The sequence below is a fragment of the Paroedura picta genome, chromosome 3 (assembly GCF_049243985.1).
Source record: "Paroedura picta isolate Pp20150507F chromosome 3, Ppicta_v3.0, whole genome shotgun sequence".
NCBI classification, from domain to species: Eukaryota; Metazoa; Chordata; class Lepidosauria; order Squamata; family Gekkonidae; genus Paroedura; species Paroedura picta.
Window position 1 is genome coordinate 15,799,114 of NC_135371.1, and position 71,782 is coordinate 15,870,895.

General features: G+C 44.5%; 2 protein-coding genes across 6 annotated transcripts in view; one reads left to right on the forward strand and one right to left on the reverse strand.

Annotated features, from left to right (window-relative positions):
- Positions 1-1,288: 1,288 nt before the first annotated feature.
- On the reverse strand, positions 1,289-56,664 carry IHO1 (interactor of HORMAD1 1). 4 transcript variants are annotated; one of them, XM_077324875.1, is made up of 8 exons: positions 56,325-56,664; positions 43,924-43,993; positions 36,689-36,851; positions 27,599-27,756; positions 19,266-19,314; positions 18,950-19,025; positions 5,663-5,766; positions 1,289-3,305 (listed from the first exon to the last, which is right to left on the reverse strand). In XM_077324875.1, exons 2-8 carry the CDS (start codon positions 43,977-43,979, stop codon positions 2,193-2,195), a joined length of 1,719 nt encoding a protein of 572 aa, XP_077180990.1. In that variant the 5' UTR covers positions 43,980-43,993; positions 56,325-56,664; the 3' UTR covers positions 1,289-2,192. The 4 variants fall into 4 exon arrangements, with proteins under 4 accessions (XP_077180990.1, XP_077180991.1, XP_077180989.1 ...); XM_077324876.1 differs by lacking the exon at positions 56,325-56,664 and adding an exon at positions 51,358-51,384; XM_077324874.1 differs by lacking the exon at positions 56,325-56,664 and adding an exon at positions 45,772-46,536.
- Positions 56,665-60,743: 4,079 nt separating this feature from the next.
- CIMIP7 (ciliary microtubule inner protein 7) overlaps positions 60,744-71,782 on the forward strand; it is an 18,283-nt gene continuing 7,244 nt past the window's right edge. The window contains exons 1-2 of one of the 2 annotated variants that reach the window (XM_077324880.1): positions 60,744-60,880; positions 65,242-65,355. In XM_077324880.1, the coding sequence (XP_077180995.1) occupies positions 60,854-60,880; positions 65,242-65,355 (141 nt within the window). In that variant the 5' untranslated portion in view covers positions 60,744-60,853. Of the gene's footprint in view, positions 60,881-60,902; positions 61,194-65,241; positions 65,356-71,782 lie in introns of those variants that run through there. The other variant, XM_077324879.1, reaches the window with a different exon arrangement.

The window sequence follows — 71,782 nt, forward strand, 5'->3', positions numbered from 1 at the left end:
AGGAAATGTTCCAATTAATTTCATTTAATTACCAACCTCCCTGTTGTGTCGGGTAACTACTACCGGCTTGGGGGCCTCAGAGAAGCATTTTTGTCGTATATAAATCTGCTAAGCAATTACCCTCTTATCCTAATGGCTCATCCATTCCTCTGAAGTGCTAACTCTTTTAATCTTGTACAGAAAGCTTGGAGAGGAGGATCCTGTCTAGCTCCCATCATTATATTAATTAAATTTTAGCTTCAGGGGAAATTACCTTTACTGCCCAGCTGACCATGGGAATCCTGTTAGCACTGGTTGATCCTACATGATCGTGCTACAGACAGACTGGACTCGAGATCTGAGTAGACTGGCAGATCCATCCTTCGGTCTAGTGCTGTTAGTTGGTATCTTATCACACTCAGCCGAGGCTATTTACGTGAAAGGAAAAAACCCTCCCAAGAGCATAGCAGTTGTTCTGGTGTCTGCAGCAATCCTGCTGCAACTCATCAATCATGGGGCAACGTGCCAGCCAACTACATCCCTGTGACAAGAGGAGAGGGAAACAGCCAGACAGCCAGCACACACTGATGAAGCCATGCCATCACCACCTACAGGCCCAACACCCAAGGGAGGGAAGGAACCCACAGTTCACACAGGCAGGGGCAGCCCTTTATCCACGCACCCAGTCAGTCACACAGGAGCAAGACATCACAAGCCTTCAGTTTTCTCCTGAACAACAACTGAACCCAGATTTTGTTATTCTAGCAAGGAACTATCCAGTCTTCATCATCATGCTGGATATTTGTTGTGACGTTGTTTACTAATTTGCTACTAATTTACTCTCTCCTTATATTTGTACTCTTATGATTTTCGTCCCATTGTCTGAGGAAGTACACATGCACATGAAAGCTCATGCCTTGAATAAAACCTTTTTGGTCTTAAAAGGTGCCTTTGGACGCACATTTTGTTCTGCTACTTCGGACCAACATGGCTACCCACCTGAATCAGTTTTCAGGAGTAGAAAGAGTGGGAAGGTTGGGGTTAGTTGTCCTGCCAGAGTAGATTCCATCCTCAGCAACCCCTTCAGTGGCGCCCTCTACCTTGGAGGACTAGAAATAGTCTGGGGAGGCTGTTGGCCATTTGATAAGACTCTGAATCAGTCTTTTCCACCTCTTGACTATAGAGGTACAGCTGAAATATTTTTCAGGCTTCGAGGTACTAGGAAGTGATGTCAGCTGGCCACACCTCCCTGCCCCACCCCCAGAAGTGAGAGGAGCCACTGATCTTTTCAAACCAACCTACATACCTTTTATTATGGATGCTTAATCAGTACAATCCAAACAAGCGCATATCATCCAAATAGGCACCAGCTCCATATTTTACATTGTTTATGTGCCCCATCTCATACTAGGTATGTTCTCCAGATTGTACAGCCTCTTTGTGAACTAGCATGGCAACAGTTTTGGGGGGAGGAAGTGGCATGCTTGTGTGGAAGGTCACCAAGAGGCTTGTTCGGTCAGTTCTTATGAGGTGGGGGGAGCACAACTTGGTAAAAATCTTGAACATTTTCTCCCCAGCCTCTCATCAGGGAAAGGAAGAAAATCTGAGGTAGGCTGTATTTCATTATACCTCCTTCCCACAAATTTCTGATGTAACACTTATTCCTTTGGGGTGGGAGCGGAGGGTTCAGGGATAGGTGTTCAAACAGAAATGGCTCCGCCCACGACAAATGCTAGTTTCTATGTCTGGTGAAGGTGTGCGGAATTATATGCTAAAGTCTGAGGTGACGTACAAACATTGCCAGATGCTCAGCTATCATTGTTTCTGTAGAAATTGTTTGCAACTGAATAGGCTCATCCACCCAGGAGAATTCAGCTGTGAAATCTTGCTACAGGGCAGCCACATGGCGTGATGTCCAAAGATGCATGGGTGCCCTCCGAGAGTCTTTTTGGGATAAGAATTTTTCCCATAAGGAACATCTGAACAGGCCTAAACAAATGTTTTAAAAGGGTGAGGAGTCCATCACTTTGCTCAAAGTTTCATGAACTCTTTTTCCCTTTGGGCATTACATTCTGATGCTTCCGAGTAAAGGAAAAGGCTATCACTTACAACTCAAAAAAGGTTTTCTAACTATATTTCAAATGAATAATTACGTACAATGCCTGGCATAAGCATTAAAAGAGAGCGAAAGCGAGAGAAAAACATGAACGTCCTTAATCAGAATAATCACTGTCAAAAAGCAAGGGGCAGCGTGTTGCAGCCTTCTGCAAAGCTGGCATAGCACAGCTAGGTGTGAGAGAGAGGCTGAGCCATCTCATCTGGTTGTGGGATAAAGAGCTTTCAGGAGAAGAGCAAGCCCAGAAATTATTGTTTGTTGTGCTGGAAGGATCCACTCTCTTTTTAACTCCAGGCTTCTCCCATTGATTGGGTACACGACGCATGTTCTCATGAGACTGAAGCAAAAGCTTGGATTTCTCTGCCTTCCTGTTCGGAATCCAGGATGGGTTTTGCTGACTGATAATTGAAGTCTTGTCTGGTTTTACTGAATCCCTGTAAGAACGCCGCAGCGTCTCTGACTCAGCACACTTTTTGTTGGTTTCTTTTTGCTTTCGGTTGGCAGCAGTGCACTTGGAACGCTGCCCCTCTTTCCTGGAAGAAGACTGCTTTTTCCTCTGGTTGCATTTCTGGGACTTGCCCCTTTTCTCCCGGATTCCGATACTTTTACTTTGCACCTTGTGGCCTGCAGCCGGCTTCCCCTGGTTCTGTGCGTGGGTTTGTGTGAGCCTGTTGTCAGCACGACTGCAGGTGACTGGTGAATGCCTCGCGGCACCCTTTGCTTGATTGTCTCTCTTGATCACTTTCCTCACTGGCGTAGCTTGACATGGTTCTTGAGTAAGGAGCCAGAATCCCTCCCCGCCGCTTTCAGGAGCAGCCGTAGCGGAGTGGCAGGTACAGAGAGTATTGCTGTCATCCTGGCCTGTGGTTAGAATGTGGCTCTTCTGCGGCTTGTTGGTATTTTCTTTGCCTCCAGAGGCACCAAAAGTAGAAGGGAGCTTGCTTTCAGGAGGAGCATTTAATTGTGAAGAGGGAAAGTGATCCGTTGACAGCATACCAGGAGAGGTCTGAGAAGCATTGTCCTTGATGTGGCTGGGTGTCCTGGGTGCAGAAAGGAACGCCTGCAAATCTGCCAAAAGAGCAGGGAGCTGCAGGTGACCTAGCTGTTCGCAGAGCTTCGAGTGCTGCTCATTCTGCTGAGCCGCTAATTGCCCCAGACTGTCCTCCAGCAATCGCAGGCTGCTTTTCAGATCTGAGAATTCCACATTTTTCTGAGTGAAGCAGAATCATTAGGCAAGGTGTGTTAAAAATCTAGGAGTCCCCAAGCACCAATGCACTGATATTTTTTTTTTCTCCCATGTCATTTTCTCACTCTATTTTTCTCTTGCCCTTTCTCCAATAAGTTGAGACAGGGTCATAATTTCTCCCTTCTTCTTCAGTAATCTCAGGGCTCTCTCAGCCTCACCTCCCTCACAGGGTGTCTGTTGTGGGGAGGGGAAAGGGAAGGGGACTGTAAGCCGCTTTGAGACTCCTTTGGGTAGAGAAAAGCGGCATATAAGAACCAACTCTTCTTCTTCTTCTTCTTCTTCTTCTTCTTCTTCTTCTTCTTCTTCTTCTTCTTCTTCTGCCTCTCTAATTCTGCCTGTTTCTCTAATGGACTCTATGTGGTTTTGAGAGGTACACTCTGGCTAGTGGCTAATCTCTTATCTCCTTCCCTAACTGTGTCTTGTGGTTTCTGAGGTGGCTAATCCCTTGTTTTCTTACTTAACAGTCTCTTGGGGGCCCTGCACAGAGGCTACACCTTGCACAGAGGGAGGAAGGCAGGCCATAAATGAATAAGCAAAATAGCATATTTGGATATAACATAGCCTATTTGCCCAGTGCTGGCAAGCCCCAGCAGGCACAGGAGGTAGGGTAAAATTGCTAGAAACTCAGAATTAACATTCTCACATTAGCACAATGTTCTAAGATTAACCCAGATGTTTTTGGGGAAAACACAGGGATCTGGGTGAATTCTAGAGTGCGCCACTGTTGCACCACTTCCAGGTTCATGCTAGATGTGAGATGGTTGTGGTGTTCCTCTGCCATTTGAATTCAGCTGTCTCACAGAGCAGGAGCAATGTGGCCAAGGGCACACTCGAAGAGGAAGAGTTGTTTTTTATATCCCACTTTCACTACCCAAAGAAGTCTCAAACCCAGATCTCCAGGTTAAAGGCCACTGCATTTAACCACTACACCAAGCTGGTCTCTGCAGCTGGACCTACTTCATATGTTTGTGAGGATACAGTGGAGAAGAGTTGGTTCTTATATGCTGCTTTTCTCTACCCGAAGGAGTCTCAAAGCGGCTTACAATCGCCTTCCCTTTCCTCTCCCCACGAAACCCTGTGAGGGAGGTGAGGCTGAGAGAGCCCTGATATTACTGCTCAGTCAGAACAGCTTGATCAGTGCCGTGGTGAGCCCAAGGTCACCCAGTTGGTTGCATGTGGAGAAGGAGCAGGGAATCAAACCCGACTCTCCAGATTAGAAGACAACACTCCTAACCACTACACCAAGCTGTGTTAAGTAGATAATAATGACATGTGATAGGCAGGTTGGGCAAGTGAAGTCTACAACTCCCTTTTGGGGGAGAGGCAAGACAAGGTAGGGATAATGTGGCCAGGAAAAGGGAATATAAGCCAGCTGCGCCTGGCAGAAAATTGAGCTCCTCCAGAGGTCCTCTCTTTGTTGCGCAATAAAATATCTTATCTTTTCTATCTACCTGACAGTCTGGTGACTCTACTTCAAAGTTAGAAGAGAGGTGATTTTCTAACACCACCCCCTCCAGGCCCATTACTGGCCATTTTGGGAGGGGGTGGGTGGGTCAACATGACCATATATGGTCATATCACCTGACAAATGTTTAACAAATTTCTAAAAAATATTTAAAAATTTAATTAACTCCCACCCATTAAGCAAACCCTTCTAGAGCTGACAAGAAACCTCAGGGTTTCATGAAAGTCTGGTTGAGAGAGCTTGCTCCAATAATATTGGGTTAATTTTTATGTGCTTGGCTAGCATTGTTTCTGGTAGTCCATGTCTTCCCAGCAAGCATCTATTCAAAATAGAACCATTTCTGTGATAGATAAGCTTACAATCTTGGTTTTCAGCTTTATCAATAACGCTGTAGGGGATTCCCCCCCCCCCCCAGGGAATGGTATGCTTGTTATGGAATCCCCTCAGTGCCACGAAATGCCAATTCACTAAGAGAAGTCCTTCCACAACCTGGCATGGAAACCTGCCCACAACACAGAATACGGAAATAGTTGCTTTTAGCTGCTTCTGTGTACCTGAGGTTGCAAGAAGAGATATTTTGAAATAAATTGATGGTAATGAGGGGAGCCCAAATATAATTGTATGGGGTTTTGAAATTTGCAAAATGTATTCTCCTGACACTGAACTAGAATCTTCACTTTTGATTGGCAGTAAATTAACACCCTATTTATGAAATGCAGCGGAAAAACTAATTATTATTTCATAATAGGAGATACCGATGAATCTCAGAAGACTACAATTTGATAATTAGTATTTTCTAAAGAAAGAAAAAGCAACGGCAAACTTCAGCCAAATGAAGATCGGTTTCCACACTTACATCTTCTAGCATTTTCTTCATTCCCAGTAACGTCTGCTCCATTTCACCTTTGTCTTTCAGAGCATTCAGGATCAATTCATAATGGGACTGAAATGTTTCTTGCACTAGACATGGAAATCAATACAAACCGCATTTATTCTGTCATCTGTAGGTAAAAATATGCCACTCAAGGTTTCTCAAAGGAATTGGGGCTGAAGTGGTACTGGTGTTTATACAGCCAGGAGGTAACCATGAATTATGGAGCTGAAGGTGGATGTAATGTTTAATAGAGAGGCAGAAAACCCACCAAGTATTCTCAAGCTTGGTGTGGCATTCGCCTAAAGAATACTCTTGTAGCCACTGCTTTTCAAGCAAGAGGCAAAATGGGCTCATTCTAACGACCTGTGTGCATTCCATAGGGAGAGACAATACAAATATGCTGTAGCAATGTGTTCTTGGACATTTTACTTGTTCTTAAAACCTATAAAAAAACAGACATTTGAAAGAAACAAAAAAACTCCAAGCCCATTTGGCCATATAAAGGTAAAGGTAAAGGTATCCCCTGTGTAAGCACAGAGCCTTGGGGTGACGTCCTCCAGCGTTTTCATGGCAGACTCAATACGGGGTGGTTTGCCAGTGCCTTCCCCAGTCATTACCGTTTGCCCCCCAGCAAGCTGGGTACTCATTTTACCGACCTCGGAAGGATGGAAGGCTGAGTCAACCTTGAGCTGGCTGCTGGGATTGAACTCCCAGCCTCACGGGCAGAGCTTCAGACTGCATGTCTGTTGCCTTACCACTCCGCGCCACGAGAGGCTCTTACAAACCCCCAAATTCACACAATACCAGGTTCCTATCCACTGCTAACAACAAAGAAGTGTGGTATAAATAGTACCAACTGATGACATGTCTCCAGATGACGCTACTAGAGAGGCCATCGTAGCTCAATGGCACATCTTCAGCTTGGCATGCAGAGAGTCCCAGATGCAATCAGGTAGAAGGTGATGCAAAAGACCTCGGTTTGAAACCCTGAAGAGACTTCGACAATCACAGCAGAAAATACTGATTTTGATAGCCCAGGTATCTAACACAGCATGACAAATATTCATGTGCAAAGGCCAAGTTTAAAGTTTTGCATTCCTTCATTGTTGGTACACAGTTTCCCAAAACCCAGTACTTGCTAGTCCCAGATACAACTGGGTTTAAGATAAGAAAAACAGCATATTAAGAACCTCCACCAGGAATCTTAGTTCAGTTATTCTTGACTTCTATTCAGGGGTGTATCTATTCTAAAATTTCAAGTACTCTACAGAATAAAACACAGAATGTAGCACTGAGGAAAGTATTCAGCTTCTCAAGCACCTCTCGTTTACAATTTTTTCAAAACTTTATAGCTCTGAAAACAGATTAATAACAAATAACGTGGTTGCTCAAGGCTACAGACTGAAAAGACAAGCCAGAGTGTTGTGGCTTCTTTCTTCCCCATCCCAAGTGAATGTTTCTGAATCAAATATTCTCTTTCAGCTTTCCTAAGGCTGTAAGTTGGTGCGTTTCATAGATACCCTCACCAAGATTAGCACAATCAGAATACTTTATGCTAAAGAAGCAAATTCTGCAAATTTGATTGTCACAGGTCACAGAATCCTGCTTTGCTTGGTGCACAGTTTGGATAGCCATGTCGCAGAACTGAATTTTCAGGTGTGTGGGTGTGAGTGCAGTGCCACACAGTACCTCGAATTCAATGTAATCTGTTACGGTTATACAAAAGTAAAATCATAACCAAAGCACACAGGTGCATGACGTGATCTTCCCTTTAAAAAACAAACATTTGTTTGGACTGTTTCAATTATAATAAAGCAAAAGTATACAGTAAATCATTCTTAGCTAGATATTGTCTATCTGTTCTAAAGAATTGCCATTTATTTTGCTAATAAACTAGGTATGAGAGTCATAAAGTGGGGTCTTTCTTTTACAGCTGCTTACAGATGAGAGCCAGCATGGCGTAGAGCTCTAAGAGCACGGTGACAGACTCTAATCTGGAGAACTGGTTTCGATTCCCCACTCCTTCACATACAGCCAGCTGGGTGACCTTGGGCCAGTCACCATTCTCTTAGAGCTGTTTTCATAGAACAGCTCTGTTAGAGCTTTCTCAGTCCCACCTATCTCACAAGGCAGTGGTCCACAACCTTTTTAAGGCTGCGGACCGGGGGGGGGGGCGATCCAGCAGCCGCGAATGCGGTTTTCGTCAGGTGGTTGGGGGCAGGTGGTTGGGGACCACTGTCACAAGGTGTCTGTTGTGGGGAGAGGAAGGCAAAGGTGTTTATAATTTGTTTTGGGACTCCTCCAGGTAGTAAAAATCAGGGTATAAAGAACTAGCTCTTTTTCTTCGCCCTTTCACTTCCCCCCCCCCCCCCCACTTCTAATTTGATCTATGCTTTCCATTCCTGTTCCTGATAGACAAGGCTGTTGACGCTTGCCATTATTTTCCGGTAAGTCACTCGTGGCTGTTATCACATTCAGAATTATCTCTTGTACACACGCTGTAGCTGCTCCTTTCACACAATTTAGCTGTGAGACTCTTGGATCCCTGAGTATTCTAGAATTCATTCATCTCCTCAATGGGATTTAATAGCATTTTCCAAAAGATCATAGCTCTTGTGCTACCAGATGTGAAACGATTTTTTTCCCCTTTTGCATTATTACAAAAAGCAGCATTTCCAATCATTCGGGCATTTTTTGAGATCTGACATAGCCGTTTTCCGTGGCAAGGACACTATCAGGCTCTTTCGCTGATGCCTCATCTGCAACCAAGCATATTACTTGACCCTACTCAACCTCGCTCAAAAACTAAACAAAGAGCAGAAGTCTCATTAAAAATCCGGCTGCTACATCTTAAAGACGAGTTTCCTAAAATAAAAAGGGTCCTTTCCTTCCAACTAGTTATTTTTACTAATAGCAAATATGCTACCGAACAAAACGATGGATTAATAACACAGTGTGAATGATACGGCTTCTTTTGTTCCCGTTTCCTTCCGAATGATTTTCTTTTCAGCTTATTACTTGAAGCAGACTTGGAAGTGTCGGTGCCCTTTATGTGACTTTTAAATGTATTTGAACAAAACTACGCTCACTCTCTCAAGTTACAGCGATTGAATGGCAGGTCTTATATATTAAAAATCTTAGTGGGGATCTTGAACTGCTACTGTAATTCTCAGCAATTACACCGTGACACTGTGTCGGCTCCCCTGAAGAGGTTCCTAAAGCGCCAGAATAAAGGTCTGGCTTAGAAGGATCAGGTGTCACACTGGTATGTGAGGTTGGGGGACCCATGATTGGATCTCTTGACCTTTTAAAAAAGATTTCAAGCAGAGGATCCTCACACACTTACGCGGTAGGTTAAGCTGCGGAGGAGAGACTGGCCTGAATTCACCAAGAGCTTCCTGGCAGACTGCGGATTTCAATCCATATCTCCAGAGTTTGTACATAGTAGGGCTGCTAGCTCAAGAAGGCCCAGACTATTCCCAAATTACATTTCACCTCCAGACCGCAGGGATCTATTTCCCTGGAGAAAATGTCAGCTCAGGAGGGGAAACCATGCAGCATCACATCCCCCCCGCCTAGTCCACCATCCCTACATGGAGCCCCCAAATTGCCAGGAATTTCTTTAGCCAGAGATGCAAACATACTTTCTAGCCGCCTCATCACCCTGGCTTTAACGTACTATTAGCACTAAGTGAGGAAAATACAAACGGCCGTGTTTGTACTTTGCTGATAGTCAGCAGCCCAGCAATCTACCGCTGTTATTTTTAGGGATCCATCCATCAGCCACTGTACAAAGGTTCTCTTTTTTTTTGTATGCGCACATAATGGCATCTAGAATACAGGCCAGTTTGCAAAATGGAAGCTTTTCTAAGGGATGTTGCATCTGTTCTGCAGACAAGGAGAGTGTTCACCCATTCAGCCACATTAGCATTAACTGCTGCCAGAAAAATGGCCCTGTCAAGGAGGTAGAAAGAGCAGGGCTGGGGAGGGATAAAGGTGTCCATCTTGTTCATGGCCTGCTTCTGTCCTGAGGACTGTTTTGAAGTGTTTTGGCAGCTGAATGTTATTTTTATGTATCTGGCTTGTTTTCTGTGGGTTGCTTATGATATCGTTGATCATTCTTATGCTGTTTTTATGATTTCATTGTAACATTTTTACTTGGTGAGTTGCCTGATCAGACCTCTCTCTATAAAACAATGATTCACAATATCCATACATTGTTTTCATAGCCAAAAGATATATATGGACCATCTTCGCCAGGCACAGCTACTAGTGCCCTACCTGTCTTCGGGCCACTTGACTGCAGTCATCCATGCAACAGTCACCTACAGACTGGATTTCTGTAACTCACTCTACCCTTGTCCTTGACCTGGAAATTGCAGCAGGTACAAAATGCAGCTGCTAGGTCCTCACAGGTACGTCTTGGAGGGCTCATATCCAGCCTGTGCTGAGGCAGCTGCATTGGTTGCTGGTTGCAACCTAGATAAAGTTCACGGTTTTGGTATTAACCTTCAAGCCCATCCGTGGTCAGGACCCCACTAATGTGAGTGACTGCCTGCCTCCCTATGCCCCCTGCAGGGCACTTTGTGGGTATGAATTTGCTGGAGATCCTTGACCCAAAGGATGTGCACCTGGCCTTAACCAGGGACAGGGCCTTTTCAGTCATGGCCCTGACCTGGTGGAATGAGTTTCTGGGATAGCTGAGGACCCTGATGAAGCTTGTGCAGTTCCACAGGATCTGTAAGATGGAGCTCTTCTGCAAGGTCTTTGGTTGAAGCCAGGGCAGTTAAGATCTGGGTCCCGCTGAGTCAACGTGTTATAGGGTTGCTCCCTATTAATCCTCTGAGACGGTTATAGGCCTTCTGTTGAGTGGGTGCACGGAGAGTATTTTATTCTGCTGCCAGGCTGTGTTGTGGTTTTATGTTAGGGGGGATTTTATCGTGGGGTTTTATAATTCTGTTACCCGCCACGAGCCAGTTATGGGAGTGGCAGGCTATAAATTAAACAAGATCATCGCCCCCCCCTTTGGGTGCCCTTCGAGTAGTAGTGCTGTTGTTTTCTAGCACTGGGCCATGTAACATCAATGGCCCCCTCCTAGCCCAAAATGATTAGATATTGGTAGGAGGGTCGAGTTAGGTTTACCATCTGTGGTTTTTTGTTTATTGTTGTATGTCCTGTTTGTAATGGGGTTTTATTTGGACCATTTTTATGATGGATCATTGTAACCCGCCACAAGCCACCTTTGGGAATGGTGGGGAATAAATCACGTAGTAGTAGTAGTAGTAGTAGTAGTAGTAGTAGTAGTAGTAGTAGTAGTAGTAGTAGTAGTAGTAGTATTTTTTAATCTATAAATTACTTACAAAAACAGGTATTTATGATTTTCCCAAAAAGTTTAGTACAACTGGAGACCTTTGCAGCAGGAGGATTATTGATAAAATTACACCACAGCAGAGCACAGCATACTAAGAACTAAGAAAAAGCATAGCCTGAAAATGCCTTTTACACCTTTAGATTTCATGCTATATAAAATTAGGATCACAGTCAGAAACAGCTAGGGAAAAGAAGGATCTGAAGCAACTAATGCCCTTACGCTTACAGCTGTAATGTCCATTCCTCCCCCCCCCAGCCCAGTGTTATTACTATCCACGTGCCCAGAATACTCTACATATGTGGAACATGGACCCAACTTGTTAAATATCCAGACATGTCATTTGGCCCTATGGTAAGTAAAGCCTTTCTAAGTCAGTTGAAGTCAATGGCCTTAGAAGGATGAAACTCTGCTTAGAATAGCACTCTAAATACCAGTTGAATAAAGGGGCAATTCACTATGCAATCCTAAACAGGACTTCTATTCAGTGGCGCTTCCTCCCAGGAAAGTGTTCTTAGATGGCACTGTTATTTTAGCTGTTCTTTTTGTTATGTTTTTGTTTTACTGTAAAATGGATATTTTTACCACGGAAAGCCACCTAAAATTGTACAAAAGCAGCAGAAAAATGTCTTAAATGCGTTAAAGTCTGTATTTTTTTACAAAACAGTAATATACCAGTTGAATAAACTTGCAGTAAAGTACGGCAGAGGGCTCATCTGTCATAGGGAGAAGATGTATATGCTGAGAACAAGGTGCAGTGGGGGAGATGCAGGCATTCAATCAATGTTTGATTTGCTGATAAGTGCTGCAAATCTGTTACAATCAGGAAGAAGCCGGGCTTTATGAGGGTGGGGGTGGTGAATGTGCCCATCTTAAAGATAATTTGCATGTATCTCAGAAGCCTGGATGGCAACGTAGGTCAGCAATTTTGCACAGCAACAACCTGTTTTTCTTTTTTGGCATCAATAGAATTTGCTTCTGCTCCTAGTGATAGCCAGGGATCAAAGGAAGAGACGAGAGGCTTGATGCTATAGAGCAGTGGTCCCCAACCCGCGGGCCGCGGCCTGGTGCCGGGCCGCGAAGGCCTTGGTGCCGGGCCGCGGCTCCCTCTCCCCGCCCCCCCCCCGCAGTAAAAAACTTCCCAGGCCGCAAGCTTGCAGCCCGGGAAGCTTCTTACTGCAGGAGGGGGGGGGGAGAGGGAATCAGGGCCGCACCGTGCATTGCACATGCACGGCTGAAATTGCCAGCATTTGCTGGCAGGGGCTCATTGCCAGCATTTGCTGGCAGGGGCTCATGGGAATCATAGTCCATAGACATCTGGAGGACCACAGGTTGACTACCCCTGCTATAGAGAGCTAAGATGCGCAGTTAGCAAAGTGGGTGGGCAGGAAGGGGTGTGCCAGTGTTTGTCTCTTGTGGCCCTTTGCATACCCAGGGAATTGCTGATTGTCACTGTGGAATGGTAGGTGAATTTCCTCCAGGCCAGGCTAGATCCTGGAGATCCTGGATCACTTGGGCATAAAATTGGGGTCACTGTCAGTAGGCAGGTAGTTGTGAGTTCCTGCATTGTGCAGGGGGTTGGACTAGTTGACCTTGGAGGTGCCTTCCAACTCCATGATTCTATGATTCCTGATAACACTAGGACGCGGGTCGTTAAAGAAGGCCACTGGAAAACAGTGGGAAATGATTACAACCTGCAAAGCCCCATCAGAATGTGGGAGTGGTTGGTGATATATTAGCTCTAAAAGCAAAATGGGAAAAGGCAGTAAGGAGAAGCCGAGGAACTCTGTAAGGAAGCAGCCAGCTGTGGCAATAGACCACAGTAAGAGATCGTGCAGAATGAGAGATCCCACTGAGCCAGGAAGCTTTTTGGGGTGCAATGTTAATATTCCTCCCAGGGAACCAGAATGCCCCATGGCCGTCCCTGACTCTGGTCAGGTCCAGCTGCTTCATTTGACAGGACAATATGCACTGTAATGAATGAAGATGGAATAAGTCACCCGTACGGGATGCTTCAGCCTCTCTCCGCCACTGAATGGACAGCTGTGCCCAGCAGTGGGTGGGAGAACTTGGCTCGCTGCCCAAGCTGTCATTATGCTGTTTTCCATTTTGGGATCCCACTGTGCTAAATCGATGGCATGCTTGTTGGTGAAATTATTTATCAGTGGAAGAACTGCAAAACTGGGCACATGGGCAAGAAAGGGGAGGGTAGTTATAAGTTACAAACAACATGGCCATGTGTTGCACATCAGCTTTCTTCTCTTCTCACCCCTTTCTAAATAATTCTGCTAAAATGAGCTGGCCTTCTATGACGCCATACATTGAAAACAGAGGTGCTCTATTCAGAGCAGTTATGGACTAGGCAATTGCCTGACGCCCCGGGAAGTCTAATACAGCAGCCCACTTCCTGCCGCTGCCTCCCCATCTACCAATAAATATAATCCACACAATTTTCTCTGGGTGGTTTATACCGACAGCTGCAGGCTTTAAAATGTCAATCAGCTTGAGGAAGACTTGCTCATCTTGGACCAGATGTAAGAGTCAGAGGTATTTAGATTTCAAAGGGAACATATTTAACGGATACCTTTCCAAGTCTTCATTGCGGCTATTTAAGATGGTGGGAAGATGATTAACCATCGCTGTAATCCCAGGCAAACAGCAGTGTTTATTAGCAGCCAGTTATGCACAGATGAACCCATTGCAGAAGGAGGAAGCAATATGGTGAAAGTGGGTGATTCGTTTTTAATCATACGCACAACAGTCTGCTACCGTGAGACTCGTGATTAGAGTAAATGCCAAGTGTTCTTTTCCAGATTGGAGGATTTACAACTCAGGAAAGTTAAGACAAATAGGGAGTTTTGCTTGGGATAATTATAGAAAATGGGCATAAAGAAAGCCTGGGAAGGAATCAAGATGTCCACGGCGCAGACACAGGGCCTATCATTATTTGCTATTTGAACTGTATTTGTGAATATCCGAAAGCATTTTAAGAGTGACTCAGAAAACCTTAGTGAACAAAATAACAATACTTATGGAGTACAGGGGTGTCATCAGTATGTGGATGACACCCAGCTCTATCTCCTAATGGACGGCCAGCCGGATCACCCCCCAGAAACATTTGACAGCTGTTTGGAAGCAGTGCCTGGATGGATTGGGAAGAGTCGCCTGAAACTCAACCCCTCCAAAACGGAGGTCATGTGGCTGGGAAGAAGGGGGCAGGATCAGGAAGCGCAACTCCCATGCCTGGATGGGGTACCACTGACATCTGCACCCTTGGCCAGGTATTTGGGGGTAGTCTTCGATGCCTCACTATCTATGGAGGCTCAGGTAACAATGGTAGCCCAGACAGTGTTTTTCCATCTGCGCCAGGCACGGCTACTAGTGCCCTACCTGTCCTCAGAACACCTGGCCATAGTGATCCATGCAACAGTCACTTCCAGATTAGACTTCTGTAACACACTCTATGCGGGCCTACCCTTGTCTTTGACCCGGAAATTACAGTTGGTACAGAATGTGGCTGTGCGGGTCCTCACTAAGTCATCTTGGAGGGCCCTCGTCCAGCTGTTGCTGAGGCAGCTGCATTAGTTGCTTGTCAAGTTCAAGATCCAAGTTTCTGGATCAAGTTCAAGGTATTGGTTTTGACCTTTAGGGCTATGTGTGGCTTGGGTCCTACCTTCCTGTGGGACTGCTTATCTCCTTATGTCCCCGCAGGGCTCTTCGCTCTGCAGGTATGAATCTGTTGATGGTCCTGGGGCCCTGAGAGGCACGCCTGGCCTCGATCAGGGCCCGGGCTTTCTCGGTCCTGGCCCCTACCTGGTGGAATGAGCTCCCAGAAGAGCTCTCAGGATTCTGCAGGGCCTGCAAGACAGAGCTCTTACACCAGGCGTTTGGTTGAGGCCAGTTTTTTAGCCATGGGATTATAAGAACAGGTGTGTGTGTCCCCGTCCCAGCTCAGGGTAGGTGTTAGATCTATCCTGGAGCCTTTAGGTAACCTACCCCCTGGTTTCATTGCCAGTCATTAATGTCCATTTTTGAGGCCAATTGTTTGAAATATTGGGGGAGGGGTTTTTAGGAATTGTCCTGTACTGCCATTTTATTGATATATGACTTGTTAATTTTATGATGGGGTTTTATGGTACTTGGAATTGTTTCATTCATTCATTAATTCATTCATTCATATACCACCGCTCTCAAATTTCTCACGGCAGTTTACAGAAATTCATAAGAACAATAAAATCCTGTAAAAACCCATTAAAACATAATTAAAACACAATATCCCAAAGGCGGATAATCTTTAAACAGCCCGTGGCGCCACGGGTGCCACGGTCTAAATAATTCGTTAAGCCCCCTTGAGGTGGGCTTTGTCCGTGATGAGGAAGCGCTTCTCGCCGCGTCAGACCGCTGTCCGAGGGAGCCTGCCTGCCTGCCTGCTGCCTAAAAAAGCCTGCTGCCTCCGCCGCCACCGACGACGACGCCGACCAGCCCGCCGCCGGTGAGTCCTAGTGCCCGCTGCATTTCCCTGCAGCGGGCTTGCTTACTAGTAGATATATAACCTGTTCAGCAAAGGTCTATTACTCTTTAACTTGGAGCGAGGGACTTAGTTGGTTTCAGCTAGAGGTCCACAGCTGACAACATGGGGAGCCGCCCTGGCCTCAACCATATGCCTGGCGGAAGACCTCCGTCTTGCAGGCCCTGCGGGAAGCTGGCAGATGATTTGTTGTAAACTGCCATGAGCCAGCAATGCTGGGAGTGGTGGTATAAAAGTCCATTAAACAAACAAACAGAATAAACAAGAATACATTATTGTTTAATTAGGCTCATCGTGCTATCTGGCATTACTTATTCCCATGAGCCCATTGGTCCACCGATGTCAGCCTTGACTCCTCTGGAATGTCAGTGGCCCTCCAAGGTCTCCTGTTGAGGTCTGACACATTCCACACACTACCTGGCCATTTTAGCTGGAAATGCCAGGGACTGAACCTGCGACCTTCTGCATGCAAAGCCATGGCCCCTCCTCTGCTGCCTGACAGAAAACCCCAGCCAAGAGTGTTCACTGCTCAGAATCACAGTTTTTTCTTCCTCTCTTTAACCACATTTTACAAGTGCGTGGGGGAACTGAGGCTGAGATGCACAGTGATATGTGCACAGCCAATACAGCAAGCTCAGCCTGGATTTGAAGCCATGCCTCCATGTTCCTTTGTCTGTACTTCTGCACTGCCCATGACAGACCCCCTCCCACCGGATGATGGGGCAGGTGGATGTTCACCAGGTGTCTAGAACAAAAAATGATGCTATAAAAAATTAAGATAGTGGCAATCAGGGGCTGTCAGAATCAGGTTAATCTCTGTTTTCACAGAGGAATTTAATGTGTACTTTATTATGTACAAAATAAGCCAATCTTCGTCTCCTGGAGCTCTGACTTCAAAGACCAATACTGAATAAGGCATGACATTTTTGGAGCTCTGCCTCATTATAGCTGACATTGTTTACTGTATCTGAGTGAGGAAAATGTTCCTATGGAACCCTTCAGGATAAAAATCTGCATTTCATGCAACCTTCTATAGCTAAATTTGCTGGCAAGAGCTTGCTTTTGGATATATAGCAGGCATGCTTTAAAAAATAAGAAACAGGCACATGCGGGCACATGCTATAACACAAGTCTAAGGCAAGGTTCACAACAAGTATGGTGGGTAGGCTACACCAGTGTAGCGTAGTGGTCGGAGTGCTGTCTGGAATCTGAGAAACCCAGGTTCAAATCCCTACTCTGCCATGGAAGCGTGCTGCTGGGTGACCCTACACCAGTCACATCTTCCCAGAAGAAGAAGAAGAGTTGGTTCTTATATGCCGCTTTTCCCTACCCGAAGGAGGCTCAAAGCGGCTTACAGTCACCTTCCCTCTCCTCTCCCCACAACAGACACCCTGTGAGGTGGGTGAGGCTGAGAGAGCCCTGATATCACTGCTCGGACAGAACAGTTTTATCAGTGCCGTGGCGAGCCCAAGGTCACCCAGCTGGTTGCGTGTGGGGGAGTGCAGAATCGAACCCAGCATGCCAGATTAGAAGTCCGCACTCCTAACCACTACACCTAACCACTCATCAGTTGTCATTGTGAAGATAAAATGGAAAGGAGAATGATATGTAAACTGCTTTGGAGTCATACTGGGGACAAAAGCAGGATAAAGGTAAAGGTATCTCCTGTGCAAGCACCGGATCATGTCTGACCCTTGGGGTGACGCCCTCTAGTGTTTTCATGGCAGACTCAATACGGGGTGGTTTGCCAGTGCCTTCCCCAGTCATTACCGTTGAACCCCCAGCAAGCTGGGTACTCATTTTACCGACCTCGGAAGGATGGAAGGCTGAGCCAGCTGCTGGGATCGAACTCCCAGGCTCATGGACAGACAGCTTCAGACAGCATTTCTGCCACTTACCACTCTGTGCCACAAGAGGCTCAAAAGCAGGATATAAGTATCTAAATAAATAAACATGGCCAGATGATCAGTGGTGAGTTGATGGAGCCTAGCAACCCTATCTGGTTCCTAATCAGCCATGGAAAGCAACAATTTCTGGATAGTTTTCCTAACATAAACCTGTTCTAGTGTTCCCAACCAGTTGGAGCCTGGAGGTCTCCCAGAGTTACGTGAGAGTCCAGCTAATTGCTCCCAATAAGCAGATTTTAGTGAAGAAAATCTCTTTATTGAAACTATAATGAACCTAGCATCTCTAAAACTTTGCTAATGCCCCTTGTGACCACTGATGAAGTAACCATCTCTGGTTTTCCCTCTGGTAAAGCATCCTGCCATTAAAGGAATGCAGAGTGAGCATTGTACAGACTAAGATATCTGCCAGGTGCCTTGGAAGCTTGCCTGATGCAGGGGGAAAGTCCCTGGAAGCTTGCCCAGAAGGGAAGATACCCCCACCATGTGCCCCAAGATGGACAGGGGCCTTAGGCTGATTGGATAAATGTTTATCAAACTTAGTACAGTGTGGTTAATTAGATAATCATCTATTTTGGGTGTGTTATTCTGACTGTATAAAAATCTGTACCTGTTATGGCTCTGGGTGGATGCTGAATTTCAGACATGATACAGTGCCATCCCTTTTAATGCTGCAGCTATTAAAATGGTATATTGAATGAATTCTCTGGTCTGGTATGAATAATTGGACCTGTCCCCACAATGGGTAAAAACAAACCTGAACTCCCTAGCGTGGGCATATGTATCACCATTGCCCCTTATTAACCCCCTGCTCCTGCAGCTCCCCCCAAGCGTGAAACAATCTAGGTGCCCTTCCTGGATAGACCTGAGAATGAAAGTTAGATACAACTGGATTCCCAGACGCAACTAAGCCATCTACATTCATAATGCAGGATCAAAGGCAAACAGAACAAATGACAAAAGCATGTGGATGCAGGGCTGACAGCACTGCTCTCTGGAATACAGAGATCAGTTCCCCTTGAGGAAATGGCTTTGGAGGAAGGACTCTATGGGATTATAGTTACTGAGGTCCTTCTCCACTCCAAATCCCACTTTCCCTAGGTTGCACCCCCAAATCTCCAGAAATGTCCCCACCTAGAGTTGGCCTCTTGTGGCGCAGAGTGGTAAGGCAGCCGTCTGAAAGCTTTGCCCATGAGGCTGGGAGTTCAATCCCAGCAGCCGGCTCAAGGTTGACTCAGCCTTCCATCCTTCCGAGGTTGGTAGAATGAGTACCCAGCTTGCTGGGGGGTAAACGGTAATGACGGGGGAAGGCACTGGCAAACCACCCCATATTGAGTCTGCCATGAAAACGCTGGAGGGCGTCACCCCAAGGGTCAGACATGACTCGGTGCTTGCACAGGGGACCTTTACCTTTACCTAGAGTTGGCAGCACTGCCCTCTGGTGGTAACAGAATTATCCAACAACTTACTTGTCTTTGCAAGGTTGCCCAAACCCTCCAACATGGATTTTAGAGTTTCTTCAGACTTATCCAAGGATGACTGCAACTGGGGGAGGGGAAAGTTAATCAGAAGCTGAGAGACTGATACTTTTTTCCATTACTGTTACTATGACAGCTTAATCAAAAAGCATCAAAACAAAATATTCCATTATATTTTATCATTTGCATGGCAAGAAGGCCACTATTCTGTTAACTAGAAAATGGCAGGCGAGAGGGAAGGCGGGAGGGGGATGCAGGAAAATATATCCTGTTCTTATTTTCAACTTATAATTGGTATTTTACTTACCTTTTGAAGATTTTCTTTGGTGTTCCAGATGAAGCTGTTTAAAAGCTCACTAAAATGGAAATATATAAACAACACGAAATTTGTATGCAAAACACTCTCAAATGAGGAGGTAAATAGGATAACTTCATGAGAAGGCAAGCATCACACAACAAAACAAAGATTTAAAAGGTCTTAATTCCCTATTAAAATGTTTACCTCCAGGGAACTTTCACCTTTATAGTCCAAATAGATTTCATCAGTAGGAATCCCCAGTAGATCCCTCCTTCTGAAATGTTGATAGATGGCTTGTGCTAAGCCAGAGATGCTAGTAAATTGCAGAAATGAATATTTCAACAAGCTAATTTTCAATTTGCTAAGATGATTTAAAAGCCTGCGGTAGCCTTTTTTTATTAAATCTGAAAGAACAAGGAAAAACAAAATCCGAAGGAATTACTAGAAAATAAGCTGAACACTTGGGGAAGATGCTGAAGAGAAAAATTGTCTTTTAAACTCCACTGTTCTCTGCCCCAAGGAGTCTCAGAGCAGCTTATAATTGCTTTCCCCTTTCTCTCCCCTTGTGAAAAAGGTGGGCCAGAGAGAGCTCTGAGGGAACTGTGCTGGCCCAAGGTCAGCCATTAGGCATCCTGGGTCACTCTACTGGCAGCTTAGATTTATTTCCCCTATGTCCACCCCCGGAGGTGATAGCAGATGGGATTTTTAGTTGATTTCTCTACACCGCAGTATATCTTGGATTTTTAATGGATTGTGTTGTATTTTTTAGCTTTTTGAGGTATTTTTATTGAGGATTTTATGTATTTTGTAACCTGCCAGAGTCTTTCGTGAGTGGTGGGCTAGAAATAACAACAACAACAACAACAACAATAATTTGGAGAAGTGGGGAATCAAAGTCTGCAACTCTTAACCACTATACATTATACCACAGTGGCAGCATAGAATGGCACCTATGAATTGTAGGAAGTAAAGGAATTATGGAAGGAATTCAGAGGAGGAGGATTCTAAGGGAAACACCTTGGAGGTATTCCAAAAATGGGCATAATGCAGAGGGGGCTATCACACTGAGATTTCCCCTGGGTGGAACATATTTAAAACATATTTAAATGTTTAAAAATGAGAAATTAGCATCTAAAACAAGCCAAGAGGCTAAAGCTAAAGTTATATGCATTCTGAGATAAATCAACATACATTAAAACTGTGCCTGTTACATATTTGTCCGTACCTGTGTTACAGGAAGCCATAGCAATGACTGCAGCAGTTCCTATAACTTCATCCACCAACTCATTAAAAAACATCATTTTACATTCCATGCAAGGCATGAGCCTTGCCAGGCAAAGGATGGTTCTGAGATACTTGCGACTAATAAACAGCCAAAACAAGCACTGTGCTTTTCTGAGGGCTAAACTAGGTGCGATATGGGAGACTGATGACTCATTCTTAAATTCTCTGGCAAGCATCCATTCAATGCAACGTTTTGCTGTGGGGCTGATTCTGCTATGGGGTGTTTGCAGCATGCACGTGAATGTTAAGACCAGTCAAAACCAGGTTGCAGCAGCTGCTTTCAGGCCCAAATAAAAATACTAGGAGATGTTATCAGAGATCTGCATTTTGTATCATTTATCTCCTTGTATAATGTGATTAAAGCAAAGGAGCAGCCCGGTTTTGCGGGCACATGAGCCAGCTTGATGCAGTGGCTAGGAGAGGCGGCTTCTAATCTGGAGAGCCAGGGTTGATTCCCTGCTCCTCCACATTCTGCCTGCTGGCTGACCTTGGGTTAGTCACAATCCTGTTAGAGCAGATCTCACACAGCAGTTCTCTAATGGCTCTCTCAGCCTCACAAGGTCTGTTGTGGGAAGAAGAAGGGAAGGCAATTGCAAGTCATTTTGAGATATCTTCAGGAAGTAAAAAGCAAGCTATTAAAACCACAGGAATGCAAAAAAGAATGTCCCATTTGATATTTTAGCTGGTAATGATACAACCTACCCTGATTTTTTTCAGGGGAGGGTGAAATATGTTTGTGGAACTATGTTTAAGGGATAAGTTATTAGCAGGCAGAAATCACCAATTATTATTATTGTTATTGTTATTGTTGCTGTTGTTGTTAATTGTATTTATATACCGCCCTACCTATTACCATGGAAACCTTTCATATGAAGAAAGGCTGTGGGACTTCCCAGTTCATGACTAAAGGAGGACATCAGACAGAGGTTTATAAATCTATGCATGGGGCAGAGAAGGCGGACGCAGAGAGCTTTCCCTCCCACTTCTAAAATGCTAGATCTCAGGGACACCCAATTAAGTGAAGAGGCAATAGATACAGGGTGGGCAAAAGGAAATATTTCTTATTGCAGCATTCATTGTCAGTGGATAGCCAATACAACAAATAGAAGAAGAAGAAGAGTTGGTTCTTATATGCCGCTTTTCCCTACCCAAAGGAGGCTCAAAGTGGCTTACAGTCGCCTTCTCATTCCTCTCCCCTGTAAGGGAGGTGAGGCTGAGAAAGCCCTGAGATTCCTGCTCAGTCAGAACAGCTTTATCAGTGCTGTGGCGAGCCCGAGGTCATCCAGCTGGTTGCATGTGGGGGAATGCAGAATCGAGCCTGGCATGCCAGATTAGAAGTCCGCACTCCTAACGACTACACCAAAATAGCTTTAAAAACAGCTTTAAAAACAGATGAATGGAGAATAGGTCCGTTGATGGCTACAAACCTTAATGACTAAAGAGAACCTCCACAGAGGCAGTAAAGCTCTCAATCCCAGTGCCAGGAGGTGACATCAATAGAAGGCCTTGGCCTCTATGCCCTGTTTGTTGCAACTTGTTAGCTGTTGTGTAAATCAAGATACTGAGCTACATGGCCCACAGGTCTGACTGAAGAGCACTATTCGTATGTTCAAGCAAGCTTATAAAAAAGCAAAAAACATGTGTGTTTACTGTAACTCAACAGTGAGATTTCCCATATTTGGAAAAAAACACAGAGTTGTTCCCCCACACCACCCAAAACTATCACTTTTGCTGAACCATTAAAGCCCATTCTGCCAGGCCCTTGGTCTCCATTCATGTCATGCCTTTTCAACTGTTTCATCCTTGATGTTTAATTAATATCATGTTACGATATTAATTGAGACATGTGTGCCAGATAAGAGAATCGCAAGCAGCAACTGACTGCTAATGGATGAAAGTTGCAGAACAATGGAGAGACACAGACCATCTGTGTCTCCCCGTCGTTCTGCCCACTGGATCAGCAACTATTTTGATTTTTTAAATTTTTTTTATTTATTTATTTATGCTTAGATTCCTATAAAGGCCCCTTCCAGCTCTGCTGGCTTGGGACAGTTCACAGCCTGGACCTATGTCTAGACTTAGGCTAGACATAGGACACTTCCTCGGGAGGTGGTGGGTTCCCCATCTTTGGAGATTTTTAAACAGAGGCTGGATAGCCATCTGACAGAGAGGCAGATTCTGTGAAGGTTCAAGGGGATGGCAGGTTAGAGTGGATGAGCGATAGGGTTGTGAGTGTCCTGCGTTGAGCAGGGAGTTAGACTAGATGACCCAGGAGGTCCCTTCCAACTCTATGATTCTATATCACCATTGAACCCAATCCAGTGGTTCCCAACCTTTTTATCACCGGGGACTGGTCAACACTTGAGAATTTTACTGAGGCCTGGAGGGGGGATAGTCTTTTGCCAAGGGACGTCACCGCCACCACCTGAGCCCCTGCTCCACTTGCTTTCCCACTGGCACCCCTGACTTCTCACCGCCCGCTGGGGGGCGCTGCCAGTAACAGCTGCGCAGTGCCACGTCAAGGGGGAGCCCCAGCCATGGCGGCTGCTGGAGAGCACCAAAGGGGAACTGGTGGCAGAGTGGCAGGGCAGCCCTCAAGGCAGCAGCCGGGGAGAAGGACAAGGAGGAGCCGTGGCCCGGTACCGACTGATCCACGGACCGATACCGGTCCCTGGACCGGGGGTTGGGGACCACTGCCTTAGTCTATCATACTGAAGGAATAAGAAAGACTCTTGCACTGTCTTCCACCTTTATATAAAACAAAAAAGGAGCCCTGGGGAAACAAAGTCCATAGCAACGGTTCTCTGCAGACCCGGATAGCATTTACACAGCATGATGCTTTGAGTGGCAGGATCATTATGACAAAACAAGAAGAAATCACAGAACAATTTAAAAAGCAAACTAAGCATTTATAACCCGGATTGTTGTCAGTTCCTCTTCTACCTTGCTTATGAAAGATCTCTATTTTCCTCCCATCAACATTTGCTTCATCAGGAGCTTCTGAATGCATTTCAGATGGTGAAATAAGCCACTGTAGTTGCCTGAACACTTTTAAGCGAAATGTAATTTGCCTTGAAGAACACAAACCTTCTTTTCAGATATTCTCCCTTCCTCTCCCCCCACTCTTGAATAGAATATACAGAGCTGGAATTATTCATTAGTCTACAGAAAAAAATCATTGATCCTTCAGGTTTGGGACTGAAGCTGTTACCTTGCTCAGCAAAAACCTCCTGTGATATTTTTAAAAAAGGATCAACATAATCCTCTCTTTCTAACAAAGAATAGAGGATGCCAAAGGAAAGCTGCCCTGTCAAACAGAACACATCGCTTTGATGAAACACTTGTTTACAAAACACGATTAGTAACAGAGATGCAAGAGTTTTTTTAAAAGGTTCTATTTCCCACTCAGTACACACTTATTATGCAAGTAATGTCCTATTATGTACCTATTTAATTAATATTGATGGGATGCCCTCCCATATGAATCAAACAATCTGCAACTGGAGCCCATCCAGAGCTAACATATATATCTCTGCAATATAAAGAGTAATAAGCAACAGTAAAGCCAGTTTGGTGTAGTGGTTAGGAGTGCGGACTTCTAGTCTGGTGTGCCGGGCTTGATTCCCCGTTCCCCCACATGCAACTAGCTGGTGACCTTGGGCTCACCACAGCACTGATAAAGCTCCTGCCACTGAAAAAGCCTGGAACAGAGAAAGTACTTGGGGACAGGCTGTGGCTTAGCGGTACTATATCTGCTTTGCATGCAGAAGGTCCTAGCCGGTTCAATCCCTGGTGCCTCTAGTTAAAAAAGAATCAAGTAACTGGTCACATTAAAGGTCTCCAATTGCAGGGAGCTGCTGTCAGTCAGAGTAGATAATACGGACGTTGATAGACTCAGTATGAGGCAATTCCTTGTGTTTGTATGTGAATGCAATTCCAGTTACATCTGCTGGTTTTCTCTGTAGGCTCATGGCCTCCCAGGCTATGAATTTCACTATGATGCTAATGATTCGTTGCAGACATTTCTCACAGCTCTATACACACAGCACATCCAAACTGCTTTGTACTTCAGCTGGGAAATCAGTGCAATGGAAGCAGGGTGGAATTTGAGGAGATATTCAAGTTACCCTCACAGGACAAGCATCTGAGGGAAATCTGTCAACCAACAATAATATCAGGCACAAAAGAGAGGGGAGAGGACATTACTGGGCACCCTATTTTGCAAGGCCTTGTCACAGCATTTCCCATTACTGTCCAGGTACCATAACAGGTGATCCACCTCTGTATACCTTGCTTCACTAAATAGCACAAGGCAGGTAAGTCTCCATGTGGTCAAAATGTTCATCACAAGCCACTATCTCCATCCCACTGGCAATTGCAGAATCTGCCACCACCAGAACCAGCCTGAGAAATGGGTCCATTCTAAACGATAACCAACCTTTCTTTCAGTGTAAAGAAATTATAGAATAATTTTGTTGAGCAAGACATCTCCAGCTCCATGTGCGAAGGCTGTCATTAGTTATATGTATAGCCCACGAGTCCACGTGAGTTTCCCCAGTGGGCAAAGAGTAAGTCCCTACAACCTCTGCATGTTGGGGAAATGGTGTAAGAAGGAAGACTTATGCCCCGCTTCCCACGCACTTGGATCCTTGATCCAAATTGGTCTCTATGACCACTTATGCACTGGAGGTTTCATGCTGAGTTTTAGTCATTGCAGGTTGCCCCACCTCTACCTGTACCCACACAGGGGAGCATTAGGCCCGGTGCCCCTCATCTGCCCCCGATTTGTGCTCCTGCATGGGAGCTGGGGCAGTGAAGTTCCCAGTGCATAAACGGTCCTTGTGCCTGAGAATCTTTCAGCATACAGAAGATTCCAGGATCAATCTCCAGCCATGTCCAGTTAAAAGGATCAGGAAATGGGTAATATAGGGTCTTCCTGAGACCCTAGAAAACCACTGCCAAGAATAGGAAACAATACTGACCAAAGTGTTCAGGATTGCAGCTAAAAGCTTTTCTACAGTTTAGCTAGAGCCTCTTGTGGCGCAGAGTGGCAAGGCAGCCGTCTGAAAGCTTTGCCCATGAGGCTGGGAGTTCAATCCCAGAAGCCGGCTCAAGGTTGACTCATCCTTCCATCCTTCCGAGGTCGGTAAAATGAGTACCCAGCTTGCTGGGGGGTAAACGGTAATGACTGGGGAAGGCCCTGGCAAACCACCCCGTATTGAGTCTGCCATGAGAACGCTAGAGGGCGTCACCCCAAGGGTCAGACATGACTCGGTGCTTGCACAGGGGATACCTTTACCTTTATAGTTTAGCTAAATCTGCACTTTAGCCCTTCTTACTTCACACTGTTATAACTTTAAATTTAGTTTAAAGGTAAAGGTATCCCCTGTGCAAGCACCGGGTCATGTCTGACTCTTGGGGTGACGCCCTCTAGCGTTTTCATGGCAGACTCAATACGGGGTGGTTTGCCAGTGCCTTCCCCAGTCATTACCGTTTACCCCCCAGCAAGTTGGGTACTCATTTTACCGACCTCGGAAGGATGGAAGGCTGAGTCAACCTTGAGCCGGCTGCTGGGATCGAACTCCCAGCCTCATGGGCAGACAGCTACAAACAGTATGTGGCTGCATTACCACTCTGCACCACAAGAGGCTCTTAAATTTAGTTTAGGCTGGTATTAATTGCAGTTAAGTAGGTTTAATTGCTAGAGAGGAGTTGTTAACTGCAAAGTGCTTCAGAATTACATCCTCAGGCTTCAATTCCTGAAAAAGCTACGCTCTTGGTTTCACTTTAGATTCATACAAGAGCCAGTTTGCTCAGCTCTTCATTTTTTTTCTCAGTGTTTTGTCACTTGTGCTTGTTCATTCAGTCTGTTTCCTATATATCCTACATGTCTTTGTGCGATCTTTTTCTCTTTATTATTTCTTTTCTAAATTCCTGTTTCCGTTAACTACCTTTTATTTATTGAAAGACTTTTAATAAAATTATTTTTAAAAGACAATGTTTGTCCACATATTCCTCTACACCCATGCCCGTTCTCCCTCTGCTTTTGTCCTGAGTGGGAACCCAAAGAATTTTACATAATTCTCCTCTACTTTGTTTTATCCCTACAAACATGAAGAGTTGAGTGTTATACCCTACTTTTCACTACCTGAAGGAGTCTCAAAGCAGCTCACAATCACCTTCCCTTCCTCTCCCCACAACAGACGCCCTGTGAGGTAGGTGGGGCTGAGAGAACTCTGACAGAACTGCTCTGTGAAAACAGTTCTATGAGGACTGTGACTAGCCCCAGGTCACCCAGCTAGCTGCATTCCCATTCCTGCTAGAGGAATGGGAAGGTGACTGTAAGCCGCTTTGAGCCTCCTTCGGGTAGGGAAAAGCGGCATATAAGAACCAACTCTTCTTCTTCTTCTTCTTCTTCTTCTTCTTCTTCTTCTTCTTCTTCTTCTTCTTCTTCTTCTTCTTCTTCTTCTTCTTCTGCATGTGGAGGAGGGAGTGGGGAATCAAACGCGCTGCTCTTAACCAGGTTAGGCTGAGCATGTGTGACTGGCCCAAGGTCACCCATAAAGTTTTTCCATGGCAGAGCAGATGTTTGAACCAGTCTCTCCCAGATCCTGGTGTAATAATCTAACCACTATATTATACCACATTGGGTACTTATTTAGTTCTTACAAATTCAGAACATGCTAGAGGTTCTTCTGGACAACCCCACATGTCCTTATGCAGCCACTTGCCACAGCCAAGAGTAAGGCTGATACAGACAACAGAGCTGTGCAGACAAGCAGTATAAAAAAGATGCAGTGATTGCAGAATGGGACTGCAATGCAGGTAACGGGAGTTCTGCAGTCATCAGATTTTGCTTGGCTGAGGCTCAGGATAGTTATTTTTCCCGTGTTTAAGTAAGTGGCAAAAACTTTGTACAACATTCTCCAGCCTGCTCCTTATGCAAATTAAGACGATCTCTAAGCAAAAAGATTGCCATAGTAGGAGTTACATAACTTTGCTATTTTCAACATGAACAAATCAACTACCTTCACAGCTTGCAGAAGATGCTTACTTACCTATCGTGCTTTTCCTTGATCTTTTTCTTTTTATCTTCAAATTGCTCCAAGACACTTTTGAATCTTCCAGCAGGAAAATTAAGTGAACTTCTTTCCTTTTCATCCCCACCAAAGAGCTGTGGTTTAGACTGGTATTTGGCAAAAATACTTGGTTCACTCTGTTTACAAACAAAATGCAACTGCACTGAACACATAGATAAATGTTGCAGGCCTATAGACACTCTCCTGGGAGTCAATCCCATGGAATAAAACTGTTCTTCTTGCTCAGGATTGGTCCCAAACTAGACTAATGATTAAGTTTATAAATTAGATTTATTACCAAGTCCTTGCTCTTTTTCTGTGTACCAGTTATTTATCCTTTAAAAATGTGATTACATTGTTCATGGCTCGCATGACATTTAACATAAAGCAAGATGAAACAAATACAATCCAGAGTTTTTAAAAAAAATCACAATAATTCATACAACTAGAGTAGCCAGAATCCAGGAGGGAGTTGGATAATTATGGGATAGTCCCATAATTAACTGCTCTCCAGACTACAGAGATCAACCTGGACACATTCCTTTCTAACAGCTGTGGCAATCTGGAAGAGTTTGCTGGAAGAAATGAGGAGGGATCCTAACAATTCGACAGGCAGTATAAGACTGTCCTTTTCAGGCAGGTTTCTGGTAGGGATTAAACTGGGTGGCAGATTAAAGGTAAAGGTAAAGGTATCCCCTGTGCAAGCACTGGGTCATGTCTGACCCTTGGGGTGACGCCCTCTAGCGTTTTCTTGGCAGATTCAATACGGGGTGGTTTGCCAGTGCCTTCCCCAGTCATTACCGTTTACTGCCCAGCAAGTTGGGTACTCATTTTACCGACCTCGGGAGGAGGGAAGGCTGAGCCAACCTTGAGCCGGCTGCTGGGATTGAACTCCCAGCCTCATGGACAGAGCTTCAGACAGCATGTCTGCTACCTTACCACCCTGCACCACAAAAGGCTCTTGGGTGGCAGATTATGCCCATGCAAAATATGGAAAGTACTGCTGCTGCTATTTTAACTGTGTGAAGCCTTCGGTATTGATGCATTTGGCTGGCTTTGAAAGCTACCTCAAGTTATTATTTACAGTAAGAAATATGGGACTTTAAAAAATGTTCTAGTAAAAAAAAAGAGAAGAGTTGGTTTTTATACACTACTTTTCTGTACTAGGAGTCTCAAAGTGGCTTTCTCTCCTCTCCCCACAACAGGCACCTTGTGTGGTAGGTGGGGCTAAGAGAGCCCTGAGAGAATTGGTCTGTGAGAATATCCCTAAGACAACTGTGACTGGCCCAAGGTCACCCTGTTGGCTGCATGTGGAGGAGCAAGGAGTCAAACCTGGCTTGCCAGATTAGAAGCCCCCGCTCTTTACCACTACCCCATGCTTGATTCAACACATGAATGAAGCCCGGAAACAATGATGTGGATTCTATGGACATATTCTGCCTGTGTCCCTTTGCTCCAGCCACAAGACAGCTTGTTTCCTCTGCCACTAGCACTTCCATTTATGGAAGGGATTGCTGACCTTGTGCGAATGGATGTACAGCCAGAGCGAAGCATGAGTGAAAGACATTCACAAGATCCAAGGCTCACTGATAACCAAATCTTTTAATATTGCTATTATTATGAGAGTTGACAGGGAGGGGTCAGATGGCCTCCTTTCTCCAGAGGAGAAGGTCCCTCTACAGTAAGTGACCAATGGTCATTCTCCCTCTGGAGTGGAGAACATCTGAAGATTGGGACCATCTAAAGCACAGCAGTAAGGTCACCACATTTTGGATTAGCTGAAACCTCTGCACACTTTTAAAAGACATACAGTGCATACTGTATGCAATCACAGTGGACCCTATCTGAACATGACCAAAATGGTGTATCCCAGAGATTAATTCTCTGTATTCCAGCAGGGGACGCAGGTTCACCAAACCAGTTTTAGATGGTCTGAAGTTGCCTTATAAATTTAGAACACAAGTCCAGTGGCATGTTAAATACTAATATGAATTTCAATATGCGCTTTTATGAGACACATACAGTTTCCTGTTGAAATGAATGTTTTTCGTCTTTAGCAAGCCACTGAACTTTTGTTTTATTTTGCTACAACAGACTAACACGGTCACCCCTTTGTAATTGTTACACATTTAGCTCAATATTATCATCTCTAAGTGGGAGCAGCTCTCTGTGGTCTCGGGTAAAGAGGCTGAGCCATGGGAGCTTCCCCTGGTCACAACTAGCATTGGCCACAAGTGATACAGGTCAAAGAATGCAATTTGTGTGTCCCCCAGACTACAAATTTATTCCTTAAGGGGGAATGTAATCCCACCTAGAACACACTATGGACATCACGGCAAAATCCATTTTTATCCAAACTAATTATTATTATTATTATTATTATTATTATTATTATTATTATTATTATTATTATTATTATTATTATTAGATTTATTTCCCGCCTCTCCCGATAGGCTCGAGGCGGGTCACAACAACTAATCCCATTAAAATTCCAATCTACTAACTAACATGGCGGCTGAAAATCCCATCCCTCCCCCAATTATTAAGAGGTGAAGAGGAAAGGATAGGGGAGTAGCGTACACTCCAACTCCTATCCACCAATGCACTCATACGACAATAAATAGCTTAATTTAATTTACCGATTTTAAATTAGAAGCATGATATTTTCCATTTATAATACAGAACATTGTCATGGCGACCATGAAGGATCTATTTCATTTGGCGGCAACCTGTCTGTGACTGTAGCGGATGGTAAGTAGGTCATTCTTTTACTTTATAAAGATGGAAGCCGGTGTAGAAAAATGTAAAAAGGAGAGAGAGAAAACGGTTGTTTAGCAGCAAGTTCTGCTTCCATTTTCAGGTGTGGGGTTGTTGTTTTGGCAATGGCGATGAAAGGAAGCATGACCTGAGCTTAGAGTAGTGGCAGCATTAGAACAGAGTGCGATAGGAGAAAGGCGAAGTAGGAGAGGTATTTATACAAAACCCTTGATGTTAACACATCTCAATTTCCTGAACATGAAGAGCTCTTCAGTCACTGCGACTGTGGCGTTCTCACCTCGCGTACCAAGAGATGATGCTAACCATGAACCTCTTGATAGGTATGGTAACCGTTTTGTATTTTAATAAAGGATCCCCGCCCTAAATGGTGACTACTCCTATTACAAGGTTGATGCCTATCATCCTCTCACGATGTACACTGCAGGATGAGCCTCTGGCAGAGAGCCAGTTTGGTGTAGTTGTTAGGAGTGCTGACTTTTAATCTGGCATGCCGGGTTCGATTCTGCACTCCCCCACATGCAGCCAGGTGGGTGACCTTGGGCTCGCCACGACACTGATAAAGCTGTTCTGACCAGGCAGTGATATCAGGGCTCTCTCAGCCTCACCCACCCCACAGGGTGTCTGTTGTGGGGAGAGGAAAGGGAAGGCGACTGTAAGCTGCTTTGAGCCTCCTTCGGATAGAGAAAAGTGGCATATAAGAATCAACTCTTCTTCTCTCTGGCTGCAAGCTAATAGTCGGCCCTGAATCTAGACCCACCACCAGCATAACAGCAGCCACTGGCCCTGCTTTCCTGGCACAAAACTCTAGTAGTAGTCATAGTGCCAGGCAGGGATACTTGTGTGGCATCAGTAGGACACAGAGAGATTTAGGACAGATGGTGCTGCAGCAGCATGGCATTCTAGCAGAGAAAAGGGAGTGCATTCTGATGCCTAGCTGAGAAGGAGAGTCCCTGAGGCAGAAGGCAAAGCCAGATGGCGCCACTCTGCTAGTTGGACATAGGATAAGTCTCTGCTGCTGTAGCCAAAGCAATTTCTTAAGACTAGGCTGCCAAGGGAGATGCCAACATGTGTCCAAGGGAGCTGGTTTGGTGTAGGAAATGAGAGTGCTGGACTAGCATTTGAGAGACCTTGGTTTAGATTTTCACTCTGTCATAAGGTTTGCTAGGATACCTTGGGCCAGTCACTTGCTCGCGTACTCTCTCTCTCAGCCAAATCATTTGCAAGTTTGCTGTGAAAAAGGGAGAATTATGTATGCTGCTCTGACAAAGTGCAGGATATTTATTTATATGTTTACTGATTGAATAGCATTTATAGTTTAGCCAGGAGATCTTGGGATTGTCTGACAGAAGAAGAAGAGTTAGTTCTTATATGCCACTTCTCTACCTGAAGGAGTCTCAAAGTGGCTTACAGGTGCCTTCTCTTTCCTCTCCCCACAACAGACACCCTGTGAGGGAGGAGAGCCCAAGGTCATCCAGCTGGCTGCATGTAGAGAGCAGGGAATCAAACCCGGCTCGCCAGATTAGAAGTCCGTATTCCTAACCACTACACCAAGCTGGCTCTCAGCCAGGCAAGGGATGTTCACAGGTGGTTTTGCCACTGGTTATCTCTGTGTCATCACTCTTAGTGTTCCTTGGAGGAACTCCATCCAAATCCTTGGAGGTCTCCCATCCAAATACTAGCTGGAGTCAGCCCTGCCTAGCTTCTGAGATCTGACAAGACCGGCCTTGCCTGGCTATTCGGGTCAGGGCTAGGGGAGGATAAAGGTATATTAGATTGCTTTAAGAATGGAATGAGTTTTAAAGGACAGGGAAAGTGACTGGAGCATTTAGTATCATTTCACACACTGGATCTTTTGACACTCTGGGGAAAGTAGTGATCTTGCTGTTGTTAACTATTAAGCCGTAATTACTGGGAGGTATTGAGGATTGGGCTTCTTTTAAAGAGTTTTAAGATGCTCCAAGGTTATTAACGGTGGCCTGGTGCAATGACCATATTATACCACTAACGGTTCATAGAAGTTCTCAAAATCCCAGTGTGTTTCGAGGCACACGGGACCATCAACCTGAAATGTTCTGGATAAAAGGGTATCTCAAGGACTGTCTTCAGCCCTATGAATTTGCTTGGCAGCTCATTTGAGGCTCTTCTCTGTATGTCCCTAAAATTAGAATAGCTACTGAGGAAAAGACCTTCACCAAAGTATTGCCACTCACCATCAGAAGAGACCTCCTGAGTACCTCCCTTGCTGTGATCAGTCCTGCTCTTTTGGTGTTTAATGATTTCAGTGTTTAATGATTGTGTTTTGGGTATGTGTATTCATGCTCTTTTGAAATCTTTTAGCAGTATGGAATATGAATCATCCTTATTTATTTGTTTTAGTGCTTTTATAGTCTGCCTTTTGTTTTGCAGACTCAATACTACGACCATTTCCGCACTGAGGGGGTAAAATGCAAGTGGCTTCCTGCTTGCAAACGCAGGATGGTAAATCTTGCGTCTGCAACCCACCTCACAGGGAGACCCCTCACACGTTTTACCTCTGCCCTGTTGTGGCTTTTTGCCTCCTTACGAGTCTGCAAGGGAAAACAAGCCAAACTTCTCCCTCTGCTCCTTGGCTTGTCAATCACAGCACAGCAGTTCTTTCATGGACTGAAACTTTCTCCCCCCTCCCCAGCCCCAAAATTATGTTAAAAAAAGGACTTCCGCATTACTGTGCAGTAATGCCACAACACAGATGCATTTTAATAGAAATCAACACTGCCACGTTGCTATGGAGAAATGCCAGAACGACACAGCATCCCCCCCCCCCGCCTTTGGAATTTGTGTTCTTTTTTCAGTTTATTTCTGCCTGGGTGGATTATTGAGACACTGAACATCATCCCTGGAGACCAAAAAGACATTTTGTTCTAATGGTTGGCCTTTAAACAAGGTGCTCACCCCCCTGTATGATCGGGAGATTCAACCCGATCACCTGCCCCCCCCCTTTCCCAGCTCATTCCTCACCTCCATGGACACTTTAAAAAAGATTTTATTTCACCATTGACAATGTAGGTTTGCAGTCGTGCTGCAACATGGACCGAGATGCAGGCAACGTCATGTGGAGGGGGCTCTAAAAGCCATCAACATTTGAAAGCTGTCCAGGAACATATACCTCGTGCGGAAATGGTCTACCTGTTCCTTTTACCAGCAGCTTTGTTGCTCTGTTTTTATCTCTGCCCATTGTTCTGTTTTACATGTATTCCCGCAGCTGTTTTATTTTTCAGTGTCACTTCCTGTAAACTACCTTCGATTCATCTTGTGTAGGAAGGCAGACTAGAATAAATAAATAAAAATAATACAAAATGCTTAACACAGGAAGAGCCATACAGTTGCCTGTTTTGCTCCTGATGTGTCTGTCAGCCAGTATTCTTAAGTGGCCATTCTTATACTTCTTTTTTTTCTGGAACAGATATCAATAAGTATTTTGGAGAACAACTCAAAAATTTATAAGCAGTAGTTGTAAAGAACTTTCTTGTGCCTTGACAGCTGCAAGAAAAGTTACTTACTGTGTAATACCAAACAGAATTGCACCCTCTAAGTCTATTGAAGTCAGTAGGCTCAGAAGGGGATAACTCTGCAGAGGATGGAAGTGCTAATGCTATTGTGCCTGCAGAGTGAAAGGGTGATGTCCTGTTAATGGTGATGGATGGTACTGCTGTTAAGGTGAGATGGGGTCGTAGAATATAGGGACTTCCCAGGTTTGCAGAGATATTTATTCTTGAAGCCTGGTGCTGACATTGGGGAGTGTTTACCATGGCTGTTTTTAATTTCAGGGTTTTTAAAATTTTTGTTTGCTATTCAGGCATAAAAGTCTCTGGTATTATAATAGGAACTGATGTTGAGGAAAAATGGAAGCCTTGTTCTCTTGGTCTTTAAATTTAAACAGAATGCAAATCCAGCTAAATTGCCCTCTTTCATCTAAAAAAAAAGAGTGAAATTTATCTCCTCTGTTTGAAGTGGCAGATGTAGGGAGTGGGAAGCCATTTACAAAAATGCAGGCGGAGCAGAAAGACTACAGAAGGAACTTCACTGCACTTTCTAATCTCAAACATCAGGACTTTGGGGGGTGGTCTTTGAGGATGTGCTGTGGGGAAAGCAGGAATTCAGTGAAAATGACTACTTCATTGCAGATGGTAATGGCATGACTAAAATCAGAGAAACAGGGAACGTGGGCTGGGTTCACTTCTTCTGAAGCCGGGGGAAAATCTGCCACAGCAGAGCCCACAGCAAGGAACAGATAAATACTATATTTATGGAAGTTAATCAGAGTAATCTCCAGCAGAAAGCCTGTTCCCCCTTCTCTCCGCAGACCTAATGAATGAAAACACAGCTCTTACCACAAGAGGAGACATTGCAATATTTTCACACAAATAACTATCTAAGCACATTCACATGTGAAACACACACCACTTTAAGCATGGGGGGAAAGCCAAGCAAATCAATAGCTATGTCTGTAAACAGGGGGAGGGGGAATATAAATTGTATTACGCACAAAGCTGCTGCTCACACATGCTTCTCCCCCTCAGAGAAATGTTGCTCACTTTGCTTATAATCAGGGCCAAGCATGTTCTAGATATCTATAATAGCATTGTACACTTCATAGGACTGCCAACCTCCAGGTGGCACCTGGAGATATCCCACTACTATAGTTGATCTCCATACGATCATGGTCAATTCCCCAGGAGAAAACGGCTGCTTTGCAGGATGGACTGTATGACACTATACTCCTTACTCAGGCCCCACCCCACAAATCTCCAAATGTTTTCCAACCCATAGCTGGCAACCCTAATTCAGTATCTGCCACCGAATTTCAGCTTCATCTTTCAAATCCCCACATTTCTAACCCTTGTGGACTCTGAAGTAAAACTTGAAAAGAGTAGCCAGTGTCTGATGAATTCATAGAAGCCTGAATTGATCCTGAGTAAGCCAGTCTAACAAGCCAGCCTTCTAGTTCAGTCTCCCGTCCCTCCCTAAGGCTGGCTGTTACAGCACGGTGTTATGTAAAATAAGCAAACAAGTGCAAATTTACTTGGTTTGCATAAATCAGCTTTAATGATTTGGTGTTTCTTGGAACAAAATTTGCATTATTTTCGCAAGATGTTGGTTTATTTTAAATGCAAAGTACACATAGTTTGTAATGCTGTTGCTTGCGGAAGACATCCATCAAACAAAGGGCAAAACCCAGCAACCTTTTGCCATAAAATTTAAGGACTAGTGCTGTTACATACATTGGATTGGATTCACTGCAGTGTTTCTGTGTATGGAATAGTTTTCATCCCCAGAGTGCAGAATTTTCACACATCTCCCTGCTGCAGTCTGAAATAACACCTGCAGTGCTGATCCTGAGCAGTGAGGGACCCCCAGGAACAGCATGGTTCACAGGTCATTTTGGTCATTTTGGTCTATAGTGGAAGGGAAGAAAGTTCTGCCCCACAGATGGAAACTCTTCTTCCCATGGAAATGCTCCAGCTCATTATTTACCAACAATGAAGGGGAGGAGGGGCCGGAAGAGGAATCTCCACCATAATATTTTATGTGTGAGAACAATGTAATAAAATACAATAGATCATTTATATTAGACACACTTATTACAGTTCTGAGATGAGCCTCTTGTGACGCAGGGTGGTAAGGCAGCAGAAATGCTGTCTGAAGCTGTCTGCCCATGAGGCTGGGAGTTCAATCCCAGCAGCCGGCTCAAGGTTGACTCAGCCTTCCATCCTTCCGAGGTCGGTGAAATGAGTACCCAGCTTGCTGGGGGGTAAACGGTACTGACTGGGGAAGGGAATGGCAAACCACCCCGTGTTGAGTCTGCCATGAAAACGCTAGAGGGCGTCACCCCAAGGGTCAGACATGACCCGGTGCTTTTTATTACAGCTCTGACTCAATGCAATGGAAGGGAATAATCCATGCATATTTTTCTTTGATTCTGGCTGTTAAAGCTGATCTGGAAGAAAAATCCATGAAGTACTAGAGGTCAGTGAGTCTAACAGACTCTGTTTTCCAAAACAGACCCATGCTCCAGTAAGATCCTTCCAAACCAGACCAGACAGTGTGGTACAGAAGACTCTTCAACTGCTCTTTCCCAGCCTATCCTGCCCCTGAACGAATCTTAAATTAATGTTTTAATGTTACTACTTTCCAAAAAAGGCTATTTAAGCTGCAACGCTAAACACAATTATTAGAGATTAAATGCCATTGAACACAATGGGAGTGCTTAGGTTTGCACTGATAGGATAGAGACTCTAAAAACAGACTCACGTCCTGAGAATTCTGCTGTGAGCTTTTGCGTGGTCGAAGTTCAAGCGGGGTGGATGCTGACTGAGAGTTCTCTGGGCAGAACTGTGAACCAAAAAGGAACTGAGAATCGCTCAGGCTGTTGCAGTCAGTAGGAGCACCCGTCCAGCTGGATGATTTATGAGGTCTGAAACAAGAAAGCAGACAGAAGTGAACCCTGAGCCCCTGTAATTAATAAAATTAAATGTATATAATGTGACAGTCAAGTATTTTTTTGCCTATTTGTCACTGCTGAAAATGTCCAAATCCCACAATGGAACAGTATTAAATGTGTGACAATACAGATGAATGTTCAGTGGATAAAATGTCATTATGAACACTTGGAAGCAAAGGATCGTTCACTGTTCATCTTTATTAAACCAGCAAATGGGGAAACTTTATATAGGTGATTGAAAGGAACATGCAGTTTTCCCACTGAGAGAATTTAGAAATAACATAGTCTTCAATATTCCCAGTGATATGCTTCTCTGCAGAGGAGCACAGAACATCATGTAGCGAGGCCTGTCCCCCTAGTCCAGCCTTTCTCAGCTTTTTCACCATTGAGAAAGCCCTGAGACATTCTTCAGGCCTCAAGAAACCCCAGAAGTGGTGCAATAGTGTAGAATATGGTTGGGAAGCATAACTGGGTACACGCCCACTCAGGGTCCCTCCCTTTCCCATCCTCTCCAGGCCCATCATTGGCTGTTTTGGAAGTGGGGCGTGTACCCAGAAGGAGGAGGAGGAGGACATTTTATTTTTACATAGGGCACGTAGCTTTGTGGTATATAAATATAGTAAATAAATAAATAAATCATGATTTTGCAATTTCCCTCATCCCGGAGCAAATCTTGGGGAAACCCGCACCAGCCACTTGAGAGCTCTGGGTTGCTGTCAATATCATGTGGAAGGAGCACTAAAACCTGCAAGCAACAAGAGGCTATCCTGGCAGCAAATTCCTTGTGTGGAATCGGTCACAGTAAACCCACTGGAGCTTAGTTACTTTGGTGCATAATTTTAATTCATTTACAGTGAATAGGCACACCCTGCATACAACCTATGACTGCCTTCACCACTCTGTAATTATTTATATTTTGTAGGATTTCAATATAGCAATAGAAGAAGTTGGGTTTTGCCCTGCTCACTACCCGAAGGAGTCTCAAAGTGGCTTCCAATCATCTTCTCTTCTTCTCCCCATAACAGACATCCCATGAGGTAGGTGGGACTGAGAGAGCTCTGAGAGGACTGCTCAATCAGAACAGCATTATCAGGGCTATGACAACCCCACGGTCACCCACTGGTTGCATGTGGAGGAGCAGGGAATCAAACCCAGCTCTCCAGATTAGAGGTCGTCAGTGTATTGGTAAATAGGTGGGTTCATAGTTGCCATGGTTTGCAACTATGATTCAGCCAGGAGTGTCAACCCCCAGGTGGGGCCTGGAGATCTCCCAACATTACAACATCTCCAGATGATAGAGTTCAGTTTCCCTGGAGGGTGGACTCAATGGCAATATATCTTGCTGAGGTCCTTCTCCACACACCCTGCCCCCAGGGTCCACCCGCAAATCTCCAGGAATTTCTCAAGCTGGAGTTAGCCAGTCTATGTTACCAGTTGTAGCAATACACTGCCTTCCACAAGAAGCAGGAAAGAGCTGAGACATTTCTCAATTACTCATCACACCAGCTAGCAGTATTTGAGCTCATAAGTAACTGTGTTTGTGTCCCTTATAAATTCAGTGGCATTCTCACGTCTTTTGCAACTTCTGAAGTTTTAAAGGCACAAAATGTTGCATTTAACAAAGTCATCCATATAATATTCAATGTTTAAGAAGTATGTTTCTTCTTTTACTTGTGTGTCCTTAGCTACCCTCTGGCTTAGGGAACATTTGGAATTTTGATATCTAGAATGTGCCAGGTACATTTTTTTAGCCTTTCAGATAGCATTTTCTATCGCCAGTCAAATACTGATATGCTTATTTGATATCTGCAGCCCTATTTCAACAGTGCATTTTCATTCTCCCTTGGCTATTTATAGGATGCCAGCCATGTTTGAACATGAATGCAGACACATCACAAGGGAAAACAACTGGAAGCATATGACTGTAGAAATGTAATAAATATGCAAATGTTATTTAAAATATAACAACGTTAAACTATGAGCTCAGCTGTGTACCGGATGCAAAGAGAGCTCTATGCTGTGCACAAACTACATCTCAAAAGGGATTAGAAACAGTGTGCTATTTCTACACTTTTATGGGGATTTTTATGCAAAAATACTGAGAAGACTGCTGAAGGGGGGCAAAGCTACAATGGATTCACATCAACATTATTCCCAAGACAGTCAAAATGGTTGTAACGCACTGCATGGGTCCACTATGCACAAAACAGTATACTAGAACTTCATTATCTTCAGCAGAGCCATCACTTTGAACACATAGAACGTGCTTATAGTGAATCAGGCAGCTGTTCCATCAAGGTCACCACTGCTGACTCTCACTGGGAGCAGTTCTCTAGGGCAGTGGTCCCCAACCTTTTTATCACCGGGGACCACTCAACGCTGGGGACCACTCAACGCCTTTTACTGAGGCCCAGTGGGGGGGGGTAGTTTACTCCTCTACTCTCAACCACTGCCCTAACGCTCTCTGATCGCTATGGTAATGTTTAAACATCCCTTCAAAATAAGATACAGACACGCCACAACAATGAAGTGTGTTGTAAAGGGCTGGGGGGGATGAAATAAAGGGCCGGGGGGGAGGAGAAGGCGTCCTTTGGGGCCCACCTCCCAATTACTCGAAGGACCACATGTGGTCCGCCGCCCACAGGTCAGGGATGGCTACTCTAGGGCAGGAGATCCCAACCTTTTGAGCTTGTGGGTGCCTCTGGAAAGCTCACAAAGGGTGGTGGGCACAATGACTAAATGGCTACTGCAGGAAGCAAAGCCTCATACACAGAGTGCAGGGGGAAAGAAGAATGTTAAAACCATGGTGGCAGCTGCAACTGAAACAAAAGTTATTTATCCTACAAAGTCTATCAGATCTCCAGGGGCCAATCAGAAGCCACCCTGGGCAAGAGCCCCACATGGTTCCACCCACTTTCTAAAAAATATTAACTAGACACCTGGAAAAGTATCACTAGGGCCTATGGCAGCCACAGGTACAATATTGGAGGCCCATGCTCTAGGGCAGAGGTGGTCAAGCTGTAACTCTCCAGATGTTCATTGTCTACAGTTCCCACAAGCCCCTGCTAATTGAGGCAGGGGCAGGAGTTCATGGGAATTGTGGTCCATGGACATCTGGAGAGCTACATTTTGTGGCCACCCCTGCTCTAGGGTCCCAGGCAGATTTATTCACATCAATCCTTTTATCTGGCGATACCAGGGATTGAACCTGGGACCTTCTGTACACAACACTGAGTCACATTTACTTCCATCCTGGGCTTATACCTCGGGGAGGTTTGAAACTTGCCCATTCTGTTTGGGAACCACCAACCAATCATGAGCCTCACCAGAAAAATGCATTGCCCACCTTCCTGAGATATAGGGCAGGTTACAGGTGAGTGACATGTGGCTCCTGAGCCACTGAATATCACTAGTTTAGATCTAGCCAGCTTGGCCATTCAATACTGCCTGATTTCATAGAATCATAGAATCATAGAGTTGGAAGGGGCCACACAGGCCATCTAGTCCAACTCCCTGCTCAATGCAGGATCAGCCCAAAGCATCCTAAAGCATCCAAGAAAAGTGTGTATCCAACCTTTGCTTGAAGACTGCCAGTGGGGGGGGGGGAGCTCATCACCTCCTTAGGCAGCCTATTCCACTGCTGAACTACTCTGACTGTGAATTTTTTTTTCCTGATATCTAGCCTATATCGTTGTACTTGTAGTTAAACCCATTACTGCGTGTCCTCTCCTCTGCAGCCAACGGAAACAGCATCCTGCCCTCCTCCAAATGACAATCTTTAAATACTTAAAGAGGGTTATCATGTCCCCTCTCAACCTCCTTTTCTCCAGGCTGAACATTCCCAAGTCCCTCAACCTATCTTCATAGGGCTTGATCCCTTGGACCCAGATCATCCTCGTCGCTCTCCTCTGTACCCTTTCAATTTTATCTACGTCCTTCTTGAAGTGAGGCCTCCAGAACTACACACAGTACTCCAGGTGTGGTCTGACCAGTGCCGTATACAATGGGACTATGACATCTTGTGATTTTGATGTGATGCCCCTGTTGATACAGCCCAAAATGGCATTCGCCTTTTTTTACCGCTGCATCACACTGCCTGCTCATGTTTAGTTTACAATCCACAAGTACCCCAAGGTCTCGTTCACACACAGTGTTACCTAGAAGCGCATCCCCCATCCAGTAGGCATGCTTTTCATTTTTTGACCCAGATGCAGAACTTTACACTTATCTTTATTAAATTGCATCTTGTTCTCATTTCCCTCCTTACCATCCCACCTGACTTTGTCCATGCAGGTCCATTGATCTTTGATGGTCAAAGAGGAATCCTCATTTCTTTTCACCTGCTGAAAATCCGGATGGAACCAATGGATTGCAATTTTCATAACTGACCCCAGTCTGACTGCTGCAACTCCCCCCAGCTAATACCAGCATGTTGTGCTGTGCAAATTATGTCCACTGGGAAAGAATAGCATCAGCAACACAGTTGGTTCAGGTATTATACAAAACCAATAAGCTAAATTCCAGAAACCTGTAAAAAAATCTAGAATATAATTCAATCAAGCAGCATGCTTTACTTTAAAAGAATAAATCATGCCAGAGGAAGTTACTCTTACTCTTCTGCATGCTAGCTCTGCCAACACCTGCCTCACAAAATTATATCAGCTCATTTGCCTGAGGTGAGTACATTTTCCTTAATGGGCAAGTAGACTTTTATTAATTTAATTCCTTAAAAAAAAAAAAACACCTCATACACCGTCACAGCAAAGTGAAGCAGTAAAGGATTCGGTGCCTAATCTGGAAAATTTTACTGACAGTTTAACAAGGTTAATTTAGACAGCATAAGCCCAGTGGGCCAAATTTCCTCGCTCAACTGCACTGTCATTTCATGGGAGATTAATCTGATTCAAAATGATTGTGAAATGGGTCTAAGGACTACTACTTTGCTTTAATTCCCCTGCTGCTGATTTCTCTAGATGTCCACAGCATGAAAAAGGCATGTGTTATTTTGTTACAATCCTGGCTGGAAGGGAACTACTCTTCTGAGCTTTCTAACCAGGAACTCAAACTCAAACTCCAAATTGCAGTAGAATATAACGCATAGTTGTATAATAAGTAAATTGTATTCTGAGCATCATGGTTCATTTCTGCACTGTCTTTACCATTACTGGAGAGACCTTTTAACATAATGAGCTTTACTGTAAACAGCACAAGGGAAATCACAAAGATAAAATGCTCTCAAACCTTCCAATGATTTGATCTGGCAGTCATACCACATCTTATGCACATTTTAATATTACGACTCAGGTAAAATTAAAGCACGCTATCAGATCTGTGTTCTTGCCATCTGATATTTCCTAAGCAAAATTGCACCTCTGAATCAGCGGAGGTACTTGCACGTTACATAGAATAGAATCACAGAATCATAGAATTACCATAAACTCTAGTTGTAATATTCTTATAAATGAAACCCTACCTGTAAGTGATGTTAAAAAATATAATCAAAAGGCTGTAGGTTTCAAAATGCACAAAGCATCTTTGTGGGTCTAAAACATACTAATAAGCTGGTTTTAATGAAAATGCACATGGGCAATAGCCCCTTCTTACTTGAAATGCAAGGACAGAGGACTGCCCTGATCATTAAGAGCAAATTCACATATTACAACTGCTCTGAGCAATTTAATTTTAAAAACTATATTCATGGAAGACACAGCAAGAAACAGACATTGTCTTATCCTCTGCATGCCCCAGATTCATTTAGCCTCAGCATGCCTTGGCAAATACCTCAATGGAACTTCCAACTAAAGAGTCTTTATACCTTTCAACAACAGTTGTTTGGATCAAAATAAAAGCAAAAACAGGGGAGGACATCATTTTCAGGCACTGATTATTAGCAGAATGCTGGATTACCTGGATCTTTATATGATACAGAAAACAAGTGGTGTGTCTTTCTCTGGCATTATACTCTTGACACAGGCGGGACATTCAGGTGACTGCCCAAATAGAATCATAGAATCATAGAGTTGGAAGGGACCTCCTGGATCATCTAGTCCAACCCCTTGCACTATTTGAGAGCTAATTTATAACGCCTCTAAGGGAAGGGTCCCCACTCTGTGGGCATTACTGGAATTTCAAGAACAGGCAGCAGGCACCACCAGAAATTGGTTGTCATTCAGAATGTGGACAATCTCAAATGATGACTTTCCAGCCTAAGCATCCTTGTACAATGGACACAGCTGTTTCCCAAAAGAAAGTTATCAGGTCTGACCCGCAGCAAATACCAGGTGATGTTACTTATCCTGGAGACATAAAGATGATGCGTCTAGAGCTTATCTGAAGCATCTCCTGCACTAGGGAGGGAAAGGGAAGCCAGGATCGGCTCTTTTCTTTAGGGCAGAAGGCAATGCACACCAGAATGGTATAGAAATGTGAATATAAATAAATAAAAATGTCCTGGTGGACACCACAGGCCTCTTGACAGCATGTCTGAGATACTTTGACTGCTCTCTGGAACTAAGTAGAAAGAAAGAAAGAAAGAAAGAAAGAAAGAAAGAAAGAAAGAAAGAAAGAAAGAAAGAAAGAAAGAAAGAAAGAAAGAAAGAAAGAAAGAAAGAAAGAAAGAGATCTGAACCAGAGCCTCCTGTGCAACTGCTTTTTGCCTTTTAAAAATAGTTGGAAGATCTAGTCACAAGATCTTGCACAGTTAAGTCCCAGGGCTCATTCTAAATGTCGTGGCTAAACTATGGTTTGACCTATAGGAACATGCTATAGATCTCTCCACCCCTCTCCTTCTTGTATATGCCAATTCCCTTCTCCCTTTTGTAGTAACTAGAATTCTCTGCTACAGGTGTCATTCTGTTACATCTATATTTTGCAAACTATCATTACAAACCAGAATCAGAAAGCAAGGTTTGACTTGACTCTGTTGTGCGATATTGACAATGATGATAAATAATATACTAATACTACAATGACAAGAATAACAACAGTGTAATCCTAAAGACAGCTATACAGTAAATCACTGTGTACTACACTGCAAATCACTTACCCCATGGCTGAAGTAGTATTAAACATGTCTTTGATATTCCAGACATTCACATTCATTTTTTCAGGCTTATCTGTTTAAAACACAAAGAGAAGTCTCTGTTTTATCTGATATGTTTTTTAAAATCTCTTTTTTCTGTATTCAGAAGACAAAACAGCAGTTTCTCCTTAGAAAGAACAGAAAAATAAATGGCAAATACAAGATGCCTACTGTCCGCAGAAGATCAGTATCAGTACTTGAAAATTTCAAATTATTTTTTATTTATTTAGATAATTTGTGCCCTGCTTTTCTTCCCAAGAGACCAAAAAAAAAAGCCTTATACTATTGCTGTCCTTTCCTTCATTTTATCAAAACACCATCAACCCTGCGAGGTAGGTTGGATTCACAGGGTTGATGATATTCAAACCTTGTTCTTCCAGATCCTTGTCCAACATGCTTAGACCACTTTCCTTCAGGTTAATTGTCCAACAAATACTTTTATGCACAAACCCAGCTATTTGTACACACCCAGCCAAAGTTAAAATGCTTTTTAAAAGCCCTATTGATTTCAGCGGGGCAGATGTGGGAAAAATTGAGGGCCTTAAACACATGTAACATTCTATGACTCTTTTAGCCTTCTCTTCATCTAATGAGGTCAGGACATTGTACAGAGAGAGGGCTGGGTCACTCACTACCCAAGTGATCAAGACATCTGATTGGGCATCACCATCCAGCAAGGGCATCAGCATGCTATTGGCTCCCCACCAGTGACAGTGTAGCCATGGGCTAAACACATTGCCACTTCTCAGATCTTATCTATACACCAAGATCAAAGGCAAGTCCTTCTGGCATTTCCAGGACATCCAGCATTCTGCTTGGACCCTTGATAGGTTATGTGCTTGGGGTGGCTGGGTACCTTCAGCCATCCCTATACTTGGGGTTCGCTTAGGTTTGCTAATTTTTAAGCTATCAGCTTGACCTGCAGCAACTACCACATGATTTTCTTTACCTAAAAGTGTCAGCTTCCCATTTCCACATATTATGCCTCTATTAAAGGATCAGCACATTTTTCATTTTGGTCAGTTGGCAACCCTTGGTCCTGCCTCCCCATCTCCAGTATCCTCACAATAACTTGCTAGGCTCTGCAGTTTGTTGGGATTGTTGTAGCATCATTTTAATGATTGCAAACCATCTTGTAAACCTTAGTCTAAGATTAATTAAACAATGAATTCCATAGTATCACAACTGAGGGCGGAACACATGGCATTCTGTTCAAGTTTCTAAAGTGAAAAGGTGGTAACTGGAATAAGGTTTCCTCGTATGATCTTAGCGAAGTAAATAATTCACATAATGGTGCAGGAACAGATTGAAGACTTGGGTTACTCATCACAACTGATTTTACAGAAACTATCGAACAGATGCTTCCAATAAATGCACAAATACATCTTAAACAAGTAACAGCATAGTGTGTGTGCATGCATGTGTAGCATTTTTCCAGCACTAGAATATGTCTGTTCTGAGTCTTGGGGGAAATACAGTCTGCCCAAATCAGCAGTGTTACCCAGAGGAAAGCTGTCAGGGTCTCTCACAAATTAATAACAGCTGTACACTTACTGTGTTAAAAATGATTGTCAGAAAAGGCCCTTGGAACACTTTAGCTAATTGACAAGAATCCAAGTACCTAAAAACCCAGCAGGAAATTTGCATATTGAAGAACATCATGCAGAATGAAAACTCTGCAGGAAAGAACAGGCCTATTTTTAAACCATCCATATCATTACGGATTGCAATGTATTAACTGTTTGGCATTCTGTAGTGCTTTGACTAAGTGCACCGAAGTAGTACTGTAATCATTAGACAATGTTTATTTACTTCAAATGGATGCAGCTTCTGAACGGATGCCAGAAATAAACTTTTGCCTCAAAGGACTTTGCCAAACCTTGTCACTTCTGCTCCTCTTTAATCAAGATAGTGAAACTTCCCAGCCAAGCCTACCAACAGAACAGATGTCACATATATCTGCACTGCCTGACAAAGATAACTGAGGGCTATACATTAGAAACTAGAAACATAAATGAAACAGTGCAGGATTTTCCTTTGTCTCTTTTTTTGGCACTGCCATGCAATTTTGATGGTTCTCATGTTGCAAGCCCCAGAGATAGCAAAGCATATCCCTATAGCATTGCCTTTGCAGGATAAATCTCGCCCCCTTTTTTAAAAATCTGCTGGAATGGATGCTATAACACAGGAGTCAGGACTGGATGGTGTTCAAGCCCTGGAGAAACAAAGTCAAAATCAATGTAAAACATTCACACAACGCTGTGGGCTTTCCTGCAGGAATTATGTGTGTCTCCCCCCCCCCCAAAAAAAACTCCTTCAACTAGGTAAAATCTCACAGTAGCACTGGAAGCAACCTCCACCTCATCCCCTACTTTAATTTTGGTGCATATTTTTGTCGTTCCTTTTAACTGCTTGGCAATTATTGTATTTATACTGCAACAGACTAACGCAGCTAGCCTTCTCTGGGACTATTCTCCCTAATGACAGGCTCACTGTATAGGAAGGCAACTCTCTTTTGGGGGAAAATCCCCCCCAAAACAGGAATAGGGGTCGCTCTCGCCCCACGGAGAGGACGCCCCCTTCTTCCACCCACGCTTCTCAGACGAGCGAAGCCAGCGGGTCTCCCTAGCGGAGCCCGAAAGAGCCCACTGAGGCGCGCGCCCTCGCGTTTTGCTTCCCTCACAACAATAATGCTCGCCGCTCCCCGCGGCGGCTGCAGCAGCAACGCCGCCTACAGGCGCCTCCCCTGCTCCTGTCCTGGGGGCAGTACCTCAGCAAGGCAGCTAAAACGGCTTGGGAAATGTCACCCTTGAGGAAATGTCACCCTCCTCCAGCCCACTCCCTCCGCCCACACGCGCAGCGATGTTATCCTGTTTTCCCCTCAGAGAAACCCCCCCCCCCAGCAACCTATGTTAGTTTCATATATTGCCATATAAGTATCATTCATGAACTGTAATCAGAAAATGTGACTTATTTATGGAGTGAGAATATTTCACTCTCCCATTCTTCAGAGAATGGGAATATTTCACTCTTCCCCCCCCCCACCAAGAAAGGCTATCTTGTCTAAACGTGGTTTCGATGTAGAAGTATTCTGATTTCTGACGTTTTGTTTTACAATTTAAGGGTTATTTTGTTTATTGGGACTGTTGGGTTGTTTGTTGGGGCTGTGCTGACAAGAACACCGCCACCTCATAGAATTGGCCTTCAGGTCCTTTTCACAGACTCTTAAAAAGTTCTTCATGCGTTTCCCTCACAGCTTTTGATTTCTCCCTTCCCCCCTCCCTGAAGAGCAATTTGTTCGCGCCTTCCTTGAAAGGACTCAGCAATGCAAAACAGCTTGCCTCTTGACAAGCAAGAGGGGAAATGACAATTGTTTATTATTAATATAAATAAATATCTTCTGCTGGTTGTCTGGCAAGCAATAGCCTGCAGTTTACAGCTCATCCCCCCCCACCCCCCTTGTTCGAAATCAAGCCAGCAAGAAGTCCAGCCCAAAAAGTGAAATCACACATTATTCACAGTTCTTTTCACCTTTTTGCTGCTGCTGGATAGATATGTGAAAAACAGGGAGCTTGAAATCCACTGAAACTGGATTTCTGAACAGATTCCTAAATTTTACCATGTGTGTAGGACTTGTTTGAGATTGAATTTGCATGTGTAGCTGAAGGTACTTTTCGGCCCCTCCCTGCCTGTTAATGTGCATAAGGGTAAAAAAAGACAGTAATGACCCAAAATTGCCTCATGGAGAACAGATATGTGGGCACCCATAATTCCCCACGGCAGACATAAAAGCAGTTTGGAAGGGACAGTTTTTGATAGCTAAGAGATTCAGAAGCCCATCTTTCCTGCCCTAATTTCCGCCCTCAAATAGCAGTCACAGTAGCTGTAGCATATTGTTTTAAGTCAAGACTCACACAAGTTAATTTTGCAGGTAGCTCCACTCTGAGCCCCCCTTCAAGGATCGCTGCCTTGTTGTGGCAAGGGGGCTTGCGTAGTTCAGTGAAGCTATGAGCTATACCGTGCAGGGCCACCCAAGACGGACAGGTCATAGCTGAGAGCTCTGACAAAAGGTGATCCACTGGAGAAGGAAATGGCAAACCACTCCAGTATCTTTGCCATGAAAACTCTATGGACAGTTCCAATAGGCATAACGATATGACGCCGGAAGATGAGCCCCTCAGGTCGGAAGGTGTCCAATATGCTACTGGGGATGAGCAGACGGCTAGTACGAGTAGCGCCAGAATGAATGAAGCGACTGGGCCAAAGCCGAAAGGACGCTCAGTTGTGGAAGTAACTGGTGGCGAAAAGACAGTCCGATGCTGTAAAGATTTTTATTCCATAGGAACCTGGAACGTCAGATCCATGAATCAAGGTAAGCTGGACGTGGTCAAACAAGAAATGACAAGACTGAACATCGACATTTTAGGAATCAGTGAACTAAAATGGACAGGAATGGGTGAATTTAATTCAGATGACCATCAGGTATACTACTGTGGACAAGAATCTCGCAGAAGAAATGGAGTAGCCTTCATAATCAACAAGAGAGTAGGAAAAGCAGTCTTGGGATACAATCCCCAAAATGACAGAATGATCTCAGTTCGAATCCAAGGCAAACCATTCAACATCACAGTGATCCAGATCTATGCCCCAACCACTGCTGCTGAAGAGGATGAAGTTGATCAGTTCTATGAAGCCCTACAACACCTTCTAGAAGCAACGCCAAAAAATGATGTGCTTATCATCATGGGGGATTGGAATGCTAAAGTAGGAAGCCAAAAGATAACTGGGATAACAGGCAAGTTTGGCCTTGGAGTACAAAATGAAGCAGGGCACAGGCTGGTAGAATTTTGTCAAGAGAATACAATGGTCATAGCAAACACTCTTTTCCAACAACCCAAGAGACGACTCTACACATGGACATCACCAGACGGTCAACACAGAAATCAGATTGACTATGTGCTCTGCAGCCAAAGATGGAAAAGTTCTATCCAGTCAATAAAAACAAGACCAGGAGCTGATTGTGGTTCAGATCATGAGCTTCTTGTTGCAAAATTTAGGCTTAAATTGAAGAAAGTAGGGAAAAGCACTAGGCCACTCAGGTATGAACTAAATCATATCCCCGATGAATACACAGTAGAGGTGACAAATAGATTTAAGGAATTAGATCTGATAGACAGAGTGCCTGAAGAACTATGGACGGAGGTTCGCAACATTGTACAAGAGGTAGCAACTAAAACCATCCCAAAGAAAAAGAAATGCAAGAAATCAAAATGGCTGTCTGAGGAAGCTTTACAAATAGCTAAGGAGAGAAGGGAAGTGAAAGGCAAGGGAGAAAGAGAAAGATACACCCAATTGAATGCAGAATTCCAGAGAAAAGCTAGAAGAGATAAGAATGCCATCTTAAATGAACAGTGCAAACAAATAGAAGAAAACAATAGAATGGGAAGGACCAGAGATCTTTTCAAGAAAATTGGAGATATGAAGAGAACCTTTCATGCAAAGTTGGGTATGATAAGGGACCAAAATGGTAGGGACCTCACAGAAGCAGAAGAGATTAAACAAAGGTGGCAAAATTATACAGAACAACTATACAAGAGCGAGCTTAGCATCCCTGATGACCACAGTGGGGTAGTTACTGACCTGGAGCCAGACATCCTGGAATGTGAAGTCAAATGGGCCTTAGGAAGTCTGAGCAACAATAAAGCTAGTGGTGGTGACAGCATTCCAGTTGAACTATTCAAAATCTTAAAGGACGATGCAGTAAAAGTACTACACTCAATATGCCAGCAAATTTGGAAAACTCAACAATGGCCACAGGATTGGAAAAGGTCAGTTTACATTCCAATCCCAAAGAAGGGCAATGCCAAAGAATGTTCAAACTACCGCACCATTGCACTCATTTCTCATGCTAGCAAAGTTATGCTCAAAATCCTACAAGCTAGGCTCCAGCAATATGTGGACCGAGAACTTCCAGAAGTACAGGCAGGATTTCGAAGAGGCAGAGGAACTAGAGATCAAATTGCCAACATACGCTGGATCATGGAGAAAGCTAGGGAGTACCAGAAGAACGTCTACTTCTGCTTCATTGACTATGCTAAAGCCTTTGATTGTGTGGAGCACAACAAATTGTGGCAAGTTCTTAAAGAGATGGGAATACCAGAGCATCTTATTTGTCTCTTGAGAAATTTATATGCAGGTCAAGAAGCAACAGTGAGAACTGAACATGGAATCACTGACTGGTTCAAAATTGAGAAAGGAGTTCGGCAAGGCTGTATACTGTCGCCTTGCCTATTTAACTTGTATGCAGAGCACATCATGAGAAAGGCGGGATTAGAGGAGTCACAAATTGGGATCAAGATTGCAGGGAGAAATATCAACAACCTCAGATATGCAGATGATACCACTCTAATGGCAGAAAGTGAAGAGGAACTAAAGAGCCTGTTGATGCGGGTGAAGGAGGAGAGTGCAAAAGTTGGCTTGAAACTCAACATCAAGAAAACAAAGATCATGGCATCCGGCCCTCTCAATTCCTGGCAAATAGATGGGGAAGAAATGGAGATAGTGACAGATTTTATTTTCCTGGGCTCCAAGATCACTGCAGATGGGGACTGCAGCAAAGAAATTAAAAGACGCTTGCTCCTTGGGAGGAAAGCTATGGCAAATCTAGACAGCATCCTAAAAAGCAGAGACATCACCCTGCCAACAAAAGTGCGTTTAGTCAAGGCTATGGTATTTCCAGTTGCAATGTATGGCTGCGAAAGTTGGACCATAAGGAAGGCCGAACGTCAAAGAATTGAGGCTTTTGAACTCTGGTGCTGGAGAAGACTCTTGCGAGTCCCTTGGACTGCAAGGCGAACAAACCGGTCAGTCCTAGAGGAGATCAACCCTGACTGCTCTTTAGAAGGCCAGATCCTGAAGATGAAACTCAAATACTTTGGCCACCTCATGAGAAGGAAGGACTCCCTGGAGAAGAGCCTAATGCTGGGAGCGATCGAGGGCAAAAGAAGAAGGGGACGACAGAGAATGAGGTGGCTGGATGGAGTCACTGAAGCAGTAGGTGCAAACTTAAATGGACTCCGGGGAATGGTAGAGGACAGGAAGGCCTGGAGGATAATTGTCCATGGGGTCGCGATGGGTCGGACACGACTTCGCACATAACAACAACCACTCTGAGCATACCACACCTTTCAGGGGCAATATTTTGCTATATTCAGATATATGGGCAACTCAGTCTTATGATCCTGATAAATTGGATGGCTACTATGCTGACACTAATCCCTGTGCAAAGTAGTCACCATGCATTCCCACAGCAACATAAAAAGCAAAAGATTAAATGTAGAAACAAGTGCTAAAATAGCAACACTGACAGATATTCTCACAGATTTCCTGGAAATTTACCAGGGCTAGCTCCATCTGATTTGGCCCTATTCAGATCACCCTTCACGCTGCTTGCTGGCTATGTCATATCTCTGCCTCTACACTCTCCAGGACTGTTATGATGGTTGTCCATTTAGTCTGAGGAAAAGTTCATGCACTTGAAAGCTCACGCCTTGAATACATCTTTGTTTGTCTAGGAAAGAGAAGTGTGTCAATGAAAGGACCATTCTCTAGCCTTGAGAATTTCTAGCCTTTATTCATTGGAGGAGATTATTTCAAGGCTGTGCTGTGAAGTTTGCTAGAGGAAAAAGTACCTATGAGGTAGATTAGTCTGACACTGGCCCAAGGACTCCCAGGAAACTTCAGTAGTAGAGTGAAGCTTTAAACGCAGGTCTCACAGATCCTAGTTTGACACAAGACTGGCTTTCGTGGGGTGGCTGTTCTGGAAAACATAGTGAGCACCCAAACTTGGCTGAGTCATGGAACCTGTCCAGTATCAAGTTGACTCATAATTGCTGTTGGGTCTGATCCTGATTTTCCTTCCAAGGCCAAAGACCTGCAACGGGCTCTACAATCGTATCTTGAGGGGGGGGTGTTGTAGGGACATGGGATCTGCTTTCCATGGGATCTGCTTTCAGACACTGCCCAGATATTTTCCTGGTGAGTCCCCCTCTCTTGCTTACCTGTGTGGTTTACTTCATTTTTGCCACCTAGTTACATCAATGTAATTGAGAATCCTGGTAGATGGCAATGTCTGGAGTCCTGAGGCCAGGTATCCGTACGGGTTCTGAGGAAGCCAGCGCTAACAGGTGACTTTTTTTGCTATGTTTATTGTTTGTGCCATGAGCTCTTCTGGTGTAAAAGGCCCCTATTACCGGAGTACTTTGCCGAGACTAATATATGGTTGGCTGCAGAGTTATCTGTAATCCTTTCCTCCATTGTAGATGAAATGGCAAAGGAGGAGAAAGTGACTTAAATGGGAGCGTTTTCAGTTATGCCTCACATTTCCAGATGTAGTATTATGTTGCCATATGCAAGCAGTGGATTCTGACTTTCTGCTTCTTCACCACAATATCCCAACAGAGTGAGCTGACATGGCTTTGGCGATTCTGCTCCCCAGCTACTTGATCACGGTATGGCTTTGTCATGTCATGTCTCATGTCATGCCCTGTGTCCTATATGTAATGTCTCATGTCTCTTTCTTACTGACTTGTATTGTTTTTTACTTGTAAACCGCCATGAGCCAGAATTTCTGAGAATGGTGGTATAGAAATCAAATAAACAAACAGCTAGCTCATTTTGCAACCGAAGCAAGAATATAAAATTGCACCCGTTATACATTCATAGTAGTCATTTTGATAAAAAGGCAAATACATAAATAACAAGGGTAATCATTATACAATGTTTTATTTTAGTAATTCTATATGTTCCCTATGTCCCTCAGTTTTGTGCACTCAAGGTAATTGCCTCACTCGCCTTGCACTTGTTATGTTGTCCTCAAACCAATCCAGTCCCCCAGCCGGCCACATACTGCCAATGTGCAATATGAGGACTGTGCATATACAGCCCCACCGGCCCAACTATCATAGATCTCTGTTCCTCTAGAAAATGGGGATTTAGGAGCAATCCCATTCCACCCACACCCAGTAACTATAAAGTAGGATTAGGATAGGACTGTACTGATTGCTTCCTAATGAGACATGACTTTAATCCGAGTCCCTGCAATTAGGGCCTCCAGTTCTGTTTCCATTAGGTTAGGAAGAGTACTTTCCTACGTAGTCCTGACAAAGTGCAGAACAAAGCTATGCAAAGCAAGTTAATTTTAATACTTTAAAAGTGTAGAAGAGGCTTTGAGCAGGTTTCCCATCTACCAGGCCCTTTACACATGACATCTGACACTTGCTAGCTTCTGCTCATTCCATAAAGAGCAAAATCAAAGCAGGGAATATTACCCAAGGAGCATTTTACCCAAAGTTATGAAGGATGAAAGAAAGAGAGATTCCACAATATTGCACATACAAGATCTGAGGCTTTATCCCAAAACAAATCTTGCAAACTGTTTTCTTTAGAATGATACAAAGGTGAAAGGAAGTGTATGTTTCCATCACATACTAGATGATTAAACATTCTGCATTTGTCCCATCAGAAGGGCAGGCTAATATGCAAATGCAGCCAATATATGTTATGCATGAACACCCTGGGAATTCCACTTAGTGAGGAAATAACAGAGCTCTAACTTTCCCCCTTCACAATGCCTAAGTAAATAATCCACGAGCTACATGTACTCCAAAGGAAAATTTTCAACCTTGGTTATGCAGCTTTTATGACTTATTTACTGTTCATTGTTTCAATATCCTACTAAAGAGTGGGAAAGACTGATGAGGGAGGGGAGGAAATAATTCCCTATTATTTTATTTTTGTGATTTTCGTGATTATGAAACCTTCTCAAAGCAAGCATTTTTGTTGGTGATGAATTTTTATGCTGCAGTTATCAAGTGTAATGGTGTGGAGAGTTAATAATGCCCGTGCAGTTTGAAGAGATTCTTTTCTGTTTTTAAATAGTTTTCATGTTATTTGTTTATATTAGATATTTATAACTTGCTTTTCTCCCCAAAGTGGCTTATAATACTGTTCTCTCTTCCATTTTACCACCACAATCACCCAATGAGCTTCCATGTAGGGTAATCCAACACAGATACAGCATATGCTGGGAGATTAGGGGGATGGTGCCTGGAGGATTTGGAGGCAGAGTTAGGGGAGGATGTGACGTCACTTATAGTGATGCTCTAGGAATTTCCTCTATCGGTGATTTTAGTCGCCGCCATTCCACCCTGAACGCGCGCTAAAACCCCCGTGTATAATGGGTCTATGTCACAGAAGTGACATGGAACATCACGATGAGTCTATTTTTAAAAATTCCACAACTCAGTTCCATAGAGGCAGGACCTGGGGGCTTGGGGTTGGGATGGCTAAGTGGGAAGCCTGCTTTCATGACAGAGTAAGGAATGCAACCTGGGTGTGTGATATTCTAATTGCTTCACAGAGCTGCAATGCTAAAAAGCACTTTCACATTACTAAACTCATAGGGTGACCTTGACAAGTTATCCTCACAGTGTAACCTGATTCACAAGACAGTTAGGAGGATTTTTTGTTTTAAAAAAAATGGAATTCCCTCAAGCCATCCTGTGAAACAAACATGAGGAACGACTGACCATATTGCTTGAGTCCTATTTTGTTAATGTGGGGCATAGCATGAAGCAGTCACTGAAAATACAGTTCTCGCCAAAGTAGGTTCTACATTCCTGTTAGAGGGCCATTTTTAGCCTTATATGTGAAAAAAAGCCCAGTTTAACATTTAACTTGAGCTCTTCCAAAATACTCTTTCTCAAGTGATAATGAGGTTTTAAAGAAAATAGAAACAGAATAAGTACCACACTGATGAGATAGCATTGCTGTGCTATCCATACTGATCATGCACATCCATTTGATTGCCTGAGATTCAAAAATAAATTTCCTTGCCATCCAAGGGATTAAAAAAAATAGCCAGCTACCACAAATCAGGACATTATTGGAATATGGCATAGGGGAAAGGCTGGATTATTAAAATTTGGCTAGCAACAACTGCATTTTTCAAGCTGGAACCCATTCTTAGTCTGTCTGCTGTGTGCAAGTGTGTAATTTCCTCCATGCCTGTCACTTGACAGTAGAAGCCTCAACCCTACCTATTACCTCCATGTGAGTGTCTTATAGATGCTTTAGGTGAATCTCATTTTCCTTGCCAAGTCTTTCTCTCACTAAGTAAAAGTCCTTCCAATTTCTCCAGTATCTCTATCTGGAACCAAGTCATGTGGCAGTATCTATTTTGAAGATGCTTTAAACAAAATAACAGTCTGAAACTCAATTGCCTGCCTTAATATCTGGCACTAGGCAGTGCTGGAAACTTTAATTTTGGTACTTTTTTCCTGTTGCTATTTTTAGACATTTTTGAGCTTTCTAGCTTTTGATGCCATGTACATTTTAAATTTCTTTTTCAGTAAATTCAGTTTAAATATTTTATTTACAATAGTGAGTATTTGAGACCTTTCTCAAAGCCAGCTTGGTGTAGTGGTTAGGAGTGTGGACTTCTAATCTTGCAAGCCGGGTTTGATTCCCCGCACCTCCCCCACATGCAACCAGCTGGGTGACCTTGGGCTCGCCACAGCCCTGATAAAGCTGTTCTGACTGAGCAGTAATATCAGGGCTCTCTCAGCCTCACCTCCCTCACAGGGTGTCTGTTGTGGGGAGAGGAAAGGGAAGGTGAACCCACTATCTAATACAAACCGTCATAACAATGTGCAGATAGGCTTCCCCCTTTTTAACTTCAGGAGAGTAGGGAAGTTGAAGAACTGGATTCAAGTACAGTAACATCAAGAACCACCAGATTTTGGGGGTATAAGCCGCTTTGATTCTTGAAAGCTTAAGTCCCACCCCCTGCAAAATCTTACTGGTCTCTAACTTACCATTGGCCTCCAATTCAGCTCCCCGTTTTACCTGTTTTTACAGGAACATCCCCCAAACCCTATTTTCAAAGTATCTAAACTCCTTAAAGGGCTCCCTGCCTAACCAGCAGAGCTCCTAACAGACTCAAGGCTAAATTCCCAGTTTCTGAACCCTAATCTTGAACTCCACAAAAGGAGCTCATCCTTATCAACAAGGGCCTCCGGGGATATTAAATCCAGTATATTAAACAAACAAACAAGTTTGTTTCATGTAAAAGCGGGATCCTTGTTCTCCACCCTATAAGAGGAACAAAGTGAGACCACTTGAGTAGAAAAGATAAATGTATTTTGCCAGCAAAAGGAAGCAAGAGACAGAAACAGTTCTTCGAGACAACAAAGATGAGCACTCATACATTTCATTCTCTGTTCTCTCCGTGTCTCTCTGCGATTGGTTATATAATTATTGTATAACAAAAGAGTTCACTGCACATGCGTGAGTTTTGCACTTACATCAGCTTGTTTCTGATTGGTTCCTGTTCTTGGATGTTTCTTCTCCATGTGGAGAGGGAAGTGTGATGTGCTACCCGTTCTGTGCTGGGAAGATGGCCAAGCTCGGGCATGTTCTCTCTCCCACATTGGGAAGTTTTAACAAATTTTATACATAGCCTTTTCCCCCTATACTGGGAGAAACTCTGTACGTGTGGTTACATCCCACAAGCTGCAACCTAATTAAAGGAACTACAAGCCCAGCCTTATCATGAGCCAAGAAAAAATAAAACAAAACACCCCGAAGCACTAACTGTTGGAATATGCAAAATCTATAGTGTGCATGATTCAAAAGCATATGAAGAATATGCTACAGGGGGGGGCATTGATGTGTATTTAGCATAGTTAGACTAGGAATTTCCTGATATTTTTCAAATAATCTTCTCCAGCATCCTGGTTGGCTCAGTTGAAGACTTCCTGCTCCTTTGAGCACATTTCCTCCCTGCTTGCCTCCAGAACGACAGGATGAATAAAGAACAACAGTTAGACAACTAGCCAGGTCTCTCTCACCTTTCCTATTCACAAAGAGGTTTTTCTTCTAAATGAAACTTTTATTTTAAGCAGCCTAGTGCATTGCTCCTCTTTGCATATTTAAACTTTGCCAACACTAACTCCATATGTTTCCAACAACAAAAAAGTAAGATAAGTGAATAAATGCAATAAAAGAATGCAAATAGAAGGTATTTTATAGCTTAAAGGTAAAGGTAAAGGTATCCCCTGTGCAAGCACCGAGTCATGTCTGACCCTTGGGGTGACGCCCTCTAGCATTTTCATGGCGGACTCAATACGGGGTGGTTTGCCAGTGCCTTCCCCAGTCATTACCGTTTACCCCCCAGCAAGCTGGGTACTCATTTTACCAACCTCGGAAGGATGGAAGGCTGAGTCAACCTTGAGCAGGCTGCTGGGATTGAACTCCCAGCCTCATGGGCAAAGCTTTCAGATGGCTGCCTTACCACTCTGTGCCACAAGAGGCTCATTATTTTATAGCCTAATAGCTTTAAAATGCAATGGTATGTAAACACAACACTGCCCTTTGCCTCCAACCTGCCCTAATTCAACCAGACCTCCTAACCCTTCCCCCACAACCAAATTCAACAACTCCAGGCAACAGAGATCAGTTCCCCTGGATAAAATGGCTGCATTGGAGAGTGGACTCCATAGCAATATACCCCATTGAGATCCCTCCCTGTCCCGAAACCTGCCCACTCCCAGCTCTACCCCCAATGTCTCCAGCCATTTCTCAACCCAGAGCTGGCAACCCTATTCAGCCACCACTATCTCCAATGCTGTTTTTCTGATGGCAAAACTTTTGTTTGCTCCAAGGAGGCAATTTATGTGCTGCTGTCAATACATGTACATTTACCCAGTGCGTGCCACAGTCTCAATGCAATTCACATATGCACATCCCTGTGAATCAAGTTCCCAACTAGAACTCCCAGAACATGCCTTCACACAGATTTTCTAACTTATGGTTCACTCTAAGCCTTAACAGAGAATTAAGATTTTTTAAAGCCTGTTTTTGACTGTTATAAATTTTATGCTCTTCTCGGGGCATAGGTATTGCAAATGGTTGTTATCCTTCCCTTACCCTTTTTCCCCATTTGTGGGGTTCCTCTCCATGACCACCACTGCAATAACAGCAACAACAAATACCTATTACGGTCCTTCATGAGGATTTAAAAAAATATTTTATCACCAACTCACAGGCAAGAATCTCATGTAATTTCACCCTTCAAAACTCTTCTGAAGCCTCATTGGTGCCTGTGTTTCCATGCTTGTTAATAAACAATCATTTGCTTCGGCAGAGTACAACTGTGGTGAGATTTGGTATCAGTTTGTCTTGTTATTTTCTGCTATTACAGAGAATTCTTCCTGCTTTAGAGGTGACTGTGAAGATTCAGCTTTATTGTGATTGCCAGCTGGATCTCTGGGACTGGGAAAATGAGATTTCATATTTCCAGAGGGTTTCAATTCAGGGAAAGGAAATTTCATTAAAGGTGGACACCTTCCTTAATTGCCATCTTACACTGCTAGCCTGCATTCTGCTCTCTCTCCTTCCTTCACAGCATAACTCCTTAGAGCTTAGAGGTAATGCCAAGACACGGTTCCTCATCTGGCATTTCTCTGAAGAAAAATACTTTATTTGCCTCTGTAGTCAGAGAAAGGAGCCTTTCATTTCTTAACACAACAACAAATGTGATCGAAAACCATCTTTCTGTTATTTATGTATGTCCTTAAGCCAGACCGTTTCCACACAAGGAATTTGCCCCTGCACAGCCTCCCATTGCTGGTGGGTTTTAGTGCTGCTTCCATATGACATCAGCAGCAACCCGCAGCTGTGCAGAAGTTGGACCTAGTTTTCATCCAGTTTGTTCTGTGACGAGGGAAATCGCAAAAAAATTATTTCCCTTTCTTGTCGTGCTGCAAATTGGGGCACAAACAGGGACAAGGCTGTCTGAAGGGGAAACCTTGTGACAGTCTCCCAATGATGGGCCTGGAGGAGGTAGGAAGGGGGGGCAGGGTAGGTGCATACACAACTATGCTGTCCAACCATTTTGTGCACAATTGTGTCACTTCTAGGGTTTCTCAAAACCTGAAGAATGTTTCATAGGTTTCTTAAAGGTAAGAAGGTTGAGTAAGGCTGTCTTAAGCTCCTTGTGTTCTTCTTTTACATAGTTACTCAGACAATTTATTCTCATTACAGGCTGGTGCTCGGCTTATTATATGGGCTATAACATTAAAGTTCCTACTTTGTCAGTTTTTCTTTTCATCTCAAGGTCCTCTTCTTCATCACCATGGCTACCATTTGTGTGGTTTATAAGGATGTGGCAGATAAGAATCTTGAATATAAAACACTGAATGTGTGGGATCCATTCAGCCTTGTCACTCACCCAAACTAGAACCCAGAGCTGGGTTCTTGTTGGTCTTAAAGGTGCTATTGGACTCTGTTTTGGTTGTTCTGCTTCAGACCAACATGGCTACCCACTTGAATCTATCTTTATGGATCTTCTTGAATAAATGCATGTTTACCTTATCTGCAATATACTTCTTTGAATATTTATTTACTGCTCTACACCTGAACAAAACTCGGCTATGTTAACCAAATATCCCAATAGATGGTTGGTATGCCGAGGCGAACAATTGCAAACCACCTCTGTTAATCTCTTGCTTCGAAAACCCTATGGGGTTGCCATAAGTCACCTGTGACTTGCTGGTATTTTTTATCCCCAATGCAGAAGAAAGGAGGATGCATGGGGGGAAAATACTATTCTGAGCCTGTGGTCCTGTGGACACTTCTGCAGATTAAAATCTCTTTCGGTTATTGGGATTTCTACACAGATAACCGTGAGAAAGAGAAGAGTCATAGTCCATTTCAATGGATTATGTTTCCCAATCATTCATGTTAATTCTAATCCCTGCCTAGCAATATGAAATCATGCATGGAACATTGCTTGCTGATGTTGCCAGGGTGATTTTTTTTAAAGAACCAAGGAAATTTATAGCCCTGAGGATTTTAAATATCTATTTATTTATTTTTTTAAAAATACCTAGGTTTTCCTTATTGTGCTTCTGAAGTTTACAGAAAACACACACAAGGGGATTAGAAATTAAACATTTCTTTCTGTTGTTATGATAATTGCACAGAAGAGGCTTTCTCTTTCTCTCTCTTGAGACATTTTAGGTTATTTACCAGAACACCAGAAGTATTTTTAATTACTATATACAAGGTATAAGTTCATCTGATGCCTGTAGCGCTGCAAAAATGACAGAAGCCCCAATTGTATTAGAGCTACAAAAGAATATTTCAAAGTCAGTACTGAGAACCCTGACCTAATTTCACCACAGGGTTTCCAAGCTAACTTTCGAAATGAACTCTGAAGCTGTCCTCTTTAATGGCCATTTGGTCTGGTGATGAATTGTCTGGTGATTAATTTTAGTTCAATTACTTTAAATCTGCTAGGTTCAATTCCAGTAGTGCCTTAGAGACCAGCAGGAGTTTTTGTGTTTAAGCTTTTGAGAGTCAAAGGTATCTAATAAAGGGAGTTTTGGCTCTTGAAAGCTTCCAAAAATTATGTTGGTCTCTGATAGCACTGAACTTAAATCTAGCTGCTCTTCCGGCCGGCTGCTGCATATCAAACCTTTAGGAAAAAGTAAGGAGGCAGGCCAGTCCATGAGGGAGGAGATGTTAAATAATTTTCACCTGTACTTCAGAGGTTTCTAGGTACTGTCAGCAAAACAGGCCACCAGATGCTCCCACTTTAATATCTATTTCTTCCCCAGAGGAGGGAATAGGCTTTAAAAATGACACATGGAACAGGCAGACACCTTGACCTGATCTAACAATCCATGCTGTCCTCACAGAATAGTTGCTTAGCAACTGGATAAACATGGGTGGCAAGTCCTAGCCGCAGGACCCAGCCAGGTTCAGGTGGCTGTTGCAGTAGCTGAGGGGACTGGCTGCTTTTAGGCGGCTCCCCTCAGATTCTGAGGGGATGCCTAGCCCCATTGTAGGGACGTGGGTAAGAGCCATCCCAGCAATGAATGTTGTTTGTGCTTGTTTGTAGGGGGGTTGTGAACAGGGTTTGGGTTTTTTAAGAGATGCCAGGCCTCCAGAGCTTGAAATGGTCGTCTTTCCCCCACAATCCTGCTCTGTGCAGAATCTTTGTAACGGTGAAAGGGTTGTCTTCTGTATCAGCTCAGGGAACTTGTCTTCTTTGCTCCTGCATCCCGTTTTGATGCTTGACAAGCTGTGGTGCAAATTAACCCCTCTACGCAAAGATCATGAAACCAACGTGCGAAGCTTGGAAGATGTTGGTAAATGTGGCTGCCCAGGTCAGGTTAACCTTTCAAATTACTGGTCCTGATCCGTACAGGAGACGGGGTTGCTCGGTGCCCTTGCTTCTTCAGAGCTGACCCTCAAATAATTGGAAATTTCATGCAGAGGGGGAGGTACATGTTTGCTGGGCTGCCTGGTATTTTTAGACTTGTGTTTAATTCTAGAGGAGGGTGGAAATGGCTGGAGATGATTGACCCAAATACTGACAGTTGTCTCCAAACAGGATGAGCACTAACTACTGAGAGACTTTGGAAGGAACTTTTGCCTCCAAACCCACTTCCCCAACCAGTTTGGCTCCATATCTCTGCCCCTGGTCCTGTTCCCCCCTCCTCACACTTATCCACTGGTTGACCCACTACTTTTTTTTCAGGGGGAAATGGGTTTGGAGAAAGGCACCTGGCTGCCTAGCAACCTCTGTACATGCACCCCACCCTTAGCAGCAAATAGGACAGGCCTTAGGCAATGCAGGGCTCTAGGCCAAAGATAAAAATGGCAACTCCAACTGCCCCACAAGCCCTTCTGTAGTCCTAGCCTGACCTCACTAATATATCGTCCCAAGGATAGCAGAGCTATAACTAGACCTCGATTAATTCCTGCTATTTGTTTAGCTGCAATGACAGGCTGCCCCGTGCCCAAGGGACTTATTCTCCCCCTTCCCTCCATGCCTTGGAATGAATCCTTGTTTCCATGCACTAGACAAGAATAATTTCTTGCATTCTTGATATATGACTTCCATGTCATGTTCCTTGTCCTCTTGTTTTCTTAGGCTCCCACTCCCCGCACCTCTCATGTAGCAGAAGCACATGTGTCAAGGAAGTGCTGGCCATGAAAAATGTCAGCCATCTTATGATGCCAGGATGGGATGGCCCCACTACATAGGTAGATTAAGAAATGCAGAGGTTGAGTTACCCACTCTGCACATATGGTTCAGTCACATACCAACAGGCCTGAGAGGGGGGGGGATGTCCAGGGCAGTGGAGGGTTTTCATGGTGGGGAATAATATCACCTTGACAAGAATAACCTTTTAAGAGGCTGTGAAAAAGGCAGAGTTTTTGCTCTCTCTCAAGGAAGTTGGCAAATAGATCCACCCTCCTCACTCCAGATCTATCAGTTCAAGAGAACAGCCAGTTTGGTGTAGTGGTTAGGAGTGCGGACTTCTAATCTGGCATGCCGGGTTCGATTCTGCGCTCCCCAACATGCAGCCAGCTAGATGACCTTGGGCTCGCCACGGCACTGATAAAACTGTTCTGACTGAGCAGTGATATCAGGGCTCTCTCAGCCTCACCCACCCCACAGGGTGTCTGTTGTGGGGAGAGAAAAGGGAAGGCGACTGTAAGCCACTTTGAGACTCCTTTGGGTAGGGAAAAGCGGCCTATAAGAACCAGCTCTTCTTCTTCTTCTCCTCCTCCTCCTCCTCCTCCTCCTCCTCCTCCTCCTCCTCCTCCTCCTTCTTCTTCTTCTTCAAGGGGGCATGAGGGGAATTAACCTGCACACCATTTTTCAGATCATGTGATATTCCCCGAGGAGCACCATATCCCCGGACAGCTCACTGACAATTCCTAGAGATAACAGGCCCCCCTGATAACCCATGCCACAGGCACAAATTCCTTTGCTCAAAAGGAGGGTGGTGATATGAGCTGTGCCAATATCTCTGCTGTAGAAGTATAATGAAACATTAACTGAGTATAACCTTAAATATGGGTCGTTAAAAGAGTGATCCTCAACAGCTCTGCTCAGAACTGGGTTCAAGCATTGTGTTTCCCAGGAGAACATTAAGAAACCAAAACGATCGGCTCTTGCCTTTGACAGACGGCAAATCTATAATTGCCCCTGCCTGTCAGCAATGGGGCTAACTGCACTAGGTTTCATTGGCTATAGAGCTCAAGGGAAAATGCTTTCTTTTGAGAGGTTATTCAGAAACACAAGGAAACACTAAAGAATCCTACAGATATTAAAGAAAAACCCTGTAGGCCACCCAGTCCGATCCTTCCCCCAGCTTTTCCCTGAAAGCCTCCAAAGAGGGACATTTCAGGACTTTGCTTGGCCACTTATTCCCCTGTCAAACCTCACTCATATTTAGCACATTCATTCCTTGTCACTTGGCAGAAATGATGAGCAAATGCACTTGCTTGCCTTTTGACACTCTTCAAAATTGAGGAAAACTGCCAGCGAACTGGGGGGTGGGGGGGGGCTAATATACCCAGTCCCTTCACGGTTTGCTAGAACACAACACTCTCAGTGGGGTGTGCAAGTTCCTCGTCTACTATATGACACAAATCCCTGAAATGCCAGCTCCTACAGTCTACTTTCCATCATAGACAAAAGATGAAACTGTACATTATTTTGTGGAAGGGAAGATGCTGACCTCAAAAACACTGGCCAGGTCAGAATTTGAGCACTGACAGGCCACTTCCTACTGTTTGAGCTCAGCCTTCCCTTTCATTCTTTCCAGCTGTACACACACGTTTTAAGTAGAGTCTAATAGAAATGAGTTTTTGTGTAGCACTTTCAGTGTTCAAAGTCCTGCACAGCCCATTATCTCCTGACAACAGCCCATTTCAGTATATCTGTATTATTACTCCCGTGTCGGAGATGAGGGGAAGGGAGCAGCCACTGAGAGAGTTTGTGACAGAGGTTTGAACTAGCGATCACCATTTATTCCCCTAGCATATTGTTAACCCAAATCAAGGCAGTATGCACCACTGTAAATAATCTGTCACATTTTTCTTCTATCCTGCAAATATCTGTGACATTTTTTATCTTGTAACATTTTAAAATCTGATAAATGTCTGTCACGTTTTTTAAAATCTGTATGTTTGTCACATTTTTTATGTTCCCCTTCCTCTGGGGCAAGATTCAAGTCCGATAGCCCCTTAAAGACCAACAAGTTTTTGAGGGTATAATTAACCTTTCAAGAGGCAAAGGACTCGATAAGTTTTGACTCCCGAAAGCTTCTACCCTCGAAATTTCGTAGGTCTGCAAGGTGCTACTGGACTAAGATGGTTACCTACCCGAAAGTTCCTGCTGGCAGTGGTATTCTGCCTGCATTTTATCCATGCAGCACTCTGATTTGGGTTAGGTTGAAAGATTAACCAGTGACCGTTATGGGTGGGATGTGGGGATGCAAGCCAAGGATACAACACTGGCTGTGTGAAATTTACTGATAGACACAGAATTCTGCATCTTGAGAATTTTACTGTTCCTTTCCCAGCCTAGGAAGCAAATGGGCAATGCCTGTTGGATGCCATTTGCCTGGTGGGAGCCTTACTCTGGAGTGGCATTTGGCAGTGGGACAGACCTTTCCAGCCGCATAACCATACATCATAGCACACTGCCAAACTCGGCTTTGTATTTCCACCTCCCAAATTCTTGTAAGGGCCAGCAATTGAGGGCTGGCAGACACTGGAAGACGGCTGAAATTTCTAGTGGCCAAACACTGCGGCTCCTTTCACCTACAACTAGTAAAATAGTTGTAAATAGTTTACTAGTTTACAACTAGTAAAATAGGAAGCTCACCTTCCATAACGTGCAAAAGTTGTGGAATTCTGTTTACCTTGGCACACAGCTGGAGTATCCTCAGGTTTTGATTCTTGTTGTTGAAAACGCAGCCCTGCCGATAATATTTGCCACAAGAGGTATTGCAAACGCAACATGGTACCTGCCTTAGTCAACACACTTGGCCATTACTCACACAAGGTGTCTGGGAATGCCAAAGCGCTTGATAGATTGGGGCTGCAGTGACAGGGTCTAACTAGTGCTTCTGATTTCCTCCCAAATGAAGCCCCCTCGATGAGTCCTCGGATGTAAGAGGATGCCCGGATCCCAGTGGGAAGCAGCTTAGCCTCTCCTGTCTGCTCCTCTCGCCTGACGAGCGGCATTTGTTGTCAGTAATAAGAAAGCTGGGTAAAACCCTTTTGCAGTTGTCAGAGGGAACGCGTGGCCTCTGTTGGCCCTATCAAACCAACCAGCGAGTTTGGAGAAGTGGCTGGATCACATGGCTCAGTGGCTAATGAGGGGCTCCCTCTTGCCTGTTTTTGTTCTAGCATGCCAATGGTTTCTATGGCAACTTCAGAAGCAGATGCAGGAGCGATTTCACCCAAGAGTATCGTAAAGCAGCCCGGCCACCACCTCCTGATCGCTTTCTGCAGAGAATGAAGGTGAGTGACCGGGTGTCTCTGGCCGGCCTTGGAAGGGCCCCCAAGAAGACAGGAGGAAAAGCCATGCACCTTGTTCATATCTGCCATCCCTCCCTCCTTCCTGAGTGAATCTGTAGCTGGTGGTCTCCTTTGGTGCAGAGGGAGAATGCAGTACAATGGAAGTATGCCTCAGTGGAAGCAGGAGCAGAGGAAGTCAGAGATCCCATGAGTTTCCACCTCCATCTCCAGTTGTCAGTTCCGGCCTGGAGATTTGAGGGCAATGCATGAGGAGGGGTGAATTTGGACTGAGATTTCACTTAGAAGCTACAGCATAACCAGATTTTGCCCTCTGAAGCTACCTGCCTGTCAAGGGGGAGTGAACTCTTTCGTTTGGAGATCAATTGTAATTCTGGGAGCCAGTTTGAGAACTTGAAATTTGTTCCCTTGCAGCAGCATACATAGGCTGTGGCCATACTGTGAATCAGACCATTGGTCCACCAAGGTAATTCTGTCTATTCAGAATGGCAGCAGCTTTGCAGGGTCTCTAACAGGGATCTTTCACGTCCCCTAGTACCTGATCCATAAGCCGGGGATATCAGGAATTGAACCCGAGACCTTCTGCGTAGAAAGTAGATGCTAATCCACTGAGCTCTGGCCCCCTTTCCCCTCAGAATCATAGAATCATAGAGTTGGAAGGGGTCATAAAGGCCATCTAGTCCAACCCCCTGCTCAATGCAGGATCAGCTCAAAGCATCCTAAAGCATCCAAGAAAAGTGTGTATCCAACCTTTGCTTGAAGACTGCCAGTGAGGGGGAGCTCACCACCTCCTTAGGCAGCCTATTCCACTGCTGAACTACTCTGACTGTGAAAAAAATTTTCCTTATATGTAGCCTATATCGTTGTACTTGTAGTTAAACCCATTACTGCGTGTCCTCTCCTCTGCAGCCAACAGAAACAGCATCCTGCCCTTCTCCAAGTGACAACCTTTCAAGTACTTAAAGAGGGCTATCATGTCCCCTCTCAACCTCCTTTTCTCCAGGCTGAACATTCCCAAGTCCCTCAACCTATCTTCCTAGGGCTTGGTCCCTTGGCCCCAGATCATGTTCGTCGCTCTCCTCAGTACCCTTTCAATTTTATCTACGTCCTTCTTGAAGTGAGGCCTCCAGAACTGCACACAGTACTCCAGGTGTGGTCTGACCAGTGCCGTATACAATGGGACTATGACATCTTGTGATTTTGATGTGATGCCCCTGTTGATACAGCCCAAAATGGCATTCGCCTTTTTTACCGCTGCATCACACTGCCTGCTCATGTTTAGTTTACAATCCACAAGTACCCCACAAGTACAATCCACATGAATTAAGAAAGCAGACAGAAATATGACAGTGGTGAAGAACAGGCACCCATTTAGGTAACTCCTTTGAGGGGGGAAAGAGAGAGGGGGAGGATTATGGCCCTGGATCCAGTTCCGAGTACCTAAGGGAGGGATTTGGCAGGCGGGTTAATTGGCCGTGCTCCTATTATTCCGCTGTAGTGGTCGCTGAAGCTCTGTCACATTGTTTGCATGCATCAGCGTGGTTTGTGTGTACGCAACACCAGAGCTGTCAGTCAAGATAATATTGATGGTAACAACCTTCCTACACACATCCCTCCCAAACCCAAGGCTTAATTTGAACTGGAGCAACTTAACAGAACTCAATTCCTCCAAAGGGAAATCTGTTTTTGTGAATTCCAGGAACCAGCCTTTTGCATCCTGGCCCTTAAGGATCCTGGGTGGTCAACCACACCCTGGCGGCATCTGTGTTGGACCCTGAGATCTCAGTGTTGCAAGAGTAAATGCCTCCCTTGCCTATGGAACAGAACGATTCTCTGATAAGGAAATACTCTTCTGGAGGCTGGAGTAATTAATGTTTGCGCAGTGGCTATGGTTTTATGAGGCTGGATATCCCACAGCTAGAACCTAGGTTGGGCTCAATTAAAACAACATCTAATTGCCAATGATGCCTGAAATTGCTGGCTAATTATTCCCCCTGCTGTTTTCAAAAAGAGATATATCACTAGTTAAGGGTCTGTGTGGCTCACATGCATGGGATGCTTCCCCGTCTACCTCCTCATGTCATTTTGAAAGGGATGTCCAAGCCGTTTCAGGCAGCTCGATTGTGCTTCAGGCAGGATCCCGCTCACCTTCTGCCATTGTCGTTTGAAGATATTTGCCTTCCTTTTAGGAAACCTACTGGCTGGGGCAAGAGCCTCTTGTGGCGCAGAGTGGTAAGGCAGCCATCTGAAAGCTTTGCCCACGAGGCTGGGAGTTCAATCCCAGCAGCTGGCTTAAGGTTGACTCAGCCTTCCATCCTTCCGAGGTCGGTAAAATGAGTACCCAGCTTGCTGGGGGGTAAATGGTAATGGCTGGGGAAGGCACTGGCAAACCACCCCGTATTGAGTCTGCCATGAAAATGCTGGAGGGCGTCACCCCAAGGGTCAGATATGACTCGGTGCTTGCACAGGGGATACCTTTGCCTTTACCTGCTGGGGCAGTAGCAAAGCTCTATTTAATTGCCTTGGCAATACTTCTAGCAGGGTGTTGTGGATTAGAGACCTGTGGTGACATCCTAGCTCTGAGAGTGAGGGAGGCCTGGTGCTTGTCCCTTCTTCCTGATAAAGGCAAGCTGCCTGGTTCATCCTCTTTGGAGACCCACTGAAATTCTGCTACAAGGAAAAGACCAAGCTGCTACTTCTTGGTGTATTTGTCCTCCCTTTGCCTCAAGCCCTGTCATTTTGCCAAGCACCAAGCGGAAGAGGTTGGAACTTCTCAGTTGAGAAAAGACAACTGGGAATGACATGATAGAGCCTTATAAAATTCTCATGGGGTGGAGAGAGTTGACAAAGATATTAGAACTCAAAAGCACCCAATGAAACTGATGGGCAGTAGGTTCAGGATGGACAAAAGGAAATACTTGTTTACACAGAGAAGAAAAATGTGGAAATGATTTTAAAAATGATAAAAATGTGGAATTCACTGCCAGCACTTTGTGTTTGGTATGCATCAGTGCAGTCGTGGTGGAAAGTACCATGATGCAACAGCCAACTCCTGGCAGCCCTGGAAGTTTTTGAAGGCAAGAGACACCAGAGGTGGTTTGCTTTTCCATCTGCATAGTGACCCTGGATATCCTTGTGGTCTCCATCCAAGTACTAACCAGGGCTTGCCCTGTTTAGCTTCTGAGATCTGACAAGATCAGGCTAGCATGGACCCTCATGGTCAGTGCAGTGGTGATGGTGGAAAGGGCTGCCAAGTCAAGGGCTGCCCAGTCACAGCAGACCTCCGTCGCCAGCTAGACCAAGGCGGGTCAGCGCTGCTTATACTATTAGATCTGACAGTAGCGTTTGACACTGTAGATCATGAGCTCCTAGCTCACCGCCTTACTGATGCCGGGATACGGGGGACCGCTCTCAAATGGCGGATCTCCTTCCTCTAGGGTCGTGGACAAGGGTTGAAATAGGAGAGAGAGTATCCAACCATCATCAGCTCACATGTGGAGTACCACGGGAAGCAGTCCTCCTTCCTATTCTATTTAACATCTTCATGCGCCCTCTTGCTCCGCTGGTACGGAAGCTTGGATTGGGTTGCCACCAATATGCAGATGACACTCAGCTCTTCCTCTTGATGGATGACCACCCCGATTCCCCCTCAGAAATCTTAGCCAGATGCCTGGAAGAAGTGACAAAAAGACTCAAGCAGAGTCGTCTGAAGCTCAGCCCTTCAAAGACGGAGGTCCCGTGGCTGGGTAAGAAGAGGAAGCGTGCCTACCCAACCTGGACGGAGTACGTCTAACAGTAGCCCACCACCAGAAACCTGGGGGTGATCCTCGGCGCCTCCCTTTCCATGGAGGCACAGGTCACAAGAGTAGCGTGGCTGGCCTTCTACCACCTACGCCAAGCCAAACTACTAGCACCCTACTTGGCACCAGAACACCTAGCCACAGTGATCCACACGATGGTCACCTCTAGACTGGACTTCTGCAACTCGCTCTATGCAGACCTACCCTTATCCTTGACCTGGAAACTGCAATTGGTGCAGAAAGCAGCGGCCAGGATTCTCACCAACACACCGTGGACATCTCATATCTGGCCTATACTTCAGCAACTCAACTGGGTCCCAATTGAATTCCGGATCAGGCTTAAGGTTTTGGTTCTTACCTTCAAGGCCGTGCGCGATCTGGCCCAGTGTACCTGAGAGACCGTCTCTCCGCCTATACCCCCAAAAGAGCATTATGCTCTGCCACTGCCAACTGGCTGTTGATCCCTGGCCCCAAACTAGCACGTCGGTCCTCAACGAGGGCCAGAGTTTTTTCCATCCTGGCCCCCACCTGGTGGAACGAGCTCCCTGAAGAGATCAGGGCTCTGCCTGAACTCCCACAGTTCTGCAGGGCCTACAAAAGGGAGCTCCTCCACCAGGCATTTGCCTGAGACCGACCACCGGTCCCCCCCCCCACCTCTGACATCCCCTCCATGGCCTGAAGCAGCCTGACCTCTCTAGGGAGTTTAGCTTGTTATGTTGTTATTGTTGGGATCACTGAAGTCGTGTTGTTTAGAACCACTTTTGGATTGTTATTGTTGTATATTGACTATGTTGTATGTTGACTCATTCCATGTATCCCCCTATGATGTTGCATGTCAACCGCCCTGAGCCATATGTTGTGGCGGTATAGAAATCAAATAAATAAAAAATAAAGTCTCCAAGGCACGCAGTGAACAGATGTGGTTCACCACTGCCTGCATCTGGCTAGCGACCTTGGACCTCCTTGGTAGTCTCCCATTCCAATACTAACCAGGGCCAACTCTGCTTGTCTTCTGAGATCTGATGAGATCACAAAGGACTGGATCATCCAAGTCAGACCATCAGCACAGTACAAATTGTTTATTGGAGAGGAATGCTGGAGAGTCCTCCAGTGCAGGGGTAGTCAACCTGTGATCCTCTAGATGTTCATGGAATACAATTCCCATGAGCCCCTGCCAGCAAACGCTGGCAGGGGCTCATGGGAATTGTAGTCCATGAACATCTGGAGGACCACCGGTTGACTACCCCTGCTCTAGGGTAGATCACTCCCAGAGGCAGTCTGATCACATTATTCTGCTAACAGGGCCTTCCCGGAAGCTGATGATTTGCACAAGCACTTGTCATTCCAGGCAGAAACACTAAGCAATTTTGGAACTGAGAGAGGAAGAGGCCTTCTTGGCCCAGTGTTTTTCAGAAAAAGGCCCTGTAGCGGTATGTTTTGAGGATGATGCTTAGGAATGCAGCCCTTGTCTGCCTAGAGAAAGTTGTCTTGCTGTTGAATTTGAATTTGAAACTTTGGCATGAAACTTAAATGTCTTCGTTCCAACATCATTATATTTTGCGATCAGTTTTATTGACTGAATAGCTCCATCATATTTGCAATCCATCTTCAGCGAGGAAGGTGGACTATAAATGAAAATAGACAAAGTAACTGCTGATGGAAAGCATCCCGGAGGGAGATAAATTAGGCCAGCCAAGTCAATCCCACGCTGTAGAAATTTCACTCCTCTATTGACTAAATTCAATATACAAAAGTAATGTTTCTAATCCTCGTAACAGGATTACAAATTCTGGATTGGGGAATTCATGGAAAGTGGGGGATGCAGCCTGAAGAAGGCAGGATTTGGGCAGGAGAGGACCTCATCAGGGTAACAGTGCTATATAGCAGGGGTAGTCAACCTGTGGTCCTCCAGATGTTCATGGACTACAATTCCCATGAACCCCTGCCAGCATTTGCTCTCGAGCAGGGGTAGTCAACCTGTGGTCCTCCAGATGTTCATGGACTACAATTCCCATGAGCCCCTGCCAGCATTTGCTCTCGAGCAGGGGTAGTCAACCTGTGGTCCTCCAGATGTTCATGGACTATAATTCCCATGAGCCCCTGCCAGCATTTGCTCTCGAGCAGGGGTAGTCAACCTGTGGTCCTCCAGATGTTCATGGACTATAATTCCCACGAGCCCCTGCCAGCATTTGCTGGCAGGGGCTCATGGGAATTGTAGTCCATGAACATCTGGAGTACCACAGGTTGACTACCCCTGCTATATAGTCCACTTTCCATCGCAGCTACCTTGATCTTTATACTCTGTAAATCAGCTGTAATTACAGGAGATCCTCAGGCCCCACCTGGAGAGGACCTTGTCTTTTTGGACCAGGATCTCCACACTATTTTGAGCCATTGGCCAATTTATATTACTACTTGTATTGAGGTTATGGAAGAAATACTACTTAGATTTATTGCACTTAAAAGAAGAGAAGACTTACCACTGAGGAAAAAATAGAAAATGGAGTTTATCTGGAAAACCATTCTGGCTGACGTCCTGGGAATGAAATAAACTAAAAGCAAACTCAAGAAAAGAAATTGTTTAAAAACATTCTTTATTATTGTTTAATGCC

What these genes read in the sequence shown, in the direction of transcription:
- IHO1 (XM_077324875.1), bottom strand. Translation starts at nt 43,979, where the DNA reads ATGAATGTGAATGTCTGGAATATCAAAGACATGTTTAATACTACTTCA. An exon ending in CACAGCAGAATTCTCAGGAC is followed by an intron (nt 27,757 to 36,688) that starts GTGAGTCTGTTT and finishes GTTTGTAAACAG; the next exon opens with AGTGAACCAAGTATTTTTGC. An exon ending in GGGCAACCTTGCAAAGACAA is followed by an intron (nt 5,767 to 18,949) that starts GTAAGTTGTTGG and finishes TTCCATGTCTAG; the next exon opens with TGCAAGAAACATTTCAGTCC.